The following is a 72,089-nucleotide window of genomic DNA, read 5'->3' on the forward strand; positions in this document are numbered from 1 at the left end:
GACGTCAAACTGCTCCATATTTTTAAAAAAAATTTGACTGTTTTTACAACATCCATACACCTAAAAATCAGAAAATTCCCAGAACAATTTCATAATACTTTCAGCACAAATGATTGTAGTCTAAACTGGTCGAAAGATCATTTTTATTCCTCTACCACTCAAAATATTTCAGTTATATATGAGGGAAATAAAAGCAGAACTAGGTTGAGGTACATGATTGTTTGTTAAACACTAAAGCATTGATTTTTATTAGTAAAATGATTTTGTTTATATAGATTATCATGGTTTCTATAACAACATTTATGTACTTAAGTACTTAATATGTATGCTAATATTGTTTACAAGTCTAACAAAATTTTTGCTCGATTTCTCCACCTTGAATCTCTTTCTTTTATTAGTAAAAGGACCAACACAATTTTCAAAATATTGATACAAACTGGCACAACTAACCGTATGAAGGCTGCATAGTTAGCATAGACACTTCAACACATCTCCTGAACAGATGCCTTCTTCAAGTCCACCAAATATGTGCACAATTTCTTAATTTCCTGAGGAACAAAGTAGCTTTACTTAGAGCATGAATGAAACATCTGAAATCTTAGATTACAGTTGCTTTTTTTAAAAAAATGTTGTTTATGAACTAAGCTGTATTTTGGAAAATAACTTAAATTTGATGAAATAAAATCTAGAGAAAAAGTTGTTCCTTTGACTTGAAAATCTGAAACTTACGATCATTCTTCAACAGTTTCATTTTATCATACACTCTTTTTTATATGTCAAAACTCTTTTTTTTTTCATCCAAACGAACTTAATTATCTTACAATCACTTTTCAATTGACTTATCAAAACATAGAACATTCTGATTATAATCAATAATACATATAATTGATTATTAAAATAATATAATTTTGCAATTGTCCAAAGCACACCCTTATATGTCAGCACTACACACATGACTTTTTTTATCAGCAAGCACTACATATGACTAAAGCCCTGTTTGGATAATTTTGTCCTTAAGACTTTATAGGAGAACGAAATAAAGAAAAATAAATCAAATAAGTTTCTCCAGCAGCTAAAATTAGCTTCTAAGCTTATTTGCAGAAGATCTTTTGTATTAGCTTCTCCAAAATCTTCTTTTTAACTTGAATAAGCTAATTTCAGCTTAAGGAGAAACTTTTTTAATTTTTCTACTCATTTTCTTCTCCTTCTAGTGCTTATGGAGTAGTTTGTCTAGCTCTAATTGAAAAAAAAAAAATTATGCCAAAGTGGCTATCACTACATGTTGAAAGCTATTCTACAACTACTTATAAGTCCTAAATAGATGTTGAAGGAGACATGTATCTAATAGCCATATAGAGCATAGAGAAGGTAGGAAAGAAACTACAATTTTTCCCTTTTTAGCCAGTTAAAGGAGTCAATTACAAATAAAACCTATCTCAAACTGTAAAATTTATGAATAACAGGATTCACAAAGGATATCACATGTTGTCGAGGTGTACCACGTGATACTTCAATCCAAAATAAAGCTTGTCCTCTCTTGACTTCCTAGCTTTAAGGACTGACTTTATTTTGAATTAAAAATTAACTTAGAATCTACTGTAAAAAGAAAATCAAAAGAAATGAAGCCTGTAATAATGAACTTCGTATATCTAAGTCTAACCAGTTGAATGATTTTCATAGGCCTCAACACAAGCCTCATTTAGGTATAAATTAAGCTTCTATTATTGAGATATTAACAAACACGCAATTACCGTACACACACACAAGTAATTCTATACATACAATGAACAAATATATACATACAATGAAAAACTAACCTCCTCTAATTGAAAGACGAACTTTGAGAGGAAGTCTAGGGTCTCCGCACACTGCTGGCCAAATGGGAACGAAGAGCAAGTGGGACGAATCTCAAAACGCTGCAAATGGGGATGAAAACGGAAAATAATCGGTTCAAAACGCGTAAAATCAACCCATAATTAAACCCCAACAAGTTTGATGGCGAAAACCTTTCGAAACTCACCTGGAGGGGGTCAGAAATGGCATCGCCGGCGGGAACTCTCGTGGAAAAGATGAACAGCGCGAGGGTTTCTGCGTTTCGCGCAGAGATAAGCTGAAACTTAACGTCGGGGGTGTTATGTCCGACGTTAAGTGACGTCGGGGGTGGGAGGGGCCGACGTTAAGTGACGTCTGGCGCGCGCTGGTCTGACTTCAAGGGACGTCTGTCGAGGTGGGGGCCGACGTCCTTTTTTGAGTGACGTCGGGGTATTTTTTAACAGACGTTAAGTAACGTCTGCCCGCTTCACGTCAGACGTTAAAAATGTCTCATTATTTACAAAAATGCCACCGCTCATTTTTAACGTTGGGCTTTTTTTAGGCAGACGTTATTGGGGTGACGTTAAAGGCCTTTTTTGTATTAGTGGATCCTACGTACGTAGTACAAGCCTACCAAAAGAAGACTCAAGTCAAGATATGAGAGAAGACAAAATCATATTCATATTATTATTGGTTAAAATTAGCCTTTAATTACTTTAATACCATCACATACACTCTCAAACAGAAAATGTTTACGAGAATTATCTGTTAGATTATGAAAAGAAAAATAATTTTGTGTTAATTTTTCAAAACAAAAATATATGCTAAACTAGAACTAAGTCTCGTAAAGAAAACTTAATATAAGTTTAACCATTTTTAATTTATAAAATAATTTCTAAATCAGCTTATATAATTATTAAATACTTATTGTTTGTATCAATTTTTAATCTAAAATATTCCTTATTGTATTTGTTACGAGATTACTTATAAAAATTTAATGTTAATATATGTTGGAATACATCTTGCCTCCAATAGTTTGATTAGTAACATTAAATTTGATAGCCTTCTCCAACGGTTTGGGGGAAGACTTGGAAAACTCTTAGTCAAACTTATCACATTACTAATTAATTAAGAAGATTATAACATTTATTAACGAAATACACCTTATAATAAGTAAAAATAATCATCACAGTTTTAATAATAATCATAAGAAAACGTAAATATATATATATATATATATATATATATATATATATATTAAAAGTTGTCTTTTTCTTACAGTTTTATATTAATTCATAAATTAATGTTAAGTTATGTAAATATAAATAATCCATTAATAACTTATTTTTTGTAGAAAAATTTCCTTTTTTAATAAGCACAACAATATTTGTGACTTTCCTATCTCAAATAGTTTCTCTTAGCAAATAAAATGTCAAAAATAAAAGATAAAAGAATTCATGTATATTATATAGTTAAAACACAGAAATAAAACGGGGTTTGCATTAGAAGTATAATATGAAACTTAGCTTGTTTTAATGATTTGAGAATTGCGTGGTAATTGTGTTTGCTAGGTTGAACAGAGTTTAGGGACACTCTGCAAAATTCACACACTCTAAAAACTAAAAAATAACCCATATATGTCAATTGAAGAAACATAAAGTTTACTCACAGATACCACCATTTTATTTCTTTTAGTATAAAATTGATATAAAAAATTAAATTAACTCTATCAAATTTATTTTTATCATGTTTAAAAGCTAGTTCAACTATCTATCAAATTTATTTCTATCATGTCTAAAAGCTAATACAATTATCAAGGAATTTGTATCTTGACTTAACATTTTATTTCAATAATTTACAGTATCTAAATAAAAGGAATGTGATTTTTTAACTAACGATTATGACTTAAGTGTTAGATATTTTTTTAGTGTAGTGTTTGAACTATGTTTTAGATAAACAAATTACAAATTATTTTATTTAGACAGTATCATTTAAGTAAATAAAGAAACTTAGAAAAGAGTTGAGCAATCCCATTCCAGAAGTGGAATATTTTACGGAGTGTATTGGCCATATCACATTCCAAGAAGCAAATAAAAAGACTTGTCAATGACAGGAAGGATCATCACGTAAAACAATAAATGTGGGAATTGAAAATTCTCATTACAGCAAACCTAAAAAAAGAAACCAAAGACTTGTCAATAATTGGAAGCATAATCACTTAAAAACAATAAATTTGGGGATCGAATACCACAAGGTTTTGGTAAAAAACACAAAGTATAACGGTTTGAGTTGAATAAAAGAGTGTTTGGGTTGCATGAAAAGTATGAAAACATATTTGATGAGAAAAATAGTATGTATCTAAAGTGTTAAAATTGGATTAAAAACATATTCAAGGGATGATTTCAAAATTTAAAAGACGTGTTAAAGTTAGATTCACCACCTTCTTCATTTTTTGTATTGATGCATATTTTATTTATAAAGATACAATCAAACATGTTTTAGGAATTTTCTTTGAATGTCTTCCCATACACCCAATAATTCTCACATCACTTAGAAGTTGAGGTCAAGTTCAGATTAAATACTACTTCCTCCCTTGATCTCTTGAGACACCTTTTAAAAACAAAACCGGGATTGAGTTCCACACTCCAAAGTAGACAATACAACATTACAAGAAAATGTTTCATTAACAACCAGTTTTAGTGACCAAAAGTTGTTAGTTATTATAATGACCAATTTAGATACTGATATGCAAAATAAAAAATATTGGTTACTAAAATAGTTACTATTATGAATAAAAAAATTATAATTAGACGCTAAATTAGTCAATAATTAATTAAAGACTAATTTAGAAATCAATTCCCTTAGTAAGAAAAACCTTGATAGCTAATGTTTAGTGACCAATTTCTTTTGGTAGCTAAATTTTAAAAACCAATTTAGAAACTAATTATAATTTTTTATTCATAATAATAACTATTTTAGTAACCAATAGTTTTTTATTTTGTAATTTGATATATAAATTGGTCATTATAGTGATTAACAACTTTTGGTCACTAAAATTAGTTGTTAATGAGACATTTTCTTGTAGTGCAAGAGAGTTCCAAAGGGGTTACATCTTTGCTTCAACAATTAAAGATATTTAGCTCCTCATACTAGATGAGAACATTACAACATATGGAAGAATTGTCTCTTCTTTTACCCTCAAATAATGTTTACTAAGTACAAGGGAAAGTGCCTACAAAAACTCTATAGGAGTCTCTCAAAAGAACCCTCACAAAAAGTCTCTCTAAACAAGGGTGCAACTCTATTTTTATAAATTATCCAAGACAGTGTCAGTAGTGCACTTGTGGCTCCAGTTGTATAATTTCCTCCCTAGGTGAGTTTCCTACATGGATCAAGCCTCATACTTCGGTGTTGTAGTTCCTGAGATAACTTCCTAAAGAAGGGATCATCATGGCTTAGCATCAGGTTCAGTGTTTGAAGTTTCCTTCTGCAATAGGTTTGCTAGTAGGCTCAAGCCTCAACTTTACCGCCCTGCTGCACCGATGTCAGTTTTGCCTAAAATTGCTTAAAATTTATTTATTTTCTTTATTTTTTCACTTTGACTCTTTCTTGATTCTAGGAACTGCAAATTAAAAGTTAGAGATTATACATTAATTAAAAATGTAATCAAATTATTACATAAATAATTTTATCATAGTATAACAGTTTCTTAATTATTATTTTTTGAATAAATAGTTGATTAAGTATAACAAGTATTGATATATTTATTGAGTACCATAAAAATAAGAAAAAAAATTACAATATTAATACAAAATTTAATTTTATTAGTTTTGTTTAAACTTCATTAATAATTAAGATAATTGAATACATATTTGATTTTAGTCATGTGTATTTATTAAAGTAAAAATGAATGTCAATATGCAACAATTAACACAAAGAAACCTGAAAGAATTCTAAATTTGCAAAGTAAAAAACAAATGTTAAATTTTTTATGAAGATTTGGATGAGTCACCACCTAGTGATAAAAAATTTGAAAATGAGATTCGAGAGAACTCAAGACGATTAACTTGTGCAAGCTTAGCGAATTTGACTACCAAGTGTTTGGGTCGCCCGACAACTGGTAATGTTGTTGAGTTAAAATATTTTCTAAAAAAGTAGAGGGTTCAAGATGGTTAGGTTGCTAGACGAGGGTATGACCTCATTGGGAAATTTTCTTAGACTTTTACTCCACTACTTGGTTGATGAGCAAGTCAATTTTCTCGTTGAACGAAAATATTTTCATAAAATCCAAAAAGCTCAAAGGAATTAGATACTAAGCGAGTAAAGTACTCGCTGGGCAAAATTTCCTCTTGGAGGAACTTGGTGGGAGAATGATGAGGGTCATTGGGTGGGTGTTATTATTTGAAAGCTCCTAAGATATACACACACACACACACATATATATATATATATATATATATATATATATATATATATATATATATATATATATATATATATAAATATAAATAAAATGGACGAGATGACAAAAAAAACTTTATTATGGAATTCATAAAGAAGCCTATGATACATTCATAAAATTTTACATATTTTACCATATGCAATGAAAAACATAAAATTGCTAAATTTTATAATTTAGGGTTATACTAATTTGAGAGAAATGTCGTAATAGAAGAATCATAAATATATAAATAATAATAGATACTAACATTGATTCATAAGAGATATTGTGATAATGTGCTTTTTAATCTTTATCTTTTTTCAATATTTGTTTTCTTATCTATCTTTTTACCTTTCTTTCTACTCTTATACTTTTTTGATGACGTACTGTGAAAAAACCTTATGACCAAAGACAAAACTCTACTCATTTTTTGCCAAAATTGATTTTTATTTTATTTTTTAAACAATAAATATATATAAATAAATATAAATAAAATGGACAAGACGATAAAAAACTTTATTAAACTTATAAATAATATATAAATATAATTTAAAATATATATATATATATATATATATATATGTATCTATATATGTATCTATACATAAATTAAAAATTTTGAGAAAGTCGCAGCTCCCTTTTGTGACAACAACAATGGTCCGCCTTTGATTAATATGGACTTAATTGAGTCCATAATTTTCTATGGTATCGATTAGTTGATGAATCCAAAACGCATCGCTTAATCTAATGCTTTGATCGAAATCCAGAAACTAGGATCACAAACTCTCCTTTGTTCATCAAATTATTTTACAGTGAGTGATACAACATGGTCCATTTCAATAAACAGAATCACAAGACAAGTGGATAGCCTGAATGGATGAAGGATTTCACTTTTTAGTTAACACAAAATTATTATGCATTTTATTTTCCTTGTATGTCCAGGGGACTTTTGGGTGATTGCTTGTTAGAATAAAACAGAACTATTTTGCTATACCAAGTTTCCCTTTTACTCTTATCTTAGTGTAGTTATTGCAAAACCCTAACATTGGAGTTTTCATTGTTTCATGTCTCACAAACCTCGATTCAAGGAACTCAAAGAACTCTTTCTAACAATCTAGGTGTGTCTTTCACAGCATCCTACAACCCCAAAATGCACACCAGCTCCACCTACCCATTTAACCAACCCTTGTTTTTTTTTTCTGTCATGGAATGGAACAATACCTTTATTCACTTCAAGGAATTTGTCCTTTAGTGGATATATATATATATATATATATATATATCCCTCTAAGCCTCCATCTTTAGCATCCCCTTCCCTCTCTTGCCTATTGAAGGTGTATATGTGGTTTTAGGCATCAAATGGTTACACACCTTAAGAACCACAAAAGCAGATTTTTCCATCCTAAGATAACTTTCACTCACCATAACCAACAATTTACTGTCCATGCCACTCCAACCACCTCCCCTGCCCCAACCAACTATCACCAATTTTGTCAATTTCTATCTAATCACTCCATTGCTCCCATTAACCTACTATCTATTGAACAACCCTCACACCATCCCTTCTTTAGATATGAGCTTACAAACCCCTTCACTACCCTTGTATTTACTCCCATTTCCAATCTGGTTCGTCCTCCTAGAACACTAAGAAATCTTTCAAACACCCCATGATCTACCCCCACTGCGATCATCACATACCCTTATTTCCTAACACCCCTCTTATCAGTGTCAAACCATACTGTTATCCTCACTATTAAAATGGCATCATTTCCAAATTGATTTATGAAATGCTCTAGGAAGGTTTCATCAAATCTTGCACTAGCCCCCTTTTCGTTCTCAATAATATTAGTACAAAAAGAAGAAGAAGAAAATTGATGATTTTGTGTAGACTACATAGCCCTAAACGCAGTCGCTATCCATAATTGTCTTCTCATCCCACCATAGATGAATTGTTTGATAAATTAGGTTCAAGCATAATTTTTACTAAAATTGACCTCTATTCATGTATCACCACTCTCAACACTCAATTTTATCCGGATCATTTAAATTTTTCATGCTTTAAGATTAAAGTAGAGATTTAAATAGTTTCTTTTAAAAGGAAAGAGATAATAAAAGTAAAATATATTAATAATAATAATGGTATAGAAAAATGAAAATTAAAAAAAAGAAACAAATGACAAAATAAAGAAAAAAGTTATTGAAAAAAAATTATAAAATAAAATTTTAAAGATTAGAAGATTACAAATTTAAAAAAAGAAAATTAATTATTTTAAAAATAATAATTAATTAAAACTGTTTTTTTTTTTTTTTGCCTTTCACTCCCTTCTCTATAGGCAGCCCCCTTGAATGTCTATACTGTCCACTTTTTGTCCTTTGACAATCACAAATTTCAACTCAGGTTCGTAGCCTAAGTGTAGTTTAGGGATGAATTCGGGTTATTTTAGAGACAGAGAGAGAAGAGAGGGTAAAGAGAGAAAGAGAAAGTCGTAGAAGCCTGGAGAAAAGAGAAGCCAGAGTGAATCTGGAGAAAGGAGGTTTGTTGCCTGATTACCTCTTTTTGTTGCTGTAGCATGCTTCGTTTATGAGTTTCGTGGTGAATGACATTGTAATTTTCTGCTCTTCTTATTAGGGTTTTGGGTTTATGTTTCTTTTATTTGTATGTTCTGTTACTCCCGACAAACACGATGATCGAATAATAAAAATAAAAATAATAGAAAATGCAAAGAGATAAAATAATAGCATTTACATGAACTATCAACTAGGTTTGTTCTCTGTTTTAGAATCATTATCACATATAGAAATCAATCCAGTCAATTCCAGATGTAGTTATTATTACTCTGTACATTCCAGAACGCAGATTTTCAATTTAAATAACAAAAATCTTACTCAAAAATCAAAATATCGGTTCAAGTTTTACTTGATTTGATGCTGAGAATGAAATTCTGGAGTTGAATCCGAGGATAACGGTGGTGGCTTTAATGTCACCTCCGGCGTAGGTGTCTTTGCGAATAACAATGAGCAATATCCAGTGGTAGTCTCTTTGGATTTGGATGAGAAGCAATCGTGCGGCGGTGATGAGCGGGGATAAAGAGCATGTCATGGTCATTAGGTGCTAGAGTTAAGGCATCGTGATTCTTTTTTTGGTTTCATTTTGTTGTGTTCTTGTCCTGGTTCTTTTGCCTTGCAGCTGTTTGGTGAAATGTGTGGCTGAAACAGAAGTTTCATTACTTTCTCTCCAGCGCAGCATACAAAGTCCTATTTTTTTTCCTTTGAATGTTTTAATGGTATTTGTTTGGATAGGTTGGAATGGCGAGTGAGGATGATGCAGTGAAGAAGGCAATGATAGTTGATGCTCGGGCTAGAAACATTAGTCACAATGTGAGGTGCACGGAGTGTGGGAGTCAATCCATTGAGGATTCTCAAGCAGACATTGCCATTTTGCTCAGGAAGGTGCTTTTCTATGCACTTTTACTTTCTGATATGGGTGTCGTTACTTATTAATTAATTCATTAGTGCCAATTGAAACATGATTCTGTTAGTGTGTTTATTTTGTGTTTCATTCAACTACTTGTTTGGAACATCAAATAGCTTCTAAACCTGAAATAATTAGGAGAAGGGACTGAGATGCATTGGTGCATAAGGGTGGAGTCTAATATCAGATTGTTGTTTTTTGTTTGCGACTTAAAAATTAACATTGAACACGCAAATTCTTTTTTTATGTAAATTCTAGAATGATTTATCAAATATTAATGTATCATTTGAATGCATTACTTTTTAATCAGCTTTCCCTTGTGGTAACAGTTCAACTTTTGTGGAGTAATGCATGGTGCTTTCTTGTTTATTTGTATAGTTTATCTTCTTTGAGGCTTATTTTGGCTTTCTGTCAATTAAATGCCTGCCAATTTTCATTCTTGCAACCTACAGGAGGAAAAGAAAAAAGAAAACGAAACTTCCCCTTTCTGATTTAATTGGATACACGATTCGTAAAACTTCATTTACTTTGAATTAAGTCTTTTGTTTTCTGTACCCTTCATTGTCATTAATCTGAATTTTTGTCTTGATAAAGCTACAAAAGAATTAAACAAAATATGCTAGGCTTGTGATGGAATTTCGGGCGTGTGAAATAACTGATTTTCCTATGTTTGTAGAACATATGTTTTAAGATTTTGAAGTTTCTTGTCTAGTTTTATGTCTGCTTTTGTTCCATTTCTGCTCAGAATTTGTTTAAAATGAAAAAACAGCCATGTTTGCTAGCAGTTTTTGAAAGTGAGCCTTGTTTCTATCAAACAAACCTTAAGCACTTGTACTGTTTCTCAGTTAATTCGTGATGAAATTGGGGCTGGAAAGAGTGACAAGGAAATCTACAAAAAGCTTGAGGACGAATTTGGAGAGACTGTACTCTATACGCCCAAGTTTGATATGCAGACAGCAGCTTTGTGGTTATCACCTGTAATTTTTTTCTCTGGAGGGCTGAAAGGACTTGAGTTTGCTTTTTACTTTAGTGTAGTTTAAATTTTGCTGATTCCGAAAATATGTTCTTTCAAATAGGTCCTAATTGCTGCTGCAGCTGCAGGAGGATGGGCTTACAAGAAGCATAAACAAAAGACTAACGTCCATATCATGGCTCTGGACCTTGTTAGAGGTGTTTCATTGACCCCAAAAGAGAAGGAGACAATGCTTGATATCCTTACGCCACCTCCTTCACAGGGAGCTAGAACACCCTTCTGGTGGAGGAGATGATAAAGTCAATGATCACGTTGACCATCTACTATTATGGCTTGAAGAAAACCTTTGATGTGGTACATGTTTGTGACTATAAGTAAGTTTCACTTTGATGTTAATCCACAAATTTGTCACAATGATTTATTTCAAAAGTTTATAATAGGATGTCCTTTCAAAAGATTTTCTCCACCCCGTTTAATAAAGTTATGTTGGTCATGGCCACAGTAAGTTTTACAGTAAGAAATAGTTTGTATAAATCAATTGACTTATTTTTGTTGTCTAAATATAGTATAGTTAGTTCTCATAATTTACTTTGGGCTTCTAGAAACTTTCCGTAACAAGTTTTTCGAAATTTTTGGAAAAACATTTTTGGAACAAAATTATTGAAACACATTTTCTGAAACGAAATTTCTAGAATGTGATTCCTGTAACAAAATTTTCGAAATGTATGAAATATATTTTGAAATAATTTTTTCGTAAAAAATTCACTTAAACACATAAAATATCTTCCGAAATTCTAATACTTTTACATGGAATATATACTAGATAGAGCTTTTTGAAACATATCAAATACATTCTTGAAAAAACTTGTCGGTACAACTTTTTTTTCTATACTTGCTCTCTTCTTTTTTTCTATACAGCGTCTCTTCGTTTTGCGATGGTGAAAGTGTGGTACAATGAGTCAAAATGTTTGAGTATTCTATTAATATTTTGGAGTACTGTTAGTAATCCTGGAAGTGCAGGAAGCAATAACCTAATATATAGAAGATTGCTATGGGGTATTTCTATCCCAAGATTTTTCTACAGTGAGTATTGAAATTGATTCTTTTCGTAAAATGCTGTTCTTATTCAAGTGTTTGGGTAATGAAATCTTTTAGTTTTACTGAAGTATTGTGGTACTGTAAAGGAACAGGTGTAGAGGGTTTAGGTTTAACAATATCTTGAATTTCCTTTCTACAATATTCAAAAGATTAATGATTCATTTGTCTTTCATCAAAATTATATATATAGTATAGGTTTCACACATCTCTTTTTCTATAATTTTTTTTTCTTCGTAAGTTTCTATAAGATTATGAATATTTAAGTGATGATCCTTTTAACAAATTTTTTAGTTATCCTTTTAAATATTTTTGAATGAATTTTTTGATAAAATTCAAAACAAATTGCACTTCTTTAGTAAATAATCGTCACTTTTCTCTACCTTAATATATAATGCAAGAAAAGTCACATATTGGCAAAGCAACCAACAATTCACACCGACCAATATAGTTACATGTCATTGCTGACCAAGTTCAAAGGAAGATCATGATGACATAAAATAAAAATTACTAAACCATACTTGACTATCTGCATGTGTATTATTTCTGCATTTTTAAATTATTAATAAGTGGCGGTATTGACTGTCATACAACTTGCTTTTAGTACCATATTATTTTAGAGGTTATATATATATATATATATATATATATCAACGTCACTTTAGTATGATATTTTATAATATCTAAACATTACGTTTGTGGTAAAGAAAATATATGAAAAAGGCTGAAAAGTGATAAGATTATTACTATTAAATATATTTAAAATGAGGACATGAAAGAAATTTGAGATTCCACTTGGAAAGTGACGTGTTCTTTGAAAAATTAGTTTGTTTAGATTATACTACATTAAGGGAAAGAAGTCCAAGTGCAGTGACTGGTGTTAGTTGGAGCTTTCGCAAGCAAGAACTTTGGCTTTTCTTTTTTAAGTTGATAATATATATATATATATATATATATATATATATATATATATATATATATATATATATATATATATATATATATATATATATATATTAATAGATGACTTAATAGCAACTCGATAGCAAGTAGAATTATAGACCTAACAAATATTAAATTTTACTAAGATAAACTTTAATACATGACTCTGATATAATGTTAAAACCTAGATTTTAAACTTAATTTAAGAGTTAATTATGTTTTTCGAAGTGTAGTGCGTTGTCATCGTCGTTATCTGCACATCTGGGATCTCTGCATTTTGGACCAAAACGTTGTGAATGTGGCGAAAGATTATTGCTTTTTAAAACAATCACCACAAATAACAATGGAAGATTTTTTGGAGATGTCGAAATTGGGTCGTAAGGGATAATAATTTAGTTTAAAATTAGAACGAAAATTTGGAAATGAATTTTAAACTAATTGTAACCCTAAAACCAAAATATTTAATAAAAATATGAATCTTAATAAAACATCCTTATAACTTTTATATAAATTTGAAAATAAATTTTGTCTCAATCTCGAGAAGAACAAAATTGTTTAATTTTAAATAAAATGAGACTAAATTGAACAAAAATAATGAATATAGGAATCAAATTGAACATAAAACATGGACTCCGACACATAGACATAGTTGGGTTGACACGTGGATTTTTTTCAAAATTTAAAAAAATTAAAAGAATTAAAAAAAATTAAAAAAATCCCGAAGTGACATATGGGCGTCACGGTTCATTACCGTTAATTATTTAAATAGGGTTAGAAAAAAAGATTAAATTGAACAAAATTGACGAAAATTAAGACCTGATTAAACAAACAAACAATATAAGGACTAAAATGATAAAATTGAACGAAAATAAGAACCAAATATATATTTTAATTTTTTTAAGTGTAAAAGGATTTCTTATCTTTATAAAATGCTAAAATACCTTCATAATGCATGAGCTATACTGCACAAAAGCTAAGAGCATGGGAAAAAAATATTATTAGTATAAAGACGTAGAAGAAACAGAAGACCCTTAATTAATCTATGATTAGAATTTGACCGAGTGGTTAGGTTTTAATGTTGTTCAAGTTCTCAGTACGTACATTGATTTTAGATGGATTTTTTGAGCTTGTGGTAATATTAAATAAATATTTGTTCTGCTTTTGGGATAACACAATATCAATTAAAAATTAGTGACAGAATGTTGGATTGAATTGGTATTCATTCTTGTTGGCAACAAGAAATCAAACAGTGATCATTTGAAGATTCGACATAGGTCATTGAAGCTAAATTAAAATAAAATAAAAAATTAATTGATAAGGTCATACATCATGATCACTTATAAGTAAAAATTTACGTTAATGACTCTAAGATCACATGCAATTACGCAAAACCTGCAAAGATAAAGATTAATTAGATCCCAAAAAAAAAAAGGGAAAAAAATCAATTTGCTCGAAAAGAAAAACTGATGTTACTCTCATAATTCTGACCACAAAGACAATCTCTGATCATCATACATAAGAGTGAGAAGATTAATAAAATATTACATCTTTTTATTTTTTTTTATAAACTAGTTTTTATGCAATTATATTATTAGTATAAAATATTCATAACCTTTATCAATATTTATTTTCAATCGAAAAGCCTAATTCACTACTTTTCAAGTAAAATCTCTTTTAATCACATTTTTTATTCGCAAAACTCAAACTTCTATTCGTCGTTTTTATAACCAAGATGAATATCACTGAGAACAAATCAACAACTTATTGATTCCTACTAATTATGTATAATATCATATTTCTTGAAACTAAATACAAGGACAATATATTTTAATCCATTTTTAATCTATAATTTTAATTATCGTTAAATCATCACATCACATCATTAAAGAGAATAAAAAAATAATCTAATATAATTAAAACAATAAATTAAAAATAAATAAAAAAATAGATTAAAATATCATTTTTTTTACATAGACCAGACCTTTTGTAGTGAAAAATTATCTAAAAATTGAAAAGGTCAAAATATTAAAATCTATTTATTTTCATAGTTCAAATTTTTGGTCTTATAATAAAATTTTATACTCTAAAAAATTATATATAAATTGACGGATAAGATGCTACCTAAATGACTCGTCAAAATAGTCAATAGACAGAAACTGTTGAAACAATGGCCAACGTTTAACAATTAATTGTTTCTACCTGTGGAAAAAAAAAATATTATAACAGAATTTAATGTCGTTTTCTTTAATATTATATATCAGAAGAAAAATTCGGCTACGTAATCTTCAAATCTTTCAAAACTCTCAGACGCAATAGGTTGAATTATTTTATGAATAGTGATTATTATCAAGACTCATAATTATTTTTTATTTTAATTTTTTAATTAAAAATAATTATAGCAATATTTTTTATAGTTTACGATCCATTATAATGTATTTTTAGTTTACGATCCATTATAATGTATTTTTACTACAAAAATTTATCTTTTATTGATTATCAGTTAGCTTTTTATATTTTTTTATATTGCATCAATTCGTAGCTAAACGACACCTATATGTCAAAATCATCGTAGTTCATATTTCGGAGAAAATGAAAACGACAAAACATATATACACAAAAAATTTTAAAATAACTAATAATTATGATATCAAAATGTAATATAATTTAAATAATTGTGAGATGGGAGGTACTACGAGATTTTTTTCCACGACAAACTATATTTTAAAATAAATCTTTTAACTATATCCTCACACTTTATTTTCTCAAAAATAAAAAGGAAAATTTTAAAAATAAAAATATATAAGAGAAAAATGATTTAAATGGTTAATTAAAAACATTGAGATTAATTGTAAATAAGAAAAAAATAAAAACATTAAATGTAAATAAATTTTAGAAAAAAATAAAACTTATTATTATTACGTTTTTTAAATAAATATATCATCAATATATAAAATAAGAAAAGGATAAATGTATATAGTGATTAGTAAATGAATTTATGTTTTTTATATATTGAGGATATATTTATTTTTTGTACATATATATATATATATATATATATATATATATATATTTAAAATTATTAGATAAATTTTTATTATTCTTTAGTAAATATATAAAATAAATTTTATTAAATAAGTATTTAGTGCAAATTTCAAAAAGAAAAATTATTTTTATAATTTTGAATTTTAATTTTAACCCTGTAGTCAATTTTACTCATTTTCATTTTTTATGGCCAAATTTATATTATAATATAATTTTTTAATAATCATTTAAAATAGTTTTACCATTTTAATATAATATTAAAAATCTATAATTTTTTTTTTCCATATTAAAAAGATAGATTATTACATAGAAAATTACAACAATTATTAAATTAATTAAAGTTTATATTTTAAATTTATTTATATAAGATAAATGGTTATTTTGTTCTTTTTTAAAAAGTTGGAAAAGTAGGTGAGGAATATAGATAAATATAAATACAAATTTATAAATATTTAAGTTATTTAAGTTGACCCGCTAGCAAAAAAAGACAACAATCACCAACATTTTTCTAAAAAGAAAGAAAAATAAATTGAAAAATATGATAAAGAATGTAAAGGCAAATATTGAGAGAGAGATTTGATAATGATGCAAATGAAAGAATGCAAATAATAGAATGTATGAAAATAAAAATTGTGATTAAAATGACAAGACATTTTCAAAAGCGTGTTCAAATGATAAAAGTTGTAAAATGATTGACATAGATTGGAATTTTGGAAGGAAGAAGAGTAAACCACGAATAGAGATGTCAACGAGGCGGGTAGGGTACGGGTAGTAGCTTTCCTGTACCTTATCCATTGGATAAATATTCGTTTTGAACTTGTATTCATATTCGTCGGGTTCTGTTATGCGGGTATCCATCTATTTTTTTTCATACTTACGAATATCCTCGGGTATTTACAAAAATATTTAAAAAAACAAATATTTAACCATAATTAATGTTTGGATCAACAAACTCACTTTCTTCCATTGATTCCTGAAAAACAAACAAATAAAAAATCACTAACAATTAATATTGTAGTTTATTTTTGAATGACATATTAAAGAAATTATTAACTTCATCAATGTCCACATCTTGCAACATTGTATAAAGTTTCATGTTGTCTAATTTTAATCTAGAAGAGCCTGAAAATATAAGAAGTTCATTAAAACTTTCTAACAATCACTTAATTAAAATATCTAAGTAAAAGTGTTAATTTCATTACCTTCCATGTTGGTCCATAACCAGTCTTAGAGACACATCAATGCCTCCACAGTATTTGGAAGTAATCTACTCCGATGTGGAGTAAGAATTCGACCACCATTACTGAATGAAGACTCAGAATGTTTTTTACTAATATATATATATATATATATATATATATATATATATATATATATATATATATATATATATATATATATATGAAGGTATTTTTGTGAATTAAAGTTTAGCGGGTACGAATATCCACGGATACGGATACTATGATACCCGTACTTACCCTGTTAACATGCGGGTATCAAAAATACCCGTACCCGCGAGTAGCAAGTATCCATTTTTAATATTCGTTTTCTACCCATTACAAATTTTATTCGCAGATACTCACGAGTACGAATTTTGTTAACATGTCTACCCATAAATTGTTGATGGAACTAACTGCCACAACAATATTCTCCTTAACAATACCCTTGTTTTTATTAGGTTAACTGTTATCACACTCACTTGGGGATAAGAATGTGCACAACAACTTTTTAATGACATTTGGCTTTAATAATGTAAAATAATATCTATTGTTAAAATAATGAATGGGTAAAAACTCGCAATACTTCTTTATCTTTCTTCATACATACATGTGTATAAATGTTTTCTTCACACATCACATGTGTATAAATATGCTTAAAAAAGAGTGAAACACATTACAACATAATTAATTATGTAGATATATAATCAATTATATTATAATTATGAGTTTTTGTAATTATATTATTGGTTAAAACATATTCATGATGTAGTTACGGATTGTCCTAATTTAACGTCATGTGTAAATATTTTTAAAGGAAGTCGAGTGAATTTTTAAATATTTTTCATTGATACAAACTTCTATTTATATCAATTTTATGGAAATTATTTATATATTAGAGTATGTTTGAAGAGGGCTATCAAAGATTTTGGTTAAAAGATTTTTTGTAATAAGAATCACACATATCTTTATTTATTAATATAATGAATACTAATATAATAATATAATCTACACTAAGAAAATTATTAAATAATAATCAAATTTATTGACAAAAAAATTAATAATTATATTGACTAAGTTAAAAATTATTTTATAAACTAAAATTTATTCATACGTAACTTACTAAAGTTGAGTAGTTTAATATTTAGTGTATGATAGTATTGATATATTTTATCTTTAAATCCAAATACGTGGGAGCAAGTTATAACTTTTCCAACTTTATTTGACCTTTTTGATTTTATGTTAGGAGCAAAGAGAGTTAATAACTTTGATTTATTTTAGTTTGTTTCGGATATTGAGTTGTGTTTAAATATTTGGAGTTGGATCCAAAGTCTCAAATTATTTGAAATTAAAAATTATAAAGTGCATAGTTAGTAGAGATTAGACCATTATAACATTTATGAATTTTGGAATTTCTATGTGTTTGAATTAGTTATAATTTGACCTTGTGTGCATGTTATAATAAGTACTTGGGTTGAAATGGTGTAAAAGCAGGATTAACTATTTCATATGAAGCTGATTGAGTTATAGTTTGCATATGTGATTGAGTTTGAAATAGACATACTAAGATAGATTAAAGTTACATGAGTTTTGAAGCATTAGTGTAGTGTTGATTATTCAGTAATAAATCTTACAAATACATGTATGTGTGGATACTAATTTTCCTCTAAATTTAGGATTAAGTATGTCTTTAGTCTTTAAACTTTGACCCAAAATTGAAATTCGTCTTTGATTGAAACTTTGATAAATTTTGGTTCCTAAATTTTAAAAATAAATGAATATAGTCCTTTTAACCCAATTTTGTTAACTTCTTTTTAAGTTTCGAATACATTTCTCAATAAATATTGAGTCGAGAATGTGTCAAACAGCGTAAACAACTCCAATATTACTGAGAAGTGCGTTCGAAACCTAAAAAAAAATTAACAAAATTGGATTAAAAGGACTATATTCATTCATTTGTAAAGTTTAGGGACCGAAATTTATCAAAGTTTCGACCATGGACGAATTTCAATTTTGTGTCAAAGTTCAGGGACTAAAAACATACTTAACCCCTAAAAATTTATTAGAATTTTATGATTTTAAATCAATAAAGTTCTACTCATACATTATTTACTACGGACTTAATAACTTCATATCGTTTAGACATTGAAATTTAAGAACTTTAAATATTTTTTTCTTTTTTTAATTTTTGAAATATCTTAAAGTTCATTTCTATTATAAACGATGTAAGACTATAATTACTTCATATATTTTTTTTGGAGTGTAACTTGTCTTGTCTTTGGACCCATTTTATATTTACACCACCATCAGCGTCCCTTTCATGTTTAAGTGTTTTAGACGAACACCATTTCTTTCATACTTCACCCATTCAAAATTTATATTTAATTAATATTTTAGTCATGTTGGCGTAAGCTATTTTGTAATACTCCAATCTTATAATAATCTCTTTGGTTAACGTCCAACAAAGCTTTCGTCATTCACCAACTTGATCATCGATGAAGGTTGGAGCCATAGATGCCATAATCAGAAAAATCCATCCCCACATTTCAACATTATTTTTCTTTGTTGTCACATAAAGATTCCTTTTTTATGCTCATGACATAAGATCTAACTTTTCAATAAATTTGTGCTAAATTTCTCTACGGAACCTGACAATTCATGTATAAAAAACTTACACTATCTCAAATTTGAAATTCTAAAAACTTTATATAAAATTTTGCTTTTCATTTATTTCATTTATTGATCATTTCAGTTATTGTTACATCTTAGATGTATGTCCCACGAACATTGATGAGAAGGGAAAAATATGCACTAACGACATGAGTGACTTTGTCTTTGTGGGACCCTCAACAATTCTGGTGTCCCTATTCTCCCACCACTAAAGTATGTTATCTTAATCATCTTCTTCAACATTTATAAGGGAGGATTATGTTGTCGTTGTCCAAGATTATTGTCACACAGCTTCTATTGTATCTTGGTTTTCATTTTTCTAATGATCTATATGTACACTGTTTTCGTTATTCCATTGCATCATATAAAACAAAGTTTCGTATGATTTCGTTTTATTTTTAATCGGTGTGGAAATATCAGAATTTTTTAATATATTCCAACACTTATCTCAATAAAATATCAGAATTGAATAGGTTTATAATCCATTAAACTCCATGATATTCCAATACTCAGCAAATAACACAGCCACATGGATTCTCTTCCAATGTTCTGTAACAGTAATTTGGATATGGTTGGTGTCTGATATGGTTAAAATAAGGTTCATACATCTTAAAAAGTTGAGCACATTCCTCCTTCGGATCTTTCTTAGGTTCTGGTTCTTTCTTGGGTTCTGGTGGCTTCTCTTCTTTCTTTGGTTCCATCGCAGGTCCAACTGAAACTAAGTTAGCATGACACAATTTTTTAAGCTTTACAGCCACTTTAATGGAATCAACATCCCCAATTACAGTCATTTTGTTGTCCTTCTTGTCCACAGCGACCGACTCGACCCCTGGAAAAATCACCCCAAAAAATTCAATTCTGTGTTTTACCCTTCAATAACAAACCAAAGCATAAAATTAAAAGAGATAATTGACATGGCAAAGATGGTTGAACGTTGAGATTCCTTACCCGAAATACCAGATGCTGTCTGCATGGCTTTTTTCCTGATTTTGTCATCATGGAGTTCCACCTTTAGCACCAGTTTCTGTCAAACAAAATGCAGACAATTTTAAAAACTATTGCTATAGTTAGGAATTCAAGTGTGAGTCTAAGTCTTACATTGATTAAAAATGAGAGAGTAGAACACTATATAACAATAAAGACATATAAACTCATTGTCTTAAGGTTTTAGGTTGAGAGTAATATTAATATTTTATACGATTAGACTCAGATTTCATTAGTGTGGTATCTTTCCAGTAAAACATCTTCTATAAATCCAACGGTTATAAACAATTGAATGAAAGATCGTGAGATCGATCCTTCTAGTTACAATACTAATAAATAAGATTAGTTTGATAAATTTAGAAAAGAGAGTAAAAAAAGATTTTTGATGCGAACCAGTAATATTTATCTATAACAAAAAAATAAAAAAAAAATAATAGAAAGATTTTGAATTTGAACTCTGAAATGGTTATCTAAGAGTATTACACAGTACTTAAAGAGAGCTGAACTAAACTTCGGAAATCATGTTTGCAAACTGAGGATGGAAACAGAGCAAAGGCCACAAAATTTAAGAATTGAATTTACTGTGATATTAGAGTGATGTTTTTCTAGAATGATGCCTTTTTTTTTTATGGAAAGGAAAGAAAACTTGAAAAAGTTACAAATTCTTACCATCATAGTGATTCAAAGATGGGAGCTTTCTGGGGAAAATCAAAGAGGGTTATGAGGGAGAGATCGTTCTAATTGAACTGCTAAAACCTTGAAGCTCACAAGGTACTTATATAGTGCATGAGAAATGGTATGATAGAGACAAAATCAACTTGAAGTACTGTTACATCCGTTTTGAGCGGCTTAGAATTTCAATTCCTTGAGTAATTATTTGGGATACTGATTTTTTTTATTAAAATAAGAATTAAATATGTTATTCGTTTTTAAATTATTTTAGAAAATTATGTTTTGTTTTTAAATTAAATTATACATTTAGTTTATTTTTGTACTAAACGAGAGTTATGCAAAACATTTTTTTCCTGGATGATATTTAGAGGTTATTTTAACGTTCATTTTAGGTTTAATTAGTACTTTTGATCTATATATTAAAAACAAATATTTAATTATTTTTCAATATTTATTTTGTTTATTTTTTATTTATTTTTTAACATTTTTAGTTTTTTATTTTTGAGTTTTTCTTTTCATTCTTCTTCCACGGATACTTTCAGATATTCCACCTTGTCCTCGGTGATTGTTTTTGTTATTCAATTGAATTTCAAAGTAGTAACTAATTCTCTTAATTATAGTTTGATCATATTTTAAGTTAAGGTAGAGTTTCAAACACATCTCACATTAAGGATATTGAAATGAAAAACATCAAATTTGAGAAGAATAAAGTAAGATATAATGAGGTGTATGATGGGTTCAATTAATCTTAGACTCCTAATAACTATGGTAACATATTATTGAAGTAAAATTTAAGTATAATTCAACTTTATAAACTAAGATTGACACAACAGTGATATATTATAATCTAATTATATTTGTAGTTACTAAGTGTCCATCAACCACTATATTCAAACAGTTAGAAGAAAATTACAAAGACTAAACTAATTTAATGTGTTCCAATATTCCGTTCTCATAAGCTTCTAAATGCCTATGCAATTTCTAACCCTACATTCAATTTTAATGTTATTTCTCCAGCCTTTCAAAATCCTTTGTTTTGTCTTATCAACTATTCTGCTCTGGTGCCAGCTTGCCAACCACAGACTCAAGAGTTGTACACAGTGCACCTGAATTTAATAAAACCGATTTCTCAATTCTTAATTCTATAGCAACCATGCTAAAACTTTGAACACACTGTATTACACCACAAAATACAAAATAATGTACATAAGATATTTCTCAACTTTTAGACTTCTGTTTTCTTCTGAACTTTTTACTAGAAGAAAGGCCAAAACTTAACAAAGAAAAGAAGAAAAATGGAGATTCCAAAAGAAACATGACTCCCCCTTCATCAACTCCAGCCACTGTCTTCTTTTCTTAATCTCTTTTATTATCCCTTAAACCCCATCATTTTCCAATACTTATTTAGCAAATAACACAGCCAGTTGGATTCTCTTCCACTGTTCTGTAATAGTAATATGGATATGGTTGCTGTCTAGTTTGGTTAAAATATGCTTCATACACCTTCAGAGCTTCAGCATATTCCTCCTTTGGATCTTTCTTGGCTTCTGGCTTCTTCTCTTCCTTCTTTGGTTCTTCCTTTTTCTCTTCCTTCGCAGGTCCAACTGAAAGTATGTCAGCATGACACAGTTTTTTAAGCTTTATCGCCACTTTAACAGAATCCACACTCCCAATTACGGTCATTTTCTGGTCCTTCATGTCCACAGAGACTGATTCAACCCCTGAAAAAATCACCCCAGCAAATTCAATTTTGTGTTCCATCTGGTCTTGCCCTTGAACAACAAAAAACAGATAATTAACATGGCAGAGATGCTTGAATGTTGAGATTCCTTACCTGAAATTCCAGACACTCTCTTCATGGCCTTTTTCTTGATTTTGTCATCATAGAGTTCCACCTTCAGTACCACTTTCTGTCAAACATAATGCAGGCAACTTTTAGGATCTATTGTTGTAACCAGTTCTAAGCATGAAGATTCCAAAACAAGTGATGACTTCAACAGTAAAAGAAAAAGGAACAGAAAGGTTTGCAATTTGAACTCAGAAACTTGATCTAAACAATTTCGAGTATCAAACAGTACTTAAAAGATCTGCACTCAATTTTGGAAATCATGTTTGAAAATTGAGGATGGAAACAGAGCAAAACTCACAAAATTTAAGAACTGAATTTACATGTGATAGTTGTTGAGATGTGATATTAGAGTGAAGATTTCTAGAATGATGCCTTTTATAGAAAGCATAGAAAACTTGAAAAAGGGTTAGATTCTTACCATCATAATGATTCAAAGATGGGAACTTTGTGGGGAAAATGGAAGAGGGGAAAGAGGGTTATGAGGGAGGAGTGAAGAGATTGTTGCAATTGAAGTGTTAAAAAGTTGAAGGTGAAAGGGTGGTTATATAGTCGATGAGAAATGGAATATAAGACAAAGTCAACTTAAAGTAGTGTTTGGTTGGGTGATTTAGTCAGCAATGTACATCCGTTTTAGACCCCAAAAGTCATTTTGGGGTCTACACTCGGTTTTGTTAATTGCCACGAAAGGAACATCATGGACGGATTCAAGATAGTGTCCCTGCAAATCTGACTTCTGAATTTCTTTGAAGCTCTCTGCCTCATTTCTTCGAATGTTTCTGTGAGTCTAGAGTTTTTTATTTTTGGATTTGTTATTATTAATTTTTTATTGTGTTTTCATCATATATTAGTGTTAATATATTACTAAAATTTTGATATCTTATTTTAAAAGGTATTTTGACAGCACCTTATAAAGACAATAGATAAAAATAAAAGAATACAAGACATAGAAATCACACCAAATTTAGGATAAAATTATACCCTTCATGAGACAGATAAACTATACTTATTAGGAAAAAATCTAAATAAATCATAAAGGTATAACATTAAATCACTTGTAATGTTCTTTGTAAATAAAAGTAAAATGAGTTAAATATATTTTTGTTCTTTCATTTTTAAAAATTATTAGATTTAATCATTTTAATCGAATTTGGTTAAGTTTATTTAACGTTTTAAACATATTTCATGATAGTATTGAAGATTGAAATTGTTTATATCTTTTGACACATTTCTTCTTCAATGTTAACTAAAATATAATTATGAAACGTCAAATAAACTTAATAAAATCTTGTTAAAAAGAGTACACGTAGACATTATATACACTGTAAGAAATTTTTTAAATAACAAATTGTTTTTTGGAGACAAAAAATAATTAGTCGTTATAACTTATGCAGTAATTTATAAACTAGCAGTTTTTTATATCTAAAATATTCTCTATTATGAATATAAAATTATAATTGATTTGTGACTTAAACTTTAAATTGGTCTCTAACATTAACTAACAAAATTTTGGTTGCCAAGAAATTAGTATCTACATTGGTGTCTAATTTTACTAATTTAGACACTAATTTCTTGGTACTTAATGTTAAATATCAATTTATAGTTTAATTCACAAATCAAATATAATTTTTTATTCATAATAGAGATTATTTAAGATACCAATAACTTATAAATTGTTGTCTAAATTAGTCATTATAGCAACTAAATATTTTGTGTCTCTAAAATTAGTTACTATCTAAGAATTTTCTTGTAATGATAACAATTTAATATGAATTTTGGTGGGTTAGTAAGATATCATGCCTAAGAATGATAGAATGTGTTGTTTTGAACGGTATGAATGGGTTTGAATACTAGTACTTAGGATGTGTTCTTTTGAATAAATGGATTTGAGGAAAAGTGTATGAATGGACTTGAATGAATGAATTTGTGTGTTTCTTTAAATAGATTTGGAGGTGAAAGTGAGTAAATTTGAAAATGAAGTTTGTGAGAATTTGTGAATGATTTGATTAATATAATAAATAAATTTTTTGTTTACTAGCTTAAAATATTATTATTACCAATTAATAAATAATATTTTAAATCAATAATATTTTCAATAAATAATTTATTTTAATTTTATTAAAATTTATTTAACTAACAAATATTTATGTTTAAAAAAATACATCTAAAAACAATTTTGATATTATATCAAAAGATAAACTATTAACTTTACCAAATCAATCAAATATACCAATAATTTCCTATTATACTAACTCACTTTATTTTGATATTTTTGAAAATTATTTCAAATTATTTAAATCAATACTCCACATTTACTTTTTAACTAAACAAAGTTTTATGGTACATGTGCTTGAAACATTTGTACAATATAGTTAAGTCAACTCAACCACAATAAAAGGGTTGTTCTCTGTAGTAAAGTTTGTTTTCTTGTACTCAATACACGTGGCGAAGACCGTGTCATCTTTAGAACTTTTGCACCATCCAACTACCCTACACTTCACTCGTAGAAATTGAAGAACGGAAATTGAAATTTATTATAGAAGTGTAATCATTGAAGATGTTTTCTTCAAATTTTACTCTGTCTGTGACGTCATAATTTCAAGATTGTCCCACGTTGTCCATCAGTCACCAGACACTCCTTTTAGTACTACCATGTTTAACCGGTCAAATATGACTGGCATTATTAATCTTTCTTTTTCATTTTTTACCATCTTATATTATTAATCATTTTAATTATTTTATATTTTCTTTATCGTCCTGTCCCAATAGGTTAAGAATCTTGATCAAGAGTTTCTGTGCATATATATATATATATATATATATATATATATATATATATATATATATATATATATAACAAAAAAATGATAGTTTTAGATAAAATTTGCCACATATATTAAATAAATATTTTTAATGAACATATGTAAATAAGATATAAATATTTAATTATTTATTTATTAATATGACAGGTACGAATGTTATTGTATTTGTATTTTTTAATAATTATTAGTGAATTTTATTTAAATATTGTTTTAAATTTAAATAATTGAATTAAAATTATTAATATTCGTATGCTTTTTTTTTTATTTAGACTTCTGATATTAAAATTATTTTATAAATGATTATTTAAAAAACTTAATTTTGAATAATTTAAATTTATTTTTTAAAAGATTAAATTTGTGACATCCCATTTAAATAGAATAAATCTACTCAATAAAGCATTACAAAATTATAATATTAAAGGAGCAATCAGATGAACAGGAAGCATAAGAAAATTAACTGATACAGTTATCCATAAAAGTACTGGAAAGGAAGCTTAGGCATACTACCATGCCATGAATAAAATATAATCTAAAAGTTGATAGTATAACAGTTTGCAAAAGGGGTTGCCTCTAGGACAACTATTACAAAAAGGCCCCATGGTCGTGAAACTGCTCCTAAGAGCCACCAAAAACATGATACTCTAAGCTGCACTGCTGCTACCACCAGACCCACCTTGAACGCTTCTCTCATCTGCTCCCACCAAAAGGTGATCATCGCAAAAGAAAAAGAAAGACAAGCACAAACACGAAAATGAAAGGGTAAGCTAGTGTAAAATCATTTTAACAGGTTATAACAATCAGGTACTTAAAACAATTCCAAGTATACAACACATTAGGCACACTGAATCATGTTATGGTAAGCAAGCAGGACACTATGACTCAATTATCCAGATAAATATAATAAGATCGGATTCACTAGACACTTGCACTTGTGGTGGCCTTTATTGCTCTACAGAGCCATTGCTAATGGGTTTCACCCTACCACACACAAGGTTAGCCTTTAAGCATCTAAGGCCATTATCCTGCCAAAGACTAGGGTCTCCTGCTACCCTCACCACTTGGGTCAGTTTGCTTTACATGAGACTCACTGGTCCTTTAGAGTTTCGGGATGCGATCCTTACTTGAATCCTTATCTTAATTATATACACTGCACACCACCATGAGATCTCCCCACGAGACTCATGTAATTACGCCTATCTCATACCAATTTCATGTCTCTCATACCATAACCACCACCTTTATCTCATACATCCAATTCTCATGCCACAATACCACTATCCAACAGTTCCAAGCCATACATTAATCCAAACATGCCACTTTCATTTCATACAAATCCAATAACACATGCATATTCACAATAATATTCAGCCACAACAGAAACAGGGAACAAAACAGAAATTTCGCACTGTTCTCGTTTAGGCTAAAAGCCTTCGCCCAGGCAACATCAATGATCTCGCCTAAGCTAGGCATTCTCACCTGAGCGAGACTTGAAACAGTAGCACAGTGAGCACTCTGTCCTCGCCTAAGCGGGCCCTTCTTGCTTGGGCGAGACCGCTCTTCGCCCAAAACACAGGTCCCTCGCCTAGACGAGAACGCGAGCAAAGAATATCAGGTTTCCTCGAGAACTCGCTTGGGCTAGTCACTCTTGCCTGAGCGAGACAATGCGTTGCTCAAAATAAGAGCCCTCCGCCTGGGCGAGGTGCTCGACCAGAACCTGGGCGAGTCTTAGCTACTCTCGCTTAGGCAAGACGAGCTCGCTTGGGCGAGAATGACAGCACTCGCCATTGTTACGTGCATGCAACAAAAACTTATACCTAAAAATAACATACCAGAACACAAACAAGCCAGTTTCATACGACCCAAACATCACTCAAGCATCCAAGGTATTCAATCAGACCAAAAACATGGAGAAATGCCTTAAAATAGTTGAAACCTAGCTTCCCTTACCTTTTTAGACGCAAGAAAAGGAGCAGCAACTCAAAGAATGCAACCCAGGCACAACAGCTCCACGAACTAAGATGGTGAGCTGAAACGGAAACCCCAGGACCCAAAACGAGAGTAAGAGGATGAACCCCAAACGCAACAAAAGCACCCAACAGGAGAAAGGGGAAAGAAGGGTACAACAGATTCGAGGAATAACTTACTTGGTAGTAGAACAAGTTGAGCTAGCTCGAGGGTGGAAAGTTCTTTATGCCCTAGCAGAGCTTCTGCTTTCGTAGAGAGAGATAGGAGAGAAACTATTTTTCTGAAAAAGAGTAAAGTGAGATTGTGAGGGGGCTGGACAGAGTATTGGGGTTTCCCTGGTGGGCTAACCGTGAACCTACGAAAAGGTCAGACCCATACACTTAGGAACTGAAAAAGGAGCTTACAAAATTAATTTGTATTAATACTTTATTGAATAATTTGATTTAAATTGTACTTAAAAAATAAATTTTTATCTAATAAATTTTTATCTATGTATATTTTAAAGATTTTATTTTAATTAATTTTATTCAAAATTTTAAGAAAATAAAGGATAAAACATTTGTGAGTATCCATAAATATACTCATAGGTATAAATAAATTATAAATAATTTTATGGATTTTCAACTATTAAAAGAGCAGCGAAGATTTTTGTAATGGAATGAATAATGAATGGACACTACCGTACACAATCGAATCCGTTATCTTTACTCATATAAACTTTTATGGCAATTTATAATAATATTATCAAAGATGTAAATAAATTTTAATTTACATAAATAGTAATAAATTGATAAATCATACAAAAGTTTAAATTTCAAATGCTAAAAAAAACATCAAGAAGATGATATATTACTCAAATCTTGGAACATAACATATTTTTTGTGGAATACGTTTTACAAAATGACAATTAATCAAACACCACACCGCAATTACTCTGTACATAATTATTACCACCTTGTACACACCATAATCTTCGATCTAAGATCATGCAAAATACTAACAAAACCAACAACATCAGTACTTTGTCTTTCTTATCATATTGTCTGATATTATGTTTAGTTTAGCATATGACACAGGTATTAGGATTTTCATCGTAACTTGTGGCATAGTAACTTTGACTGTACTGTGGAGTCATCTGATAATAAATGGGATAGTATGCTTCATTCAGTTTTAGAGGAACAGGTAACTTTGCTGTCTCAACCTTATCTTTCTCATCTTTTGCTGGTCCAACCGAAACTATTTCAGTATGACACAATTTTCTTAGCTTCGACACTGCATTCACGGGATCAATGTCACCCAACAAGATCAATTTCATGTCTTTCACATCAACAGCAACCGATTCAATCCCTGCAGTTTAAATAATTATAAGAACAGTTAGAAGTCTCCCGTGAACTAAAGATAATAGACGAAAATTTTATTTTACAAATCGATTTTATATAGTTAAATTATGTTTAAAGTAACGATTCAGAAATTATATAGATCGAGTAAAAATTAGAAAGAAGAATGGAAAAAAGTTATGAATGCCATTTTTCATTAACAAAATACTAACGACTAACACTTATGGATAAAAAAAAATCAAGTTTTCTTGGAACAAAATCATTGTACCTGAAAGGCCAGATGCTGTCTGCATAGCCTTTTGCTTGATTCTATCGCCATGCAAGTCCACCTTCAACACTACTTTCTGTCAAAGAACAAATTTCAAAGAGCTATTAAGATCCAATGGTTACTTCAAAGTTTTGAACATGAAAGGAGAAGTATTTGAAGATGCATAAAGAGAGTATATTTCTGACCTTCATTGTTGTTAAAACTTGCTTCTGAGTGCTATAAAGTAAGGCCAAAAGGTTATAGGAGGTGTTTTTTGTTCTGTAAATGAAGTTGTGATGAAAATGGTTGAGAATGAGTGATATTTATAGTAGCATATGGTGAGACCGAGAAACCGAGTGAAGTGGAGTCAACACAGGTCAAATGAAATAGTATAGTCTTTCTTCGAAAGTTTATAGAACAGTTTTGTTGTGTTATCTTTAAATTTGTGTCCTCTTCCTACCCTACAGTACCTTCAAAGAAAGTGCCAAGTCAATGAAATCTTTATATCATATAAAGAGTGTAATAATTGAAGGCCTTTTTTCATTTTTTCTAAAGCATATACCGTTGAGAATCTGATAGTACATATATGGTGCTTAGTGGTTGCAAAACAACAAGATAAACATTAAATGATGATGTGATGATTGCTAAACTTTGGTGTTTACTTCGGTTCCTGCAATGATGTCAACATTGATGTCAACATTTAATGTAGAGTGGAAAAAACAGGTTGATGAAATGAAAGTATAAGCAGTAAAAATGTGTGAAGTAAAAGGAAAAAAAAGTGTTTGAACATAGAGAACACAAATTTCGTAAGTGGGGGACAAAATAAATATTAATTTTTACTTCAATAATAGAAACAAATATAAACAAACAAACAAATATCAAACTTTACCGTTTTCATTTCTTTAAGATTTCTTTAAGAGAGAACCTTTGAAGTATATACACTACAACAAGAAAATGTTTTATTAACAATTAATTTTATGGTTAAAGGTTATTAGTCACTATAATGACCAATTTAAATATCAATTTTTAAAATAAAGAATTATTGGTTACTAAAATAGTCACTATTACAAATAAAAATTATAATTGGTCTTTAAATTAATTTCTGAAATTTAGTTACCAAGATTTTAATTATCAAAAAAATTGGTCACTAACCATTAGTTATCAAGATTTCTGCTACCAAAAGAATTGTTTTATAAATTAGTCTTTAATTAATTGTTAACTAATTTGACGACCAATTATAATTTTGTATTCATAATAGTGACTATTTTAGTAATTAATAATTTTTTATTTTGTAAATTGATATCTAAATTGATCATTATAACTTACAATTCTTTGTCCCTAAAATTGATTGTTAATGAAGCATTTTCTTTCAGTGATAATTTATAAATATGCATGCAACATTAAGAATTACAATTGAACAAAGCATGATGGGAACTACATCTTCAAAAAAAATTCATTATCATCTTTATTTTTATCTTAATATTTAATGAATATAAATTTTTTGTCTCATTATCGTCGCCACTAGGTGTGTTTGTATTTTTTTTCTTAATGTTTTAATATTAATTAATTATTTTTTATAAAAAAAATAAAAATCACAGAAAAAAACATGATATTATCATTCAATATCAAAAGAATATACTATTGTTTATTAAATCTCAAATATATTAAAAAGAAATTATTATTATTATATAAGTTTTAAATTAGAGTAAAGAAATTATTATTATTATATAAGTTTCAAATTAGAGTACCAAATAATAATTGGATAAAAGTGAAAAAGTTATCTAAAATATCACATAATTACGCGTACATAAAATTTCATGACAATAAAAATACTTACTAATTTTGCAAATGTTAATGAAACAAAGTTGATAAAGTAAAAAAATATTTTTAAGAAATTATAAAAAAATTAAATGTTAGAAGTGAAATTTAAGCCTAATTCAACCTCATAAAATCGGCTTATAAAGTGAGGTTTGCATCCCACTTATTTACTACAAAATTGTCTTGTCTTTAGTCAACGTGGGACTTCCAACACATCCCATCACACCGAGGTATATACATCTCGTGCGTCCACTACTAAAAATTCTCATATTACATGGATTTTTTTTGCAAATTGCAAATTTGTTAAAAAAATTTGCAAGAAAAGACTTTTTTTTGCTATTTTTTCTAAGAATCTTAATTGGTATGTAATTCCTCCGTGGGTAATTATTTCCTTCAAAATTATAAAATTCGCAAGTATTTCCTACAAAATTTGTTGTGAAAAGTATTTTATACAAAACATTTTGCAAAAAAATTGACAACAATTTCCTGCAATTTTTTTTTCATAACAAAATTTATAAGTATTTCCTACACAAAATTAAAAAAAAAATTGGCAGAAAATATGAGTTTTTTAGTAGTGGTGAGTCTAGAAATTGGTTGTCCGTTATCGGCTCGATACTAGGAGGAGTAGGATGTCCAAGAAATCTCGCTAGGATAGATTTTCTAAACAATGACTTTGATACCATGTTAGAAGTGGATTTAAGCCTAACTCAACCCGACAAAACCGGCTTGCACCCCACTTATATATTGTGAATTGACCTTATCTCTGATCGACGTGGAACTTCCAACATTAAACGAAATAATAAATTCAAACTTAAACATAAATTTTTAATCTTTTGAATTTTAATCGATGTTGGATGGTGATAAAGACCATTCACGTAAACAACATTAAATTATTGCATTAGAATAAATGAAACATCTTTATACAATTGCGGTTAAACTTTGAGAATGAGTTACAAAATAAAAATAATTATATAAAAAATCATTAAAATAATATTTTACATGATAAAAATTAACAAATAAAAATATTTAAGAAGTAAAAATGATCAAATGTGTTCCCTAAAAAAATATTTAGTACACTATTGAATAAAATCACACAAAAAAAACATGTATGATTAGGTGTATAGTAAGATAAAAAATATCTTGAAGATCTAAAAGGATTTTTCATATATCAAACTAGTTAAATAAAATGAGTTGTTTATATTACCTAGTAAACACTACAAGAAAACAATGAATTAGAGTCAGCCAAAAGAGGACTCTAAACGTGAAAAATTAATTCTATAACATCGTCCAAGTGTCCCAACTCAGAGAGATTCAAAACTCATGGAAATTATGAAAAACTAGAGTCAACCATAAATAAACCCTAATAGCATTGTGTAAGGCCCAATTTTTCTGCCCTAATATTTTAAGGGCTGCCTTTAATCTAATGGGCCTAAGGGCTGGCCCAAAGGGGAAAACCAGACCCTAATCTGCCCTAACGTTTCCATTTCCCTCACTTTCAGAAACAATCTCTCATTGCCTCCTTGAGCAGCTACAACTCTCTGCTAGGGTTTAGCCGTCAACCTTTTTCAAGCTAGCTCAAGTCAGGTTTCCACTCCACGTAAGTCATTCCTCAGCTCATGCTTCCCCTTTCTTGGCCTATTTCCGTTTTTACCGTTAGGGTTTCGTAGTAACTCGTTCCTATTCTGTTTTCCTGATTATTTTCGGCTCTTTGGCCCATCCTTAGGACAGTTGTGCTCACTGTGTGCGTATCAAAGTATTCTGCTAGCCTATTTCCAGGTAAGGGAAGCTAGACCCTACTATGTTTCCCGTGAACTCTACTTATTTTACGAGTATTTGATGATTGAATGGACTATGTGGATATATGAGCAGATGAAAACGCCTGTTTGAATTGTTTGGGTGTGTGTGGTGGCTGTTACTCGAGAGAACAATGGTGAGCACTGGTTTTCTCGCCCAAGCGAGCCTGCCTCGCCTAGGCGAGATTAATAGAGGCTCGCCCAGGTTACTCCACGCGAATGGTCGCTCAAGTGACTAGCTCTGTTTTTGAGCGAGCGAGCGTCTCGCTGAGGCGAGGAGAGTCTCGCCTAAGCGAGAATGCGCAGAAGCCACTATACCTGTATGTCGAGCTCTCGCCTAGGCGAAGGGAGCTCGCTTGAGCGAGACCCTTCAGCCTGAGCGAAGAGTTGGGCGAGAGTGCGTTCTGGTTTGGTGTTTTCCCTGTTCTTGGATGTTTGGCTTGTATTTGATTGGATTATTATATAATGGCATGAGGGGAATGAATATGCATGAGTGAGAGGGTGTATGAGTTGTGAATGACGGACTTGAATAATTCTTGGCATGTAATGAACATGAAATGGTTGGTTATGAAAGTGACATGGTAATGAGATGAGTTGAAATTCTATATTCATGGATGAAGTATGATTAGTTGGTATGGATTTGACCTGGAATATGAAAGAGGTTGGTTATAAAGGTTGACATAATATATATACATGCATGATAAATATTACTTGGTTGTTTGAATATGTTTGGTCTGTGGTCAGTGCGTAATTCCTTGAAATCTCTAGGTGAGATTTCAGGGTCGTGCTTCAATGGTCGGGACGTAATTCCATGGCCCTTGTTAGTGGGTGTCCATGGTGGTGCCTCATCTATATAGTCTGTAAGGATTCAAGGTAAGGTTGCATTCTAACACTCTAAGGAGTCAATTAGTCTCACTTAAAGCGGACTGACTCTTGTGGTGAGAGTAGCAGGAGGCCTGAAACTCATTAAGGGCTAACATTGTGCGTGGGGGATTGAAACATTGTAACACTTGTAACACTTAGCTCGGGGGTGAGCAGAGATATCCACCACAAGTGCAAGCATCCGTTGAATCTGACCAAATTATATGTATCCGGATTAGTCGAGTCGAGTCGAGTCTTAGTGTATTGATTGGAAGGTCATAACATACTTGGATGATGTATGTATATTTGACTGTGAAAGTATACCTGATTGCGTGATAAAACTACTTTTGGCTCTAGCTTACCCTTCTATTTGTTTGTTGTGTGATCTATATGTGCAGTTCTTCTCTTTTTGCAATGATCATCAACTTGTTGATGTGAGCAGATGCGAGAACTATCCGCGATCATCAGGGTGATGGAGGTTCCGCTACTTAGTCAATTGGACTTAGGCTCTGCTCTTTATGTATTTTGCTAGGGTTATGGCCCGTGTATTATATTGATTAGTATTGTGTTTCTGGTTACATTAGACCTTGTAGCTTGTCTTCTTTTGGCATCGTGGTGTGCCTCATAATTTCCTTTTATAACTCTTGGATATATTTAAGGAGTGAGTCTTTACTCCGTATCTTTGCTCGTATTATTATATTGTATGACGTGTCATTTAAGTAAGTTTATTTATTAAATGGACGTTACACATTAGCCAATTCCAGTTAAATTTGACTTCTGACATCAAAGCTAACACTATTCATATATAACTTAATTAAAAATATATTATATTAGGATCGCTTTAATTTAAAAATTATTGTCAATGCTAACTTAAAATTATAAATATTAAAATTAGATAATATTAAGATCAACGGACACTTATTTATTTTTAATATTTATTTTAATTATCGTTGATTAAGCCACACTAGTCTAATACTAACACAAATATTTTTACTTATTAAAAGAATTAAAAATAATTAACCCGGGTTTAAAATTTGATTGAACGGATCTATTTGTCAATCCAAATACTTTTAGTTATTAAACAGATAAAGTCATTTTAGAATTAACTTAATAAACTTTATTATTGTAGTAAATATGGAATTAACAACATATATATGTTACAAAATATAAAATTAAATTTAAAATTAAATTTATGATTTTGAAAAATTCTTTATAGTCAACTCCTATAATATCACATGTTATTATTTGAAAGTCATTAATTTGATGTTTGAGTAATGCATCAAATTTGTATCTAAATTTACATAAAATTTTGAAGGGAATACTAGTGAAGCAATGATTTTGTAAAAAGGTAAAATAAAGTAGAACGTTCTTTCGTGATATTAGAAGTTGAAAATCAGAAACCGTGTTGCTTTTATCTACCCTAGAGAGTTCCTTCATGGAAAGTGAACAAAAGAAATGTTACAAAAAGTAATCATTGAAGCTTTTGTTATCTCTTTTTGTTTGAAAAATGATAACACGTTCCTGGTTATATCCAGAAAAAATAAATTATGACGATGAAGTACCAAAATTTGAAGGTAGATAGATAGTATTTGTGCCACATGTTCGTCTTTCATTCACTAGCCATGCATTTCTTCTTTAACTTTTTATTTCACTATTTAAATTTAGGTCATTCACAATACAATATATTTTAATGAGGTTTTCTCTACTCATCACCATGAAGCAGCACAATGAGCATGTTTTAAAACAAGTGAATTTTTTTTACTATGGATCATTACGAATTATAGTGAAAAAACCTGAAATAACTGTTAGCTCTTATGATAATTGTCTAAGGTTTTGAATAAGGAAAATGATAGTTTTTTTTAAGAATATCTTGTATTCTTATTACCATAATGCTTATCTGTGGTTTTCTTTTTAATGTTTTTCTTTCTTGTCCTCTACAAATTCGAACCACTGTCCCTGCTGTGTACAACAATGCTGAAAATAATGAAGAAGATATTTCACAAAATTAAAACTAGGAAAAACAAAACAAAACCATGACTAGTGCAATATTTAGGTTTTAGAAGAAGAAAAAAAGAGAAAATAATGACTAAATTAAAGAGTGATCAAAATCGAAGAGAAATAAAAGAGAAAGCTGGGTGTGAAAAAAAGAAGAAAACATCTCAATTTTAATTTATTTTCTATTTTTCTTCTTTCTTAAACAAAAATATATGATCTAACGTTTCTAGGGAGAAGGGAGAATCTATTAATTAAGAAAATAAATAAAAACCAAGTCTAGTTTAATTGTTTAAATTTTGAAAAAAAGAGAAAAGAAAAGAAAGAATGAATGACTTAAAAACATCTCTCTGTAAATATCTTCTTCACTATATTTATCTTAGTTTTTGTTTAAAATGTTACAACATAACTTTTAACTCGTTTTCTTTCTTAACCAAACGTTGGCGTTGGATCATAATTTGTTTGCTTATTATAAAAAGGCAAAGATTGATTAATGAAAAAAAGAAAATCATGTATAGGAACATAGTTCCCTCTCACATACATCTCAAACTTGAGAGAGAAAAAAAGAAGAAATATTCGTTGGCATGATAAAAAAAATCAAATTATCCTAGCCTTTTATATTTTCTACTACAAATATTTATGTAATTTTGCATACATAACATCTTTTCTTCCCTTTATCCTTGCACTTTTTACTCGATCAAACAATTTCTAAATGTTTAACTCATTTTCTTTATTATTTACTTTTTTATTTTTCATGCTTTCTCTCTCTCTTACTTTACATTTTAAAATAAAATCTCTAAGAGTTAATCTATTAATATAGTATATATAATTAATAGATTTTTCATGCTTTCTCTCTCTGTCTCTCTTCTTTCTAAACCAAAGATATGTATTGGATGACCAAAAGTATCTATTTCTAAACCAAAGATAATCAATCATGTACATTGAGGAGTGAAAAATACTTCTCATAAAAAGTAGACAATTCTTCTTTTTACCTTTTGAAAAGTTAGACAAATCCATTTCTAATAATATAATCAATCATTGAAGTGGAAGTTATATTTTACATTATTCTATATACATGGATGAGAATAAGTTGATAAAATATAGATTATTTTCATTTCTAATGGTAATAAGTACTAAAAGAACACTCTCCATTAGAATTTTGGTAGTTATTGCCATGATGAACCCATCAAATTTTGTCATGAATTTTACACAATATATTTCTAATCATACACAACTATATATATATATATATATATATATATATATATATATATATATATATATATATATATATATATATAATATTCCAATACTAAGTTGGTCGAAATATCGGTAGGATCAATCAGTGTACTTTTAAGTATGGTCCGTATTAAAGACTAGACCTCAGTCACAAGATTTTATCATTAAAAGATGTTTCAGATGGTGAAAGAAGTACTTAAACTATCTTTGCGACTCCTAAACGATGTGTAACTATTAAGTGTATCGAAACATAAGCCCTCCAGAAGGTCTAAGAGGAATGAGGGTTTATCCCCAATTAAGGACTTAAGGGAATCTATGATTTTTTTCTCTTTATAGAATCTCGTTTTTATCTCACGGTGAGCATCAATGTTTCAATCTCAAATTCCGTTGAAACATCATTAGGGTCAATTATCATAATACCAAGGTATTGTCAGCTTTTGTAAATTAGAGAATTGTTACAATTTTGTTCTTAAAAATTATTTTGATGGATGAAAAAAAGATTTAAATTATTTTTGGTCTCGACTTTTAAATCATGTAAATCTATTGGATGTACCAATATATATATATATATATATATATATATATATATAACTGGGATATATTTTTATGTTTTTGCTATATCTTTCTCCTTGCCCACTTTTTCTGGTCTGATCGAAACTAATGTGACACCTCTTTGGTAGCTTGACACTCTGTGGACTAACAGATAAGATCAATTTCTTGTCTCTCTGTCGATATAAACAGATTTTTTCTATCTTTTGTTAAAAAAATCAATGAATCCTTGACGCTGTAGATGAGGATTTTCTTTCTTGAAACGAGAGAAGTTGTAGTAGGGTTAAAATTTTGATACCTGAAAGACCAGATTCTGTCTTTTTAGCTTTTTTCTTGATTCCATCATCATGCAAGTCACCTTTAATAGCACTATTACGTTTGTTACAAAACAAATCAAAGAGCTGTAAGCACATAATAACAAAATACTTAATTAATTTTACCTCCTAAACATAAAATGAAATTGTAGTTAATATACAAGCCCAATTGGAACAAATGGTAAAATCTTCACCTTTACTCTTTTCCTCATCCCAAGCAAACAAAAAAAAAACTTCTTTTATCTCTCTCTCTCTCTCTCTCTCTCTCTCTCTCTATATATATATATATATATATATATATATATATATATATATATTATTTACTTAATTAATAACTTGAATTGAGTTGATAGAACACTAGGTCTATAAAGAGAGTTTCACTAAAAAAACAAACACCAATGAAACCTGAGTCCAACTACATAAGGTATTGACACCATTCTCAACCTAAAATCTTAAGGTGATGGATTTATGGGTTTTTATTCTTATATAATACTTTACTTTCTCATTTCTAACCAATATGAGACTTAGACTCACACTTGGATTTCTAACTTTTATATATATATATATATATATATATATATATATATATATATATATATATATATATATATATATATATATATATATTTTCTAAACTTTGGAAAAATTTGTTTGGATTAGACAATTCAACGCAGAAAGCGCGTGTGAATAAATTTTGAATCCTCTAACAACCCTAAAGTTTCTTCACTCATCTTTCTCAGAAAGTGGAAAATCTTTTAAGCTTCTCATCAGCTTTAGATATGTGAGAAAGAGCATTTGTTTATTTATTCGGACTATTCTTTCCGTGTAGTCAAAAGGTTTCTTCTTTTTGCATTTACTCTGCTCATTTTCAATTGTTATAATGCACAAGTGCATAGGATCTGTTTGAGAAAATGATAGTTAATAATTGTGCTTCTTGGTTACATCCCTCAAAGATAAAGTACCAGTTTTTTTTAATGTCTTGCCACTGATTTTCTCTTCATTGCTTGGTTTTCTACTTTTAGTATTCTTTTTTCTTTCACACTTGATGCAGTTGGAAGTAATTTAGTATACAAAATAGACTTTTTAATTTTATATTTAATTCAACTTCATAGAAAAACCAATAAGAGTTCTAAAATGTATAAGTTTTAAAAATAATCCAACTTCAGTTTGTAAACTAATACTTGACATCAATTTATCTATTATAAATAGGTATATTTTTAATAGGAAATAATTATATTGTCAAATTTACGATGCATTATTCTTATGATTCAGCTTTTTCATTGGTCTAGTTCAACCACACTTCTTCCGCCCATATTGTTCAGAAATTAGAAGACAGATGGAAAATAATTTTTATGGCATCTCAAAATGTTATTAATATTTTTTCTTAAATTTAAAATTAAGATATTATATAAAGATTGTTCACCATTATAAATATATACAGAATTTTCAAAAATATTATCAATGAATTGTTTGAACAAAAACAAAGGAAGTTATAGTAGAACGAAGAATTTTATAGAGACAGTTTTAAGAAGTATAGATGAGTCAGATATTTACGGTAACACAAATAGGAGACACATCTCAGTCAAAATGAAGTCAACTCAAGTCAAATAATGCATATAATATAGAATGACATATTATAATTTGTTTAAAATATATTTTAAAATTTTAAAATTTTAAAATGATATCAAAAGTTATATAAAAAGTAAAAATAAATTTAAAATTTTAACCAATTGTTAATTGTGAGTTTCTCTTTACATTATATGCACATACATATGAAAGGTTTTTTCATTCACAAGTTTTAAATTTTTGAAAACCATTTTCCATTTTCATCAATATAGTCTAAGCAGGTGTATTATTAGTTTACATTATTTAACCCTCACATGTAGATTAGACAAGTTCCATTAATATTTTCTCTTATCAATACTTGTATACTTTAGAACTTTTATGGAATACAATAAGGGGTATATGTACAAATTGAACCAATTTTTTTTTTTTCAAATTGAGTTTCTGAACTTGTATTTAATTGCTAATCGGGTTCTCCTCCTTAATTATGAACATGGAAAATTGATGACAAAGACAGAATTAAGAAACAAATACATGTTTAACTATAAATTGAAAAACAAAAATGTTTACGGGTTTACTTAAAAGAATTCAAATAGTTCATATATAGTTCTACATAATTCTTAAATTACTCTCAAACTAACAGCAAGAAGTTGGTTTAGGTTTAGAGATACTGAATTTAATTATCCTAAATTTATTTCATATTAAAACCTTTTGGTTGATTTTTGTTGGGTTGGGTTTTTTTAGGAGGATTTTTCTATTTTAAAGCTTTCAAACACACTAATACTTCCAGAGTCATAGACCTATGTAAAAATATTGTGATGAACTACGTTCATTTTTTGTATTGTTTTCTTTTTCTTTTACCTTTTTTTGTTATTTTGCTTCAAAATATTGATATCGGAGTTAATGATTTGTCTTACTCACTAAAATTTAAATGTTTTAGAAATTTAAGTGAGTCTGAGTTCTCTATAGGATAAAAATAAGAAAGTTGAGGATCATAATAAAAGTTCTACAAACTTATTGTTTTAAAGTTTTAAGTTGAAGGTGGTATCAATATCTTATGTGTGGATTGAACTCATATGTTATGCCTGATGATCCTTCCTTGAAAAGATTCATCAGTGATATCATAATTGAAGGTTTGTTTTAGTGGTCAACTCAGACGGATCCCTGTATCAAAGGTCCCCTAAACAGAGGGTCAAGAGTGTCCATGCGTAGGGACTCACAAGGAAGATTGTTGAAAATCTAAATGTGATTCTTAATCTTACATTAAGTAAAAATGAGACAATTGAACACATATAAGAATGAAAGACTCATAAATCTATTGTCTTAAGATTTTGGATTAAGTATGATATCAATCCCTTATGTGTAAATTGGACTCATGTCGCATTGGTATTATGTTTCCTCGATGATTCTCACTCGAAAGACCCATCAAGATAAATATAATAATTGTGAGTCCGAGTTTCATATTGAATAGAAATATAAAAGTTAAATAACATATATAAGAAAAAAAGAACATATAATCTCAATTTTTTTTAAGTTTTGGATTAAAAGTAGTGTTATAATATTTTATATGAATTTAACTTATATATCATTGTTGTTGAATTTACATGATGAATCTGCCTCAAAATATCCAACAAAATTCTTCTGTTTAAGCGTTATTATCTTCTAGTGTTTTTTCCCTTGATTAGTTTGGTTTGGTGCAAAAGGTATATAATCTCTTTATTCTAATAATAATAAATAAAAAAAAAAAAACCTTTTGAATGAAAAAATGTAAAGAAAGAGAAGATTATGAATTAGAATATTCGACAATAATAATTAATTACTAAGTACCAATAAACCTTGTAGGTGATTTTAAATCCAACACAACTAAAATAAGTCTTAAAAAGAAAAGATTTTGTGCTTCAATCTTATTCATGATGAGCAACACATCAAAAATTTGTTACAAAATGACAGAGTCCAATACCACACTAATTACAGTACTACATTTTACACCCTTGGAAACACAATGGTCTTCACTCCACTAGACCACAAAAATTATGAATAAAACCAACAACAACAAAAAAGATCACTCACTTTCCATCAAACTTTCTAATATTCTAAAATTGAATTGCCTACATATATAAATAAGATTCTCTTCAAAACATGTAATCTAATAATTAATTTTAATTATACAGTGGTGGTACCATATGATAAGGATAATAATAGAAGGGATAGTTTTCATAATTAACAGGAACAGGTACTTTTGGTGGATCCACCTTCTCTTTCTCCTCTTTCGCAGGTCCAACTGAAACTAACTCTGTGTGACACCATTTTCTTAGCTTTGACACTGCACTAACTGGATCAATCTCACCCAACAGCACCAACTTCATGTCTTTCAAGTCAACAGAAACTGATTCAATCCCTGCATAATAGTTCAAATCACAGTTAATTTTCTTTTTTAAACACCAACAGAATGTTCTTGAAACAAAACTATAATAGTTTTAGTATAGAGTGAAAAAAGTTTTATATATACCAGAAAGGCCAGATGCTGTCTTCATAGCTTTTCTCTTGATCTTATCATCATGCAAGTCCATCTTCACCACTACTTTCTGTCACATAACAAACATCAAAGAAGATTAAGACCCAGAAATTACTCTGTCTAAGTAAAGATGAGGAAATAAAAGAGAAGAAAAAATTTCATGTATAAGAGTAAAGTTCTAACCTTCATTATTTTCAAAGCTTGCTTGTGATGAGGTTGGTCGAAGGAATGTTAGAAGAGATGGTTTTTATATGGTTTTCAAATTGGAGGAAGTTGTGAGAAATATGTGCAATGAGGAGTGTTTATATAGCTGGACACACTGACATAATCAAAGTGGAGTCAAAGTCAAGTCAACTTAAGTCAAACCGTGTTTTTTTAGATAAATATTCCGTAACAACCTTAGAGTTCCGATCCTTCACGGAAAGTGAAGCCATGAAATATTATAAGAACTATTATTTTATGTCTGGTTGGGTTGGAAAACGATGGAACTTGTTGCTTCGTTGTAATTATGTCTCAAAATTATGATAGCTGCAAGTGGAATCAACATATATAGCATACAGAAGCTTCCTCCTTGTTTGATCAGTTATAAAAGTCTTTTATATATATCATATTAGTTATTCTTTTTTGTTTTTTTCAGATAATATTTCAAATGTGTAAACTATTGCATATTAATGTTTACTAACACAATTATTTTATGCCAACTATATATATAACTAATAACCTCACCCCTTCTTGCTACCATTGTAGAGTGTTCATATATAAGTATTTGAAAGTGAGAAAACTGATAAATGTTAGACTTGTTACTTTTTCAAACACTTAAAATGCATAAGATAGTAGAAGCTTTTATCATGAGTTAGTATGTTGGAGAAAAAAAAAATGATTTACAAGATTTAGCACAAACAAGCCATCCTATACATGAAATAGGGCTAAACAGTATAAATAGAAACAAATTATATATAATGGCTTGTGCATATTGTTGAGGTAACTTCATTGGAGATGAAGATAAAGAAGGTTGAAAGAGGAAGTATAAGGGAGGCACAAGTTATGAAATGGGTGCATAAATATAACAGTAATGACAGGGTGGAGAAAAATAATAGGATATGGTTAAATTAAAGTTAATGGCTGATAAGAGGGCATGAATAAGGGAGATTTAGGAAGCACACAGGGATTTCTCGAGAATCACTTAATAATATTAAGACATGAATCCAAATTCATATAATAAATTAACAACATAGATTATTCATTCTTCTGTGCGGTTCAACTTTCTTATGTTATATCTGAATTTCATACATACTTAAATTCTTAACACTAAAGGAAATAAAATGCAGGGATATCTATCAAATTTATTTGGGATGGTGTATCGAAATAGTGGAGGTAAACGTATGAATGTAAATGATCCGATGATTTCTGGTTTATTGACTAAAAATTATTATATATAATTTAGAGTTCAGAATTTAGGATTTAAGATTTAAAGTTTAAAGTTTAGAGTTTGTAACAATGAGTTAGGATTGGATATAACATCACAAAACCATAAACCATGAAAATAAACACAATGATTTCTGGTTTATTGACTAAAAAATATTATATATAATTTAGAGTTTATAATTTAGAATTTAAGATTTAGGATTTAGAGTCTGTAACAACGAGGTTTAGGATTGGATATAACATCACAAAACCATAAACCATGAAAATAAACACAACAAAAAAAACTTAGAAAACCAAAATCTGTTTCCAATAACAACTTAACCTAAAAACATATAGAAAACACAACAAAACTCAAATGAAACAAAACTAAAAACGGGTTGGATAAAAGCACATACCTATACACTTCAAACCACACATGCTGTTCTTGTTTGATTTCTACTCGGTTATAGATAAAGGTTATCTATAAATATAACCTTATTTTTATTATACAAAATTTACTCCATCATTTCTCTTTCAAGGTGTTTGTAACACTATGCAACAACCGGTCTCAATCACAAATAAACTTTCAATGAAACAGTAACTTCAAACAATAAACAAGAATTGGGAACAGAGTTAGGGTAACTGAAATTATTTCTGCAATCAACGTCTCAGAATTCAACAATTCAAAGTATAACCAGCAACACAATGAAATTCAAATGTCTATTAACCGCAAAATTATGATTTGCTCCTCTTCAATGTCATACCTGCATTGAAGCATAGAAGGTTGGTGATTGTGAGTAATAGAGTCAGATTGAGAAAGGACATAGGAAGGTTAAGGGAAAGTTTAGAGAGAATAATCAGAGAAGAGGATTTTCATACCGCATAATCCCTTCTACACGTAGTCCTTCCATTTTGTATTCTCTTTCATGGCTCTGTCACTTTTGCACATGTCCTTCCCCTTTTCATTTGTTGACACGTGGCCATTACGAATAACAACTTCATTCTCTTTATTTCTGCTAGCCTCATTGTATGTTACAAAGTATGGTTGCTTCTGCAGATGGATTTGTGACGATAGTCGGAGATAACATGAAAAACGAAAAGAAAAAACGTAAAAAAAGAACACGAAAAACAAAGTATATTTCTTACCTTTTATTTACTTTGCGTAAACGAAGAGATTTGTGAAGGAACCGAAATGTCCTAAACACCAAAATTATAAAACAATAAATGTTCTTCAAAAGGAGCTAGCCAACACCAAATCGAGATCAACTAAGCGTTCCCATCATCCTGATGACACCAGGGATTTTCACATTTGCTCACACCAATTTAATTGATGATCATTGCAAAAAGAAAAATCACACAAGGAAACAGACATAAGCAAAAGGGTAAGCTAGAGTAAAAAGAAATTTTTAACATGTTATAGCAAGCAGATAATTAAAACAGATCATAAACATGCCAAATAATAGGCATACAATCATGTGATAGCAAACAAACAAGACTCTATGACTCAATTATCTGGATACATATAATAAGATCATATTCATTGGATGTCTGCACTTGTGGTGGGCTTTACTGCTCTGCAGAGCCATTGCCAATGGGTTTCACCCTACCATGCACAAGGTTAGTCGTCAATCATCTAGGGTCATTATCCTACCAAAGACTAGGGTCTCCTGCTACTCTCACCACTTGAATCAGTCTGCTCTATGTGAGACTAACTGATTCTTTAGAGTTTCAGGATGTAACCTTACTTGAATCCTTGTCTAATTATATACACTACAACACCACCATGAAATCCCACTAAGAGATTCATGGAATTACATCTAACTCATGCCACATCCATGTTCTCACACCATATTCCACATGTTATCTCATGACATCCAAATCTCATGCCAATACTCAACCAACTAGCCATGATTCATGATTTAATTCATACCAAGCTCATCAATTCCAGTTCATAAAATCTCATAAGACATGCATAGTCATATACCTCATGCATTTACAAGATATACATCCAATCACAAATTAAATAGGGGAATTAGAAACAAGTTTGCACCATTCTCACTTAGGCTAGAAGTCTTCACCCAAGCGATAGAGACTCTCTCGCTAAAGCTAGGCATTCTCGCCTGAGCAAGAGCTTCTACAATGGCATAGTGAGCGTTCTGCGAGTTCTCGCCTAAGCGGGACCTTTTCGTCTAAGCGAGATTGCTCTTCGCCCAAAACTGAAGTCCCTCGCCTGAGCGAGATGATTCGTCGCTCAAAACGAAAGCTCTTCGCTTGAGTGAGAGTTCGAGCAGAAACTAGGGCGAGCTTCTGCTATTCTCACCTAGGCTAAGCAACATCCATTTTAGCCTCATATAAGCACAAACATCAACCAGGCATTTTAAATATGAAACAGACGCAAAAACAAGCAACATACTACAAAAACGTGAAAATCATAGCTTCCCTTACCTTAACCAAAACTACTGTGAAGGAGGTGTAAACACTAACAAAAGGAGCACCACAACTCTAAGAATACCAGAAGACAGAAAAGAAATGGACATCAGCACAAATGTGAGGTTCTAGAAAGAACCCATTACAAAACTAGCGCAAAAGAACTGGAAAAAAAAGAAAGGTGGAAGTTGAACCTCAACTCACATGGAGGAAACGTCGTTTGGTCAGCTTGGAAAAGGATCCCACAACTGTCCTAGCAGAGCTTCTGAAAAGAGAGGAAAGGGTGAGGTGATTCAGCTTTGGGAGACAGAATGAAAGTGAATGCGCAGCTGGGGGTTCTAAAGTTACTAAGGAGGTCAAGCCTAAATTTATAAGACAGAAAGAAATGGGGTCTCACATAATTCACATTTTATTCTAACCTAATTTATACTAGTTATATTTTATTTTAAATTACTTTTATAATAAAAAATAAGATGATAATCTTTCATTTTTATTAATTAAAGCATTTTCTTAATATATCAAACCCCTCACATCATCATTAACTTTCCTATCAAATATCTTTATTTCTCAAAATCTTTGTTTTAATCTAAATAAATTTTTTTTACCCTTCTTTCACATTAAATCACTACTAAAATTTTAAATTTTAACGTCAATTTTACGCGTAAATAAGAGGCGGTTTAAACTCTCATAATTCTATTTTTCCTTCATTATTTAACTAATAGAATTTGGCGTCACAAAAACATTATAACATCAATTTATTTTAACTGTTGGAATAACTACTATCAAAATTATTAATGTCGATTTTAATTGTCATTAATAAATTTTTTTAAAAAAAAGTTATATTTAATATTTAGTGACAGTTGTCTCCCTGACTAAAAACATAATATTTTAGAAAAAAAAAATTGATAAACCTAAAATCTATTTCAATTATCCAAAACAAATTTCAATTAATCTTGTACAGTGTTTCGATGCATCTGACTACTTGTACAGTGTTTCGATGCATGCACCATGAGTCCCAACAACAACTCGTTACCCCACAATTTAATACATACAATTATTAATCATTGATATTACAGAGAAAAAAATAAAGAACTTGTTTTTAAATGTCGCATGTTAAACAAAACCTTTATGTTTTCTTCCAATTCTGAGCAATGCAGATTTGCAGATAAACATTCTCCACAGTCATGCATGTGCAAAATGTAAGCCATTCATCATTTTAATTATATACTCATAAAGCATACATAATCTATTTCTCTGCATAATCGAATAATGTTTCTACCAAATCCTTTCTTTATATATGGTTTATATATGGGTAGTCTAACCCAACTAGAAGTTTCATTGCATATAATCAAAGGGTTTTATGCTAATAAAAGATTTCTGGTGTACTAGCACGGAGTTCTCGATCATCATCCTTAGACAAACGAAAATCAGGAAAATGGCATATGAATAATTCCTAATATTTGTACCATGTAATGATTAAAATAGATTTTATCCATTCTCGATCTTCTCACTCCTCATATACACTCTGTCCTAAGTTTCGAGGGCTCTGTTATATTACACATAAACTGATAAATCGTAGACAATCATAAATTTCCAACAACACAAGAACGATTATGAAGAAAACATTTTCCCCTCAAATCTTATTTATACGAGTTGGCAAAATAATTAAACACAATGGTCCTGAATCTACTAGACCATGAAAAATACAAGTAAAACCAACAAAATGACGAGGACTCTTCTAAACAGAGACATTCTAACACTCTAAATTGGCTGAAGTAACACAACCACTTTCTACATAGGATTCCTCCGAAACTTGTAACATAGTTAAAAAAAAATTTAAGAATACAATGGTGGTGTGATATGATAAGGATAATAATAAAAGGGGTAGGGTTCATAGACAGGAACAGGTACTTTTGGAGGCTCCACCTTTTCTTTCTCCTCTTTTGCTGGCCCAACAGAAACTAGTTCTGTGTGACACCATTTTCGTAGCTTCGATACTGCACTCACTGGATCAATCTCACCCAACAGCACCAACTTCATGTCTTTCAAGTCAACAGAAATTGAATCAACCCCTGCAAAATAGTTGCAAACACACTTAACTCATCATTGAATTCTTAACAAAACCTAAGCAAAAAAAGAGTGAAAACATTTATATATATATATACCTGAAATGCCTGATGCTGTCTTCATAGCTTTTCGTTTGATCTTGTCATCGTGTAAGTCCATCTTTAACACCACTTTCTGTCACACAAACAACATTAAAGAGGTGTTATTTAAGACCCAGGAATCACTTTTTTTACATGGAAAACATGAAATTGAAAGGAAATAAAACACAGTATAATAATCTGTGAGAAAGTTCAAGAAAGTAAAGTTCTGACCTTCATTGTTTTGAAAGATTGGTAGTGATGAGAGCTAACTGAGCAAGAACTGTTTGATGAGAATTTCAAAGGTAGGTGAAGAGGTGAAGGTGAATTGGAATATTTATGGCTGAGTTTTTTAGCTATATTTATAGACCAACGATAACGTGTGGGGTCTGGCCAAATCAAGTCAAGTCAACTACTTTATAGTATAATTTTGCAAATAGTTGTATTTATAAAATGTGTTTTCAGATAGAAAAAAAAAAAGACTATGTAGTATGGTACGGTCTACACAACTTTAGTACAAATTTTGTTTGTTATTCACGCCGTGAGAAGAGAACCGTGTCGTCTTTGAAATTCGAGGTTCACACTGTTCCTTCGAAGAAAATGCTGTCAATAATTGTATTGTCTAGAAGTGTTGTTGTATATGAAACACTTCATTTTCTTTATTCATTCATTGTGATTGAGACTTTGTTTATACGAAGAAGATTAGTAAGGGATAGACAAAGTGAATTCGATCTACATAGTTTAAATTGGTTTGAAAAAAATTCAAATATAATTTGATCTAGTTAAAATGAATCTAAATTATAGATCTAATCTATTTTATTAGACCTAATTTGGATTTTGAAAAATCCAATCCATAGTCAACTAAGTATAGAAGGAGAACTTAACTAAAAAAAATTAATCTATTGAATTATATACCAAAATTTGAAACACAACTCAAGTAATTTATTATACTATATGTAATACTTTTTTAGCATTTTCATTAAGAAAAAGAATGATATCCACAATAACTATCACTTTATAGATATTAATTTGATTATTGTCATTTTTTTGGACTTTTTTATTAAGTTAGAAGTATTTAATTTACATTTTCATGTAGCCTATTGATAACTTGACTGCCATATTATAGAAGTCAATGATGAGGGGACACTGAGTAGGGACATTGGTATGAGATGGACAATAAATACATCGATTAAGCTCAATTTGAAAAATATGTAATAAATTATTGTTAGTTTGATTTCATGAGTGTTTTAAATAAACTAAATTATTTTAGTTTTATCTCAATATCATTTTGGCCAACTTTAAAAAATAAAAGTAATATATATATATATATATATATATATATATATATATATATATATATATATATATATATAACAATATATAAAGGGGATTCCTTTTTTTTGTATCCATATTTCAAAATATCAATTTTACCCTTTAAATATAATAATTTATTAAATTTTTAAAAATAGACCATTACTTTTACAAATTTTTTATAAAATCGGCTATCTCTCCTTCTTCTCTTTTTTCTTTATTTATCAACGATTATTCTATCATATGTTCTTATATATTTCACTTTATTTTTAATAAATATAAATATATAATTTTAGTTTATATATTAACTTAATAACATTACAGTATTATCACCTACTGCTATAATATCACACATATTTAAAAAATACATACACACAGGCGCTATCGCGGATGTATTTATGCTAGTATATATATAATATGTTTTTAATACGATGCTTTATTTTTGTAAATATTATTTTTATTTTTATTTTATGAAAAGGATCCACCTATACATTTATGAGTTGAACTGTCTAAACAATGAAAAAGTAGCTAGAACAAAAGGTGTTTTAACTCAATTTCAGCCACAATTTTTTTTTGTATACTATATTTTACAGATATTTTTTATCCATTTATTACATAAAACCTATGTTAACAATTTTAATGATAGTGAGACACGAGGAACCAGAGATGTAGAAGTGGGAGTGATATAGACATGCAAAAGTCGAAATTTTATGCTGTAGAAAATTAAAAGAAAATGAAAAAAAAATTTAAAGAAAATATTTCAACAAATAACAAACAACTATATTTTTTTTCTTCTTCTGATTTTTTTAATAATTTTTCTCTTTACTTTTTTCTCTTAATGTGAAAAATTGGGTAATTTCCTATTGTGCTGTTTGGATTACGTATGCAGCAAAACCAAGTCCACAAAGGAAGCGTGTCTTTCCACACTCTCTTCTAAATTCTAAGTCATTGTCAAAGTATTTATAATTCATTTATTTAGTCATTGCTGTTGTTAAACTGAAAAGGACATATTCGTGAGACTTTATATTTTATATTTATTTACAGTCAAAATCATATATAATAGCCCATTAAACTATCTACTAATTTTATATTTGTTTTTTAGAAAAATAATGCAACAAAAATTCTATAAACATTTTCTAAAAGTAATATGCTATTTGTAACGTCTCATTTAATTAATAAGCATAATTAAAAGAACGCCACACACAAATAGTACAACGGCGTAGTTCTAGAGTTTAAAACTCAACTCCTTACATCCCAATGCACACCACGATGTCCAAAAGAAAACTGGATAAAAGTTTACAAAATGTATATGAATCCAAGGACAAACAAATACATGGGCCATAGTCCGAAAGAAAAGCCCATAAAGAAATTTAAGCCCAGTCCACGCGGACTATGCAGCGGAACCATCACCTCCCTGTTGTCCACGGGTGTTCCTCGCATCTGCTCACACCAACAAGTTGATGATCATCGCAAGAGAGAGTACCACACAGTAGAACACACACAACAATAAAAGTAGGGTAAGCTAGAGCACAAAATATTCCATCCATACAATCAACATATTTTCACGGTTCCATATACACATATCAACCAAGCATGTTATGACTCCTCAGACAATACACTAAGACATGACTCGACTCATTCGGATACATATAACCCGGTCGGATTCAGCGGATGCTTGCACTTTTGGTGGATACCTCTGCTCACCCCCGAGCTATGTGTTATAAGTGTTACAATGAATCAATTTCCCTCACCACAAGGTTAGCCCTTAATGAATTTCAGGCCTCCTGTTACTCTCACCACAGGAGTCAGTCTGCTCTAAATGAGACTAACTGACTCCTTAGAGTGTCAGGATGCAACCTTACCTTGAATCCTTACCAAGTTATACAGATGGGGCACGACCATAGACACCCACTAACAGGGGCCATGGAATTACGTCCCGACCACTGAAGCACGATCCTGAAAACCCCACCTAGGGATCCCAAGGAATTACGCACTGACCACAAACCATATCATCATCAAAACAAGTAATTATTCAACACATATGTAAATATCCCATGCCAACCTTGGCAATTCCATCCTCCGTTGTATCCCATGTCAATCTCTTTCGTTCACAAATCTCAAACCATGAAAGTAGGAGTGTGTTTCATACCGACACCATGTCATATTCATTAACCAACCTTCACTCTTGTCTCATGCCAAGTCCATGCCAACACGTCATTTTAATTCCATAAATCATCCCATATCAAAAGCATACTCATATCATGTTAAAAGCCCTGAATCACAATTCATCATCCATCTTATTCATGCAAAGCCACTCAATTCATACTTAGAAAGGCATAAACCATTCATACAAGCATTCAACATCCAAGAGCAAAGAAATCCATCAACATGCATACTCCTCGCTCAGCCCTTCGCTCAGGCAAAAGAGTCTCACTCAAGCGAGCACCCTCCGCCTAGGCGAGGGCTCGAGTCAGGAACAGTGGCATTATCGCGCCCGCTCGCTTAGGCGAGACCACCTCGCCTGAGTGAGATGGGTTATCGTTCAAAACTGGTGCTCGTCGCCTGGGCGACCATTCGCTCAAGCAGACTGGGCGAGTTACTGCTAATCTCGCCTAGGCGAGACGTACTTGCTTGGGCGAGACAACCAGAACCCGTCATTGTTCGCGCAGGCAGATACATCCAAACAGACCAAAACATGTTTTTAACAGCTCCCACACAGTTTATAATGGCAACCCAACATTTAACTCACGAAACAAGACCAAGCATACAAGAACACGAAATAAAACAGTAAGCCCTAACTTCCCCGTACCTGAAAAACGTTAGCTAAGGCTTTGGTACTCGAACAGTGAAGGACAGTAGCTTAAGGAACAGCTTCGCGAACTGAACAACAGTGCGACAAGTTCAAAACGAGCTCATTAGAAAGCTCTAACTGAGAACATAAGGAAGAGACGAAATGAACATAGAGCTTGAGTTGGGAGAGACTTACGCGGAATGGAAGAATGAGGCTGAGCTTGCTAGGCTATGACGATTCCAAACCCTAGCAGAGGATGACGGCAGTTGCTCTAAGAGATGTGAGCAGTGGCGGAACTTGGATAAAAATTTTAGGGGTGCCAAATTAATATTTTTTATATATTTTTTTTTAATTAAATAAATAAACTTCTCAATTTCTTTACTTCAATTATTTTTTCACATCAATCGGATGTACTTCAATTTTTAATATTTTTCCTTTCTATTTTAATTTAAGACTATTCAACTAATTTATTATGAGTAACAAAATTTGTAATGCAACTTAGATACATTCATAAAATTTTACAAACTTAAACTGAAAATAGAAAATTCCTAAATTTCATAATTTATAATTATACTAATATGAGGAAAACTATAATTAGGGTTCATGTCAATATCATGAAAGAATTCCTAAAATCTTGATTAGGATTCATACTAATTTGGAGAAAACTTAAGTTGGAGAAAACATCGTAATAAGAATAAGAGAATCATAAATTTAAGATACATAAATCATAATCAAATACTAATCTTGATTTATGAGATATATTGCGATAATACATTCATCAATCTATCTATTCTTCAATCTCTTCCCCCGATTATCTTTTTATCTTTTTTCTTTTTTACTTTCATACTTTATTGATAACTTACTTAGAAAGAACCTTATGTACAAAGATAAAATCATATTCCTTTTTATTAACAAGCATCCATAAAATGGATTTTTATTTTATTTTTTAAACAATAAAAATACATAAATAAATAATATATAAAAACAAAATGATAAATATTTTTTAAAACTTAATATATATATATATATATATATATATATAATATAATATAATTAAAGACTTTTAAAATTTTGTATAATATAATTAAAATATATATATATATATAATATAATATAATTAAATACATGTAAAAGATAAAATTGAAGACTTTTGGGGGAGCCATGGCTCCCCTCGGTCATAAGGTTGTTCTGCCACTGGATGTGAGGAATCTGTTTTTACAAAAAGTGGGCACAAGTTAGGGTTTGGGGTACCTTAGGTCAGAAATTGGATTGGATCAACCCTCTTTAGGCCCAAAAGATTGGGCAGCCTTTAAAATAAGATGAATAGAAACAATTGGGCGTTACACTATTTTAAACTTAATAGAGAAATTATGTGTGCAAAAAGTTTTCAGGCAACAAGCAATTACAGTTTCACAATCATAATTAATCTCTACAGTAGTGGATTGAAGGAAATTCAAGATTAAAGTAAAAATGTATATATAAGAATTTATAAATTATAAAAAACTTACATTTTGTATGATAAACTTATATTTTTAATTGCTATAGATTAAAATAAAACAAGGAAAAAAATAGTGTATTGTAATTTATACTATCTTATTTTGATAATTACCTTTTATATGGTGAAGATCTATTGATAAATATTAATTTCATCTCAATAATTAAATAGTTTTTGGTTTCTCTATATTTATATTCTCTGAATGGATTATTCAGATTTATTTTCAATAGTTGGTAGGATTAATGAATAATGAAACATTAACACAACCACCAACTACAATTATGGAAAATATAAGATATTTACTCCAAAAGCAACATTTTATATTAGGAAGTAAAAAGGTAGTGCTCTTAATCAAATTCTCATTAAGCATCTCTTTTTGAGGTATGTACTGGTACTGTCTCTTTTCAATAAAGTAATATTTTGTGTTGATTTTGTAGATAATTCACACGTGAAGTCTTGGAGGTAAAAATTGACGTTGTCTATAACTAATATTGATTTGTCCCATAATCAATATAAAATGTTAAATATTTATTATAATACATGTTTTGTTCTGATAACTTTTCTAATTGCAATAAGAAAAATAAAGTCTTAAGCAAGCATAGACTTAAAATAATGAGAATTGAAAATGAAAAACGTGAATACATCACTACAATATTCAAAGCCCATAAAGACTACAAATTTGGCTCAAATTACACAAATAAGTAAGTTCTAATCAATTTTATATATTCATTATTTCTAGGAATTTAGTTGCATGCATCTATTTTTTTTATGGTATATGAAAAATGACTTTTTCCTTTCAAAACCATTGTAAAAAATATATGTGTAATAATTTCTCTATTATCGACAATGTTAATTATTAGTATTTATTAATGGAGAGTTGAACCCATAACTTCTTTACTGAACTTTTCAAATCGACCAAATTAATCTTATATCTTCTAAGGATGGGTAAAAAATCCAATTTTTATGATCCAATCCATTTTTTTTCTATGATCCAATCCATTTAATATCCATTCTATTAAAAAATCAATCCATTTAAAATCCATTTTATTGGATCTGGATTTCAATTTAATCTACATTTTATATATTTTATTGATTGGATATCCATTATCGAAATATAGATTTTCAAAATGGATAATCCAAATTATCCAATCCAAATTTTCACTTTATATTTTTTGTTAGGTTAGGCTAAAGGTTGAGACAGACTAGCCCAAATTTAGTCGTATTTGATTGAGTTGGCGTGACCCTGTACAAAATTTGGCCGAATTAGATCAAATTCTGTCAAGTCGGTCCCGATCGAGATTTGACCCAGTTGGTCCTGGACAAAATTTGGAAGTATTCGGCCAAATTTTTCAAATTCTTTGGTGTCAGCTCTATGGACACAAATTTGGATCCAAATCCATTATTTGGATCCAAAATGGATGTGGATTAGATTTTCGATAGGGCTGACACCACAGAATTTGACAGATTTTTTGTCGAGGAAAACGAGGCCAAAATTCAGCATGGGATGAACTTGGATGACTTTTGAACGAATTTAGATCGGGGACGACATGACCAAATTTGGGTTAAGGTCGACTCGACAAAATTTCAGTCGAGATCGACTTGACTGGATTCGACTGAATTTCGGTCAAGGCCGATTTTGCCTAATACGACCAAATTTTCGCCAGAGCTGACTTGGCCAAATATGGTCACATTTGGGTCAGGTCCTGATCAGTCAAATGTCGATCAGGGTTGACTCCACTAAATTCGTCGGTCGGAACTAACTTGACTGATCATGGCCAATTTTCGATCACAGCCGACTAAGTTGAATATAGTCAAATTTCGTTCGGGACTTAGTCGACTGAATACGGCTAAATTTGGGAGAGTGTCGACTTGACCAAATTTTAGTCATGACCAACTCGACTAAATTTGGCTAAATTTAGGTTAGGACCGACTCGCCTAAATATGACCAAATTTCGGTCGCGATCGACTCTGTCGAATACGACCAAATTCAGGTCAAAACCAACTCGGTCAAATTTTGGTCGAGGCCAACACGACCGAATTTTGACCGGAGCTGACTCGACTAAATTCGGCTGAATTTGGGTCGTGGCCGACTCAGTTGAATACGGCCAAATTTCGATCGTGACCGACTCATTTGAATACGGCCAAATTTCACCCTAGGTCGTCTCAGCCAAATACGACCAAATTTGGGTCAGGGTCGACTCGACTAAATCTCAATCGGGGCCAACTCGATTGAATTCGACCAAATTTTGACTAGAGTCAACTAGGTTGAATACAACCAAATTTTGGTCGCAGTTGTCTCGACCGAATGCGGTCAAATTTTGTCTAGGTCGACTCAGGCCAATGCAGTCAAATTTGGGTCGGGGTGAACTCAACTGAATACTTCCAAATTTTGTCCAAGACTAGTTGGGCCAAATTTCGATTGAGACCAACTTGACAGAATTCGGCCAAATTTTGTGTAGGGTCACGCCAACTCAATCAAATACGACTAAATTTGGACTAGTCGGTCTCAACTTTTAGCCTAACCTAACCAAAAATATAAACTGAAAATTTGGATTGGATATTTTGGATGATCCATTTTGAAAATCTAGATTTAGAGAATGGATATCTAATTCATAAAATATATAAAATATATATCAGATTGATATCCATATCCAATAAAATGAATTTTAAATGGATTGAATTTTTAATAAAATAGATATTAAATGGATTAGATCATAGAAAAAATAGATTGGATTATAAAAAATGGATCTTTTGTCCACCCTTGATTAGAATTTTGTGACACATCTCTTCGCATATTGAATGTCAGAACAAAAAACCAATAAAAAAATATTGTCTGCCAACATCTAAACACTTTTCTAAAATCATCCATGTAATGACAGTAGACATCTGCAAAAGCTTCAAATTATTGTTCTTGCATAAAGTTAGCTTTCCTACTTCCGGTAAAATAATGTTTTTTCTCTTCTTTCGATCAATAAGAAACTTGAAGAAGGATAAACAACAAAGAAGAACCTTAGCTATACTGCAACCAGTAAACCAAAGCACCATTATTTTATGAAAGAATCAAGTATTTCAGTGCAATAATGTGAGACGTGCGACGTGGGACGTGAGACGTGCTACGTGAGATATGAAAGGTGAGACGTGGGCGTGATACGTGAGACGTGGGACATGAGACGTGAGACATGAGGCGTGATACGTAAGACGTGGGACGTGGGAAGTAGGACATGAGACGTAGGACGTTAGACGTAAGACGTGGGACGTGAGACATAAAACGTGAGCCGTAAGACATGGGACATGAGACGTGGGACATAGGATGTTCAGTCAAGTCGGTCTTGGCCGACGAATTTAGTGGAGTAAACCCTGACCAAAATTTGACTTATTAGGCCTTGGCCCAAATGTGGCCATATTTGGCCAAGTCGGCTTTGGCCAAAATTTGGTCGTATTAGGCAAAATTGACCCTGGCCAAAATTCAGTCGAATCAAGTCAAGTCGATCTCGACTGAAATTTTGTCAAGTCGACCTTGGCCCAAATTTGGTCCCATCGTCCCCGACCGAAATTTGTTCGAAAGTCATCCAAGTTCATCCCATGCTGAAATTTGGCCTCGTTGGCCCAGACAAAAAATTTGTCAAATTCTATGGTGTCAGTCCTATGGACACAAGTTTTAAAAAATTTAATTTGAATTTATTTTATGAAAAATAGATTTTGGATTTTGAACTTGATCTAAATATTTAGATCTGGATTTAAATTTGATCTAAATATTTGGATCTGGATTTTTAAAAAATCCAATCTACTTGTTTTGAAAAAATGGATTTGGATCGAAAATCTAATCCAATTATTTGGATCCAAAATGGATGTGGATTGGATCATTAAAAATTCAATTCATGATCACCCCTAATATCTTCAAATTCTTAGTGGAGGGGTTGAACCACAACCTTTCTGATCTTCCCTTCTAACTTTTTCCATAAGTCATCCTTATATCCAAAAACTTTTACCACTAATAATCACATTAAAATCTTTTAAGTTCATATACTCCTTAGAAGGATATTTATCAATTCAAGGAAGTGTTGAAGAAGAAACAAAGTAAAAGAATAATGCTTATGACAAGATGGTTCAAGAGTTTGGGAGGCCTAAAATAAACTTAAAATGGAGACCTTATAGTTAAAATTTATTTTTTGAGCTTTTTATGCAAAATTATCTATCAAATTGTCATAATTAATTTAATTTAACTCACATTGTTTTCCAATTCCAACTGGTGTTCCTCACTTATTTCATTAGAGATTTTATCACCATTATCTACCAAAAGACTAAACTCTAACTTAGTTAATAGTTTTGCAATTCAATTCAAACAAAAAATTTAGTTCTTCATCAAAATATATGTAAAAAAACTCTCAAAACCCATGAATCAAATAGTACTGAAAAACAACACAGGATAAAAGAAACGTGTTTTTGATCCTAATACAAATTCAACAAATAAAATAAAAACAACATCAACACAAATAGAAAGAAAAACATACTAATCAGAAATAAGGATAAAAACAACATGAGATTTAAGGAATGTAATTTGTCCGAAACTTCAAATGAAGAACTCTAAAATAGAAGAAAACAAGGAGAAGCAAGGAAAGTGAAACTATTATATGAGAAGTCACATAAATATAAAAGAAGAAAATACAAATCAAAATTGATTATAGAGAATATAATAAATAATCATTATCTTTTTCCTAAACAAAATTATAATTTATTGAAAAAATGTTTTAATTAAATTTTATTCTCAAACATAAAGTTATAATTAATTTAATATAGGTATATTAATATTAAAAAAAATTGGAGGCCTTTTATTTATTAAACATAATTTTAGAATTAATTTAATTGAGGTATGGTAGTACTAAAAAATACGTTTTGAGGCTTTGTTTTTCTTAAACATAATTTTATAATTAATTTAATAGAAAAATATTAGTACTAATTTTTTTTTTCAAGACTTACTTTTTTGGAAACCTATAACGAATGTTTTATGTGTTTTACTCTTGAGTCGATCCTAACTTGTGGCATAATTATTTCTTTTATCAACAAAAATCTATAACTATATATAAGTAGATTTCCTATTTTTTTATCCACAATTACTTATTCCTAATTTATCCTTTATGATACAATTTTTCATCTATTTTTTTAAAGACTAAATGTTATTTTTAAATGTTTTCTATAAAACTATTCTAATATTTATTTTATTTTATTTATTTTTATTCATTAACATTTATTTTCTCTTCTTTTCTTCGTTTATTCCACTTATTTTTAATAAATATAAATTTGTTTTGTATATTAACTTACTAATATTACAAAATCATTATTACAAAATCATCGATTACTTATATAATATTATATACTTAAAAAATCGTACACACTTAAATATTATACTTCTGCCGATAATCAAAACTTTAATAATTAATATTAAAGACACATTTAGGGTCTAATTCAAAACCAATTAACCTTTTTTCTATAGTAGAACTATTTCAGATAAAAAAAACAGTTTATAAATCGTTATATAAATTAGTCAATATAGTAATTATTTTTTGTCTCAACAATCAAATGTTATTTAAAGATTTTGTTGTTGTGTTTAAGCTTTTACAAATTTAATCTTCAATTATTTAAACAAACATAATATAATAATAAATTACTCTATTATATAAAAGGAATTTTCTTTTTCTTTTACACATCTTATTTTCAATTTTACCGTTTAAAAAACATTTTTTAAATTAAAATAATTATTTTTACCCTTTAAGTTTAAATTTAACCATTTTTCATTTGACAGTTTTTTTTCTTTCATAAATTTAACATTTTTTAAACTAAAATAACTATCTATAATAAAAGAATTATTTACAAAATAAATAAAAACCACAAGAAGTATAAATATTATTTATATTTATTTAATTAATTATATTTTATTTAAATTATTTTTATGATTAAGAATAAAATAATAATTATCTAATTTTATCAATTAAATAACTTTTTTAATTTATTAAACTCATCACATCATTCATTAACTTTCATAAACTTTTCTCTTAATTTTCTTCCTACACATCGTCTTTTTCTTAATCTAAACAACTCAAGTCTCATCTCTCCTTTTTAAAAATTTACTTTCTCAAATCCATTTAAGAAAAAAAAAACACAAGCCAATTGTTATATTATATCATTAAAATATTGTTTTAAATAATAACATAATATATTTCAACATATTTTTAATCACCCAATTTAAATAATTGTCTTATCTATATGTGGAATGCACATATGATCAAGGGAATAATGTTTGCACGTAGGACACATAGATTGGCTTCATACAAATACATTTCAAAAGGGTTTAATTTATTGAGATATTAATATCATAAGTACCTTCTTGCATACTTATTAAAGAAAACACGTTTTGGAAGTACCAAATTCAAGTAAAACTATCCTAATCATGAATCTAAACGGTGCAAAATCTAAATACTAATAACGAAATTTTAATGTAAAGTAAAATTCTAAATTAAAAGCAGCTATCCTTTTATATACTTCTTTTTTACTTCTTAATACAATCCATTACTATTAAATGTTTATTTAAAAAAACAAAACTAATTAAGATGGCTATTAGTCGAAATCTGGAATCTCTTTTTCATCTAAATCTAATTCACTAACCTCTCCTTCTTCACACTGGCCCACCCATAAAGACATAGTTGAGTTTTCTTGTGTGGGTAGAACCCTACAACAATCTCTCCTTGTTGACTGCAAAAACAAAATTCATATCTTTCATTAATAAGAGGGTTAATTTCAATGTTTAGCAAATTAAGTATCATTGAAAATAAACAAATGATATATACATAGATAAGTTTCTCTATAAATATTTAAAATTAGTAATTGATTCAATAATAAAAATGTTAATATATTTCGTTTTTAATACAATAAAAAATTATATTATTAAAGCAACAATTCTAATTTTGTAAGTTTATTTAAATTTTCTTGATAATTAATATGATAAAAGACGTATTTATTAAAAAAAATAATATGCAATTAACTTTAAATGAATTAACAAAATTTGTAAATTTATAAAAAAAAATAAAGGATAAAACGTTTACTTGAAAATTAATTACATATTAAAGGAGTTCAAATAATATGAACATATTAATAAAACTAATATCTTTTGTATTAAGATTATAATTTTTTTTAAATGTAACTATTTATTGCACAAAATTAATTATGTATAAAAAATAAACTAATTTTTATCTCGTAACCTTGGCTCTGATATCAATTGTTAGATCGAGCATTTTCACTAAACCAAAAGCTATAGCCATTAGTCAAGGCGCAACTCTTTTACTTAAGAGTATAACAGCGCAAGCGATATAATTTGATTATGACTTGGTCCACTTGGCCTCTGCCACAGGACTATTGTGCAACCCGCAACACTTTTGACATCATTTTTATAATAGAAAATAAAAAACAATGTGTTAAATGAGTGGATAAATGTGTCAAAGCAATTTTTCCCCCCCTAATCTATTCTTAATTTCTAAAATGTTTCATCCAAACAAATATTTTAACGTGATTAAAAAACCAACATTCTTACCCTTTGCCATCGAAGAGGATCTGGTTTTTTCGAAACTATAATGTTATCGATAGTCTCTGGCGATTGGATTTCCCATGAGCATTCAGGAGATCTGGTTTTGAAGCGAGAATAAGTGCCAAAAATTTTCTTTCTAACTGGATCGTATCGTGTTCTGTTCATGTAGAAAAGGAAAGCTTTCTGACAAGGGTTTTTGGTGACAGGTCTAGTGTTGAATGAGTATGCAGTGTAATCAGCTTTTTTGTACCAATTTAGAAAGGTTCGCGTTGGCATTTCGAACTCTCTGGGAGATAACACCCCTCTCAAAACTTGTACCACAAAGCCCCATGAAATCGAGATCGACCAGAATCTCTTCTCGTCATAGCAGATTGATTGCTGCATTATGCTACCTGAGTCTTGCTTAACTGATTTCATCAGGTGTTTCAGGGATTCTACTCGATTCATCATTGGGAATATTGGTTGCACCAGATCGATGTGGTGTAATGTCAGTAATGGAGTCACGGGATGTGCCCCTAGAAGACCTAGGAGATCGCCATACACGTCGTACTGCATTAGAAACACACAAGTTTCAGTTCCTTCAACAAAGTATATAGAGAATCAAAATCCCCCAAGATTATACCATTAATTACTTTATAATGAAATTTTGGTAAGAACGGTAAGAACTAGAGATGACAAAGCGAGACGGACCGACCTGCAAGCCCGCAAGAAAAATGTGGGACGGGTCAATATTTTAGGCCTGTTAGCCTATAGCGCCTCAGCCTGCACGGGTCAAGGACAAGTTGGAACATACTAGCCTCTGACCCTCATTAAAAAGATTGCAGTTGTTTATGATTGATGATTGTAATTTTCTTTCTGAACTTTTGCTTGGACGTTACAAATTCTCGTATGAGTATAAGTGTTATGTATTTTTTAAAGTGCTAAAATTTCAAGAATTCATGATACATGTCAAAGTATGAATATGATTATGAAAATGTTGAATTATCAATTTATTATTCAATTCCCCTAAAGTCTCTATTTAATTTTATGAACTTCTTAAAAAAATTTAAATTTATAAAACATTCAAAGCTTTATCACAAAAAGTATAAAAAAAAATGTCGACCAACATGTCAAAATCTATGCAAAGCGGTCCAAACTTTTGAGTCCTCACTTTTAAAACAAGACGAATCAGTCTAGCTCGTATCTTGCAGGTCAAGTGTGAGGCAGACCTAAATGTACACCCTAAAGTTTTGAGTTGAGAATGAAATGAATGGAACAAATAATTACCTGATGAAAGCCTTGTTCCCTAGTTATGGGCACCCCTAGTTCCGCCATGCAAGCTTGCATTCTATCATCACTTCCGTACAAAGCAGGATATCGTTGAATGCAACGATCTTGCATCTTTGCAAGCTCCTTCGCTAAAGGGTAGCTTATGGCAAATCCTCCTCCACCATACGCCATAGCATATGAGAAATGAATGTTCTGAACATGGCTCTCAGAAGAACTACCAACGTAATAGAACTGAGTATGATCATATTTGGAAAGAACCCTAACCACATTATCCACAATAAACACTGTGTCATCATCTCCCATCATGAACCATCTCACATTCTTCAGTCCAAGCCTCAATGTTTCTGTCACCACCCTCGAAATCCTCAATGCAGACCTTTGCCCTTGACTATTCGTGTATTTCAATTTACTTGTGTCCCCAGAAATTCGAAGTTGTGGCAACCCTTCATTTGCTTTAACCTTCACTTTGCTATCTAACCACACCACCCCTCTTGTTTTATTAGGCTTCCACCACACCTTAATGTATTCTTTTCTTGTTTCCCACAAATTCGATGAAGCAGCAATCCCAAAAACAATGTGTTCAACGTTGGTGTCTTGTCTCTGAGACAACTCATCATAGGGTATTTTCTCTTCTTCTTCCTCTTCCTCTTCTTCTACTACTTTTTTCTTCTCTGCTATCCCTTCTTCTTCTACTACCTTTTTCTTCTTTGCTATCCCTTCTTCCTCATCTTCATCCTCCTTTTCGTTCTTTTCCTCACCTGGTTTCTCATCTTCATCGCTTTCTCTCTCGACAGTGTTTGTAGTTGACGACGTGTTATTAGGTTGTTCTTCGGAGGAGGCCTCCAAACGAATGGAGTTGGAACAATCTTTCTTGCTCCTCGTTAAGAGAAGAAAATTGGAAGAGTAAAGGATGTATAACACAATCATGATGAGGATCAACCAAGTGATGATGCGTGGCTTGGAAAAAGAGGGCATTTGAATATTGTTCCAGGTTCTTCTTCAATTCCTCAGGTTGTTGCTTTACTATTTTTACTCACAAGTGTTGAAATGGAGAAAGGTGATCATGGAACAGACATTCAAACTCAGAATTGTTCGGATCAGCCTAAAGGAGAGAGAGAGAATAAGAAGGTATTACTATGTTTGTTTCTTCTTGGTGTTTGTGCTTCTGAGCAAAGTTTGTTGCGACACAAAGCGAAGTTAAATGCGCTTAAAATGGACATTGTTTCAATCAATGGTGAAAAATATTTGTCATAGGAATATATGATGACATTATCCACTGTTTCATATATAGTCAAAATACAACACACATATATAATTAAAATAAATATGAATTAATTAACAATGACTAAATTATATAATTGTGTATTCTTTGTATGAATCAAATATGAATATATATGTTGTAGATTCTACAATATTTAACAATGAACTTGTCATATTCTACAATAATGATAAGATTCAATTAAATTTCAATTACTTTATAAATTTGGTTATTTTTAATTGAATTTTTATTAAATATTTATGTTTCACTGAATACTCGAATTAATATTTTTTTATTTTGTCTTAAGTACTCCATCGTTTGATTTTTATCATCTACGGGGATGATTTAATTTTTTCTTAATGATATTATTGCTTTTAATAAGCTTGATTGTAATAGATGCATTATGTAACATCAAGTGATCTAATCTTTTACATAACTGCACATTAACTAGATATACTTATCTCTCATAAGATAATATGTCTTTTTACTTCTATTTGTCAAAAGTGTAGAGTCATACAAAGTTGATCATCTTTCTAGAGTTTTTACTTATGTGAAGAAATAGTCAACGTAATTTTAGCTCTTTGTCCAAGAATTTATTGGATTTGATCGTGCATGCAAAATATCCTTTTGACACATGAAAGTCATAGACATTTTCTACAATATAAAATAAACATAAATATGAATGAATTGTACGAAGTTAACTTAAATTTATATCTATTAATTAATTGAGAATATCAATAGTTTATCATTCAAAATTATAAGACTTTGTTACAAATAAAACATTTGCATTTTACATTTTACATTTGTTGTTGTATTAAAACTATTATCTTACAAACGACATATGTTACCATGTTTATAGTTTTTCTTTAACATTTAATTAAAATCCTGAGTGATGGACTTTCTCTTAACAAAGATAGTATTGTTTTTTCTTTTATCATCAAATAATAGTTTGCTATATATCCTTGCTAATTACTAGTTTGGGTATTCTTGATGTTTTTAATTTTGATAATTAGGTCTCTTAAATATTTCAATAAATAAATATAAAAGATATTTGATTTTAAAAAATAGAATTCTGGTTTAAAGAATGTCTTTAGAATTTATTAAATATTTGTTTTATCTAAGTAGTGTGTTCATCGTTAAAGTTGTTCATAAATTTTTTTTTTCATGACAAAAAATTATAATAAATAATTTAATTGTTCATTAGTTTTTTAGTCAGTAAATAACTATTATTGTAGAGTTTAAGATTCTATTGATTAAAACATTTATAGTTTGAAAGTTGTATAATCTTTTTACCAATGTTTAGTTCCAAGTAGGGATGTTAACGGGGCAGGTATGGTACGAGTAGTAACTTCTCCGTGTGGATATCTGTTATACGGGTATCCATATTTTTTTTTTTAAATCCATATATATATATATATATATATATATATATATATATATATATATATATATATATATATATATATATATATATGGGTACCCGTGAGTATTTACAAAAAGAAAATTTTAATATTTAACAACAAATTTTAACTATAAATTCAAATAAAAATACAATGCATAACATTTATAAATTTCAAATAAAGTGTAAATAACTCATTTAAATATTGTTGAATGATAATTTACAAATAAATGGATATTTTTTTTAAATCAATTGATAAAAAATAACTCATTTAAAATCAATGTGTTAATATTTTAATCATTTTCTTTTATTTTTTAATTTAAATTATAGTACAACAGGTACGAGTATTTACAGGTACGGATATTATGATACCGTTAACATGCAGATATAAAAAATACTCGTAACAAACGGATATTTATTTTCAATATCCATTTTCTACCCGTTGTAGGTTTTATTCACAAATATCTGCGGATACAGATTTTTTTTGACATTCCTATTTCAAAGGCTAAACGTTTTTTTTAAGAAATAATAAGATATATAATAACTATTGTTGATTTTGGTAAAATAGTTATAAAATACTTTTTATAAGATTATTTCTGGTTTCTGATTTGCAACTTTCCTTATAGATGATGTTTATTATCCGGGGTCTTCAACATTATTATTTGTTCTAATTTTTATTTGATTAGATTCATTTACTTGTAAAAGAAATTGTTATTGTTTTTGTGCAGGTGTGATTATGTGAAAGTAGATGCAGAAGAGAAAGTGGAGAAAAGAGTGGAGAAGGACTGTTACCTTCGCCATGAGAATTTTCACTTGCTATTCATTTTTGTGGAATGTGACATATATGTTGAGATCTTTTAAGATTTAATTAGTTAAATAAATTTAACATATATTTTTTTATATTTTTAAATTTAATATATTGATTTGATATATATCTTGTGATATTATTAGACGTAATAAACTAATTTGATACTATTTTGTTAAATCATATAATATATATTGTTTTGCGGTTTCCTAAAATGAAAATGAAAAGTGGATTCTTTTGGTAGAAAACTTACCTTAAAAGATTTTTTTTTGTGTTAGTAATGATATATTATATTATTATTTTTTAAAATTATTATGTAATATTTAATTACATTATTAATTTTTAATATGGTAAAATTATTAATACAATTATTATTATCATTTAAAATAAATTTAAATAAAACTATTAATTAAAACATTAACTATAAATTTTATAAAATGTAATTCATAAATACGTTTTGGAATTTTAAAACTTTTTAAAAGTAATTTAAACAATTTTTAGCGATTTTAAATCTTCAATGACTATTAAAAAATAATAAAATATTATATATTTTATGACGTTTTTTAATTATTAAAATATAATGAAATATCAAAAAGTATAAGTGAATTTGGTATTGATTTTTAGTTTTTTGTATTTTTTTTAGTAATATTATTACTGGTTAAATTTTTTTTATCACAAACTCTTTTTAACATGTGTAATTTTGATAATTATTTTAAGCATCAGGAATTTTATTTGTGTCAGTTTTTAATTGCTAAAAATTTTAGTTTTAATATTCACAAATATATTTTGTTTAGTGAACGTACATGTCATAACATATATCTTTATTTTCGCATAATAAATAAAATCGGTAAAGTAAACAATAATACACATATACATATATTAAAAAATATATAATTAAAAATATAGGGACACCTTTATTTGTACTCGTATAAATAAATTAGGCGATAAACAACATAAATATCTTCAAAGTTGTGTCAGAAAAAAAAAATTAAGATAATAAAGGTTAGAAGTGCGATTTTTCTTTGTAGGAAAAATAAAAAGTACACTTATATATTATCAATTATATTATATATTATATATAATTTTTATTCAACTTTCCTTTATTTTAACCTGTTGATTTTAATTTTACTTCACGTATATATTTTTTCTTTTTTTTCTTTATGGGCCTACTTCCCTTTTTTTCCTCTACTAAACAAACATGAAATTTGATTAATTATTTCTTGTAGAGCATAATTCAATATAACTTGATTCATTCTTTTATTTAGAAAAGGTATTGATGATAAAAAAATGTATCCCTTTGATAATATAGGTGTAATATCCCCTTTAATAGAAAATTTTTAAATAAATAAAACATCACATAAATATAATATAATAAAACAAAAGACAGGAACATGTATTAGAAATAACTATTAGAGTTATCTAAAATATATATACTAGAATCAACAGGAGTACCATGGGCGTAAAACAACCCAAGACAAACACCACTAAAGACATAAAAAGTTGTGCAAAAAATTGCTCAACGGGGCATAAAAGACATCAATAGTTCTTCAAAAGATGCTTAAAAGAGCAATATTTAGCATGTCTAATCTAAACGACAACATCACCACCATCTTGATGATCACCAAGGACTCCTTCATCTACTCGCACCAAGACATTACAAAAAGAAAACAGCATAAGAAAACAGAGCACAAAAAGGAAAAGGGTAAGCTAGTTGAAAAAAGAAAAAAAAAAAAAAAATATATATATATATATATATATATATATATATATATATATATATAACACTCAAAAGAATTGCAAAACAATGCACCAATTACACCAAGCTAAGCAATATCAACTAACCCATCACACATGATGACACTCTAGACTCAATTATCCGGATCTAGACATTGATGTATGATTCTTGGTGGTTTTTGCACTTCTGGTAGCCTCTACTAGCTGAAGAGTCATTGTCAATGGTTTCATCCTACTACACACAAGGTTAGTCCATTTAACCATCATAAGAACCCTGGGACTATTCTTAAAGACAGGACCTCCTGCCCCTCTCACCACATGACTCATTCCACTCTACACGAGTCTTGAATGAGCATTAAAGTATTAGGATAAACTTCCAGTACTGACACCTTACATCAATGAACACACTACTAATTAAATCAAATAGGATTTCTCCCATGGAATCTCCTATATTCTGACACAAGCATTTGAAAACACATATTAGAAACCATATAACATATGTATCTCATGGAAAATAACTAATTCTTATCATTTTTACCCAATCCAACTTAACAACACATTATGCAAACAATTTGAGATTTTAGAAATAAAACTGCAGCTTGTGTAAAGTTCCAAAAATTCTGCATTTACATTCAAATTAAAGATGATTTAATCAAGAACTCGATGCAAAAAGAATCAATCCGATTGGATACCTATAGAAAAATGTATGCACAAAACAAGTGACAAAGGTCAAAGTTGTCAACAATCTAATCTAAGGCGACCTTTAAAAAATACTATTCTAATATAGACTTTAAAACAGATATCACAATTGTCAAAACAAATTGTCATATGTCTAGGACCTACTGTAAAAATTTCAACTCGATTCGATGATTAATGAAGCAAAAATTCAAAATTTCGCGAGATAAGTTAGAGTTGGAAAGCTCAACTCACCTAGCGAGATATTGGGCTCGCCCAGCGAGTCTGCATAATGCAGAAACGCGAATACTACAATTTGACAACGTCAACTGAACCTAAAACTCATTTTAAGCCCCATGTATGTCAGAAACATTTCCAATTTCACGTTACAGTCTCAATTTCCATCAAATTTATCTTAAATCACATGCAAGGGTTAAAACAAGCAAATCATTTTGAAGACTTATAAACCCTAACTTTCCTTACCTTAACTAGGAGCTAAACTTGAGAGGGAGAAAGTCTTAATGGAAGGAGCACCACAGCTCCAAAATCAACTAGAGTACTGAAAAATAGGAACACAAGAACGAAAATGAGATTCTAAGGAAGAATCCATGATAAAACACACACGTTCGAACTTGGAAATGAAGGGAAACAAGAAGGTTTAGCGTTCAACTTACTTGGAGGAAGAGGAAGAACGTTAAGTTAGCTTGAAGGCTCTAGCTCATGTTCTGTTCCAGAAAGAGCAAAGAGTGTTAATTGCCTTTGGGTGAATGAGAGAAAAAATGAGTGCAAAACCAAAAAAAAACTGAAAGGTTTACTGAAAGTAAGAACACAAGTGTCTGATTTGGGTCCTTCACTAAAATTGAGTCCAAAACTTAGAAAGTGGACCTCACGATAAGAATATGGTAACACAATGCAGTTATTCATATTTTAACTTCATCCTCTTACACAATATATAGTGAATAAGAGGGTGAAGACCTTCCTCATTTATTAATAGTTGCAGTGTAAAAGTGCTTCATATATTAAGATTAATATTATGGAAAGAAAAGATTGATTTTGTTTATATTGGTGGAGGGTAATTTTGACACAATGGTTTAAATTTAGTAGACTTGATTTATAATTTAAAATTAATTAAGTGAAACATAAGTATGAGTCATATATATATATATATATATATATATATATATATATATATATATATATATATATATATATATATATATATATATATATATATATATATATATATAAAGACACTATTCAATTTGGCGATGGTGAAATTTACAAAGTGTGTGGTACAATTTTTTTATCAGTATGTTTAATAAAGAAGTTTGAATATTGTATAAGTAATTATTGGTAGATAGAAATGCAATTATCATTATTGCTTCATTCCATGCATTAACTTCTTTTAAAGATATGATTTTGATAATATCACACTACAATAACATTCACGAGTCTTTTAAATAGTATTAAAATTATGTTAATCAAAGGTTAAAAGGAAAAAATTGATTTCTATTTAAAAAAAAATTATTTTTTATGATGAATAAGAAATAATAATGATATAAACACAAGTAAAAGTATATATCATATAATCATGATATGGTACATGAAACACAATTAACTTAAAATAATATACATTAATTAATTAATTAATGATGTGAAGTTAGTGCTAGTAATAATGTTGGGACATCTCTGGTGGACCTCGGAACAATCAACAAACAGGTATCGCTTTTTCATTTGGGTTCTTATTACTTTTTTAGTTCTTTTAAATCTATGACTTTTTTTTTTTAATGGTATGATATTATTTTATGTTGAATTAGTCTTTTTGAAAAAATTGAAGACTAAAAATAAATAATATATTATAGTTGATTCACAAAATAAATATACATAATATGATATAATAACTCTAAATTATATAAAATAAAATAAAACCAACTTGATAGAGAATTTAATGTACCATTGAATGATGACAATTTGCATAATATTTTTTTTGAAAGTCATCTTTTTTCAGTGTTTCATAATAATGGGATATGATAATTGATTTTACTTCTCTACAATACAGTTAAAAATAGTGACAAAATCAAGTTTATGAAATTAATATTTTTAAAATTAAAATGGTTATTCAGCCTTGCAACGCAACGCAATATTTGAAGGCTACATAGTTGAATCGAAGTAAAATCAATATTAATTAAAAATATAATACTATAGTTTTATAGTAAAAAGTGATATAAAAATATTTATTCACCACCAACATTAAAATAAAAACTATAAAACAAAATATATTATATTACTTAAATTAAAATTTAATAACATTATCAATATTTAATAATAATCATAATAATAATAATTAATTTATATCACTATAAGAAAAATATTTAAATAATGATCAATAATGAGTAAAATAACTAGTTATTATAGTGATCAATTTGGATACCAATTTATAAATAGAAAAAGTTATAATTGATCTCTAAGTAGTTGTTTCTATTGTGAATTAATATTTAAGTTAAATTGGTCACTAATATTAGCTACCAAAGATTTGACTAACAAAATAATTGGTCTCTAATTATTCATTTGGAGACGAATTTATAGACTAATTTTAGTAACCAGTATTTGGTATGTGATGTTAATGACCAATTTGTAGATTAATTCATAATTGAATCTATTTTAATTACCAATTATTTATAATATAAACTATTTAGTTACCAATAATTTTTAATTTAGTATTTAAATTGATTACCATATTAACTAATTATTTTCTATGACTGAAATTGATTATTATTAAAAAAAATTAATGTATGCACAATATACATCAATATTTTTTAATTAAATCATTTTTTGCTAGTTGTAATGATTTCTTCCTATCTTTCATTGTTCTTCTTTAGATCATTTTTTTTTTATTTAGATGTTTCTTTTTTGTTAGAAAACGGAATGGAAATTGAAACTTAAAACAATTGAAATAGTTAAAAGGTAAAAATGGATAGCTATTAAAAGGATATCATGCCACAAAATTATTCAATGATTGATTTAGATTATAAATTGAAATCGAAAATACATTAAAAACAAAACCTTTGAGCCACCAAATAGTATATTGGCAATTAACCCTAAAGATACATTTGTTCCATTTATAAATAGTCATAAAGAATAAATAGCATGGGACATTAAATATACTTTTTGTGAAAAAATATTAAAGTTGTTCATAAATATGTGGTGCAGGTATTACGTAGCAGTAAATCTGGTGTGGCTCGTGATGATTTAATCAATCACCAAATTATTAATTTCCAAATAAAATCATAGCAGATTATGAATTTTTACTCTTAAATTACTGTTTACATTACAAACTTATTTCATTGTTATTATTATGAATATTATATATTTGTGAAGTTTTAAACTATAATTTCTAATTAAAAATGACGTTCAGAAAAACATGGACTAGTATCTTAAAAATGTGGGTTCTTCTAAACTTAAAAAGTATATCATTAATAATAGAACAAATGCTTATAACTTAATTAATTTGTGTAAGAATGAAAAATTTGTCTTGAACATCTTTAGTAGAATGTTAATCATTTGTATTTATGGTAATAGATGTTGTTTTCTTTTTAATGATTTTTATTACAAATATAAAA

At 29.3% G+C, this 72,089-nt stretch overlaps 7 protein-coding genes and 1 long non-coding RNA gene across 10 annotated transcripts; 1 reads left to right on the top strand and 7 right to left on the bottom strand.

Moving 5' to 3' along the window:
* The first annotated feature begins 8,573 nt into the window (after positions 1-8,573).
* Positions 8,574-11,209, top strand: LOC114181353 (cytochrome c-type biogenesis CcmH-like mitochondrial protein). Of its 3 annotated transcripts, none has more exons than XM_028067779.2 (4): positions 8,574-8,787; positions 9,554-9,703; positions 10,571-10,702; positions 10,802-11,209. In XM_028067779.2, exons 2-4 carry the CDS (start codon positions 9,560-9,562, stop codon positions 10,991-10,993), a joined length of 468 nt encoding a protein of 155 aa, XP_027923580.1. In that variant the 5' UTR covers positions 8,574-8,787; positions 9,554-9,559; the 3' UTR covers positions 10,994-11,209. The 3 variants fall into 3 exon arrangements, with proteins under 3 accessions (XP_027923580.1, XP_085528403.1, XP_085528402.1); XM_085672277.1 differs by having other exon boundaries at positions 8,593-8,787; positions 9,498-9,703; XM_085672276.1 differs by having other exon boundaries at positions 8,594-8,787; positions 9,493-9,703.
* An 8,912-nt stretch (positions 11,210-20,121) lies between these two features.
* On the bottom strand, positions 20,122-21,423 carry LOC114180851 (heavy metal-associated isoprenylated plant protein 12-like). The gene is made up of 3 exons (XM_085672400.1): positions 21,318-21,423; positions 20,613-20,688; positions 20,122-20,493 (listed from the first exon to the last, which is right to left on the bottom strand). The coding sequence occupies exons 1-3, from the start codon at positions 21,321-21,323 to the stop codon at positions 20,174-20,176; spliced, it is 402 nt and encodes a 133-aa protein (XP_085528526.1). The 5' UTR covers positions 21,324-21,423; the 3' UTR covers positions 20,122-20,173.
* A 1,008-nt stretch (positions 21,424-22,431) lies between these two features.
* LOC114182415 (heavy metal-associated isoprenylated plant protein 39-like) lies at positions 22,432-23,732 on the bottom strand. The gene is made up of 3 exons (XM_028069285.2): positions 23,588-23,732; positions 23,155-23,230; positions 22,432-23,041 (listed from the first exon to the last, which is right to left on the bottom strand). The coding sequence occupies exons 1-3, from the start codon at positions 23,591-23,593 to the stop codon at positions 22,725-22,727; spliced, it is 399 nt and encodes a 132-aa protein (XP_027925086.2). The 5' UTR covers positions 23,594-23,732; the 3' UTR covers positions 22,432-22,724.
* A 5,033-nt stretch (positions 23,733-28,765) lies between these two features.
* On the bottom strand, positions 28,766-29,882 carry LOC114181536 (heavy metal-associated isoprenylated plant protein 12-like). Its single transcript, XM_028068012.2, has 3 exons — positions 29,744-29,882; positions 29,559-29,634; positions 28,766-29,300 (listed from the first exon to the last, which is right to left on the bottom strand). The coding sequence occupies exons 1-3, from the start codon at positions 29,747-29,749 to the stop codon at positions 29,014-29,016; spliced, it is 369 nt and encodes a 122-aa protein (XP_027923813.1). The 5' UTR covers positions 29,750-29,882; the 3' UTR covers positions 28,766-29,013.
* An 11,659-nt stretch (positions 29,883-41,541) lies between these two features.
* LOC114181522 (heavy metal-associated isoprenylated plant protein 39-like) lies at positions 41,542-42,468 on the bottom strand. Its single transcript, XM_028067994.2, has 3 exons — positions 42,365-42,468; positions 42,176-42,251; positions 41,542-42,064 (listed from the first exon to the last, which is right to left on the bottom strand). The coding sequence occupies exons 1-3, from the start codon at positions 42,368-42,370 to the stop codon at positions 41,826-41,828; spliced, it is 321 nt and encodes a 106-aa protein (XP_027923795.2). The 5' UTR covers positions 42,371-42,468; the 3' UTR covers positions 41,542-41,825.
* Positions 42,469-44,230: 1,762 nt separating this feature from the next.
* On the bottom strand, positions 44,231-45,905 carry LOC146887259 (uncharacterized). Its single transcript, XR_014994182.1, has 3 exons — positions 44,732-45,905; positions 44,465-44,636; positions 44,231-44,349 (listed from the first exon to the last, which is right to left on the bottom strand). It is a non-coding gene; the product is annotated as an uncharacterized LOC146887259 (long non-coding RNA).
* Positions 45,906-47,623: 1,718 nt separating this feature from the next.
* On the bottom strand, positions 47,624-48,516 carry LOC114181427 (heavy metal-associated isoprenylated plant protein 39-like). Its single transcript, XM_028067878.2, has 3 exons — positions 48,391-48,516; positions 48,178-48,253; positions 47,624-48,084 (listed from the first exon to the last, which is right to left on the bottom strand). The coding sequence occupies exons 1-3, from the start codon at positions 48,394-48,396 to the stop codon at positions 47,849-47,851; spliced, it is 318 nt and encodes a 105-aa protein (XP_027923679.1). The 5' UTR covers positions 48,397-48,516; the 3' UTR covers positions 47,624-47,848.
* Positions 48,517-60,162: 11,646 nt separating this feature from the next.
* On the bottom strand, positions 60,163-63,737 carry LOC114180852 (uncharacterized). Its single transcript, XM_085672821.1, has 3 exons — positions 62,596-63,737; positions 61,336-61,878; positions 60,163-60,500 (listed from the first exon to the last, which is right to left on the bottom strand). Exons 1-3 carry the CDS (start codon positions 63,571-63,573, stop codon positions 60,366-60,368), a joined length of 1,656 nt encoding a protein of 551 aa, XP_085528947.1. The 5' UTR covers positions 63,574-63,737; the 3' UTR covers positions 60,163-60,365.
* Between the last annotated feature and the right edge of the window lie 8,352 nt (positions 63,738-72,089).

Source organism: Vigna unguiculata, chromosome 4, assembly GCF_037176805.1.
Source record: "Vigna unguiculata cultivar grain cowpea cultivar isolate G323 ecotype 2 chromosome 4, ASM3717680v1, whole genome shotgun sequence".
In the NCBI taxonomy this organism is placed as follows: Eukaryota; Viridiplantae; Streptophyta; class Magnoliopsida; order Fabales; family Fabaceae; genus Vigna; species Vigna unguiculata.

Coding starts and splice junctions, on each gene's coding strand:
- LOC114181536 (XM_028068012.2), bottom strand. Junction 29,301..29,558: donor GACAGCATCTGGCCTTTCAG/GTACAATGATTT, acceptor TTTAAACTGCAG/GGATTGAATCGGTTGCTGTT.
- LOC114180852 (XM_085672821.1), bottom strand. CDS start 63,573: ATGCCCTCTTTTTCCAAGCCACGCATCATCACTTGGTTGATCCTCATC. Junction 61,879..62,595: donor GGGAACAAGGCTTTCATCAG/GTAATTATTTGT, acceptor TTTCTAATGCAG/TACGACGTGTATGGCGATCT. Junction 60,501..61,335: donor ATCCTCTTCGATGGCAAAGG/GTAAGAATGTTG, acceptor TTGTTTTTGCAG/TCAACAAGGAGAGATTGTTG.
- LOC114181427 (XM_028067878.2), bottom strand. Junction 48,085..48,177: donor GACAGCATCAGGCATTTCAG/GTATATATATAT, acceptor ACTATTTTGCAG/GGGTTGATTCAATTTCTGTT.
- LOC114180851 (XM_085672400.1), bottom strand. Junction 20,494..20,612: donor GACAGCATCTGGTATTTCGG/GTAAGGAATCTC, acceptor TGATTTTTCCAG/GGGTCGAGTCGGTCGCTGTG.
- LOC114181522 (XM_028067994.2), bottom strand. Junction 42,065..42,175: donor GACAGCATCTGGCCTTTCTG/GTATATATAAAA, acceptor ACTATTATGCAG/GGATTGAATCAGTTTCTGTT.
- LOC114182415 (XM_028069285.2), bottom strand. Junction 23,042..23,154: donor GAGAGTGTCTGGAATTTCAG/GTAAGGAATCTC, acceptor TGATTTTTTCAG/GGGTTGAATCAGTCTCTGTG.
- LOC114181353 (XM_028067779.2), top strand. CDS start 9,560: ATGGCGAGTGAGGATGATGCAGTGAAGAAGGCAATGATAGTTGATGCT. Junction 9,704..10,570: donor TTGCCATTTTGCTCAGGAAG/GTGCTTTTCTAT, acceptor ACTGTTTCTCAG/TTAATTCGTGATGAAATTGG. Junction 10,703..10,801: donor CAGCTTTGTGGTTATCACCT/GTAATTTTTTTC, acceptor TCTTTCAAATAG/GTCCTAATTGCTGCTGCAGC.